The 72,089-nt window shown below is 36.5% G+C and overlaps 2 protein-coding genes across 3 annotated transcripts; both read right to left on the bottom strand.

Annotated features, from left to right (window-relative positions):
- Positions 1–3,874: 3,874 nt before the first annotated feature.
- Positions 3,875–32,072, bottom strand: LOC115926095 (glucocorticoid-induced transcript 1 protein-like). Its single transcript, XM_030990523.1, has 2 exons — positions 31,505–32,072; positions 3,875–4,988 (listed from the first exon to the last, which is right to left on the bottom strand). The coding sequence occupies exons 1-2, from the start codon at positions 31,767–31,769 to the stop codon at positions 4,747–4,749; spliced, it is 507 nt and encodes a 168-aa protein (XP_030846383.1). The 5' UTR covers positions 31,770–32,072; the 3' UTR covers positions 3,875–4,746.
- Positions 32,073–45,379: 13,307 nt separating this feature from the next.
- On the bottom strand, positions 45,380–65,632 carry LOC100888688. 2 transcript variants are annotated; one of them, XM_030990524.1, is made up of 3 exons: positions 65,396–65,632; positions 49,188–49,465; positions 45,380–45,923 (listed from the first exon to the last, which is right to left on the bottom strand). In XM_030990524.1, the coding sequence occupies exons 2-3, from the start codon at positions 49,398–49,400 to the stop codon at positions 45,594–45,596; spliced, it is 543 nt and encodes a 180-aa protein (XP_030846384.1). In that variant the 5' UTR covers positions 49,401–49,465; positions 65,396–65,632; the 3' UTR covers positions 45,380–45,593. The 2 variants fall into 2 exon arrangements, with proteins under 2 accessions (XP_030846384.1, XP_030846385.1); XM_030990525.1 differs by lacking the exon at positions 65,396–65,632 and adding an exon at positions 64,695–65,373.
- Between the last annotated feature and the right edge of the window lie 6,457 nt (positions 65,633–72,089).

Below are 72,089 nucleotides of genomic sequence, written 5' to 3' on the forward strand. Positions count from 1 at the left end.
TGGCCTTTTGAGGCAGCTTTAAAGGTACTTTTAAAGATTTGTTTGTTGAAAATCAGTTGCAAGTACTACTCCTTTCGCACCTTCCCCTCTCCAACTCTCTGAGCCTCACTTTCATTCAATTGTATCCAAAAAATAAATAAATAAAATGCCACCACAAACAAAACATAGCTCTTGAAATAAGAAAAAATAATCAATGTTTAGGGGAAAACTAAAGCCGATTTTCAATTAAATAAATGAGAATTCTATTAAGTGTCACAAACAACCTTAAACAAACTCTGTACACATAGTCATCATTATTATTCATTCCAATATTTACGAACATGTACATGTACATGTACTTACATGTACTTATACTGTTTATCTCATTGTATATCCATCTATTTTTTGCCCACATGGGTTGGGTTCTGTCCTGTTTCTTCTATTAAAAAAAAAAAAAATCAGCTTCACAAACTAGTCGTTGCATGTAGTAGTGTCTGAAAAAGAGACTACAATAGGCTCTGTACTTAAGCTGCTCTGTACAAGCAAAAACTGGATTTAATACTTGTATAGGCTCAGCTGAAGGCTTTAGGAATTGCGGTAAAGTGTCAAATTAGATCTATGTAACAAGTTTCCTCTGCTTTGTTTTTGTTTTCTCTCTTTAAATCAGGAAACCAAAAAGGACAGACTACACAAAATTAATAAAGCTTCTACTTTAGTCAATGCGAAATAAATACTGGACTAATAACACTGACCCGTCCCGGAAAATTACCCACATTTTTCGGTTTTGGCCCAACGATTACTTTGATTCAGAGCTTTTTTTACTTTTTTGAGGCCTTTCATGATCATTTGGAAGCGCAATTTTTTTTCAACGCTTTAATATTACACAATATTACAGATGCTGTTAACACGTACTGTAAGGGGCCAAGCATCTCAGATTTGGCATTGTTAAACAATTCCTCTAAGTGTTCTTGGGTACAATCTTTGCTGAGGTCCATACATGTATGTATGCAATGTACAAATGTAGAGGTAGGCCTATATCAAGATCAGGTCATTGATTACAACATCAGATATTACCTCATATCAAGGTCTTCTTTTTCATGAGAATTGAAACCACTTGTTTTGTCATTTTTTCTTTTCATTTCATTCATGCTCCTGTCAGGGGAGGGGGTTGAAAGAACAAAAGAGTATTCCACAAATGAGCAAGCAACAAAAGGGGACAGCCCTGGCAGCAGCATGGATTGGGGCCACACACTCTAATGCACTATTATAAATGAAATGTAAGGTAATAAATTGGCTGCCCGTCAAAAATACATATGGCCAGGTATCCTTCGATCAAAGGCCACTTCTAATGGACCCGGTGGAGTGGAAAGATAGCTTGTTCAGACTATAAGATATTTAATTGAAATTCGTATACCGGTAATGATTCATTGTGTCGTGAAAGGGGCATACAGACTAGAAAACAAATTGCATACGATACAAAATTCAGATGAGAACTGGACCCTGATTCTTTGAGTTATTTACTTAAACTGAAGCTCAAACATGTGCTTCACCCAAATGTTTTCTTGTACCAAATCCCTTTTTTCAGACTAGGATACATGTACCTGTACTGTATGCAATTACTTGTTATACAGCTATACAATGAAATCTGGTAGTGTGAATGAAGGGGAGAGACTTGGCTCAGGTAATTGTGGAAGTCAATGGAATGAGAACAGATATGACCTGAAATTGAAATATTTGTTATGGGTATTGATGTAGATAGCCTTGGCTACCCTGGGATGAGTGGGTATTAGGGAATAGGTACATGTAGGAAGGAAGCATTAATAATAGTAGATTATCCAAATATTTAAGGGGTTTGCATTGCTTTTTACACCATTTGTTCTATTTTGTAGCCCACTTTGGGTGTCATCATTATTTTCCACTACTTCTATGGACCTGTAAATAAGTTTGATTTGTTATTGTTGTTAATTATCGGCTTATAATTTTGGATATTGAGTATAATTTTCCCACTTATATGTTTCTGTAATGAAATATTCCAATAAACAATTTTTATATTTGCAACAACAATTATCTGTTAGAATATGGTTTTAATAGTTTTGTAAATGAAGAAAAAACAAATAAGCAAAGACCTACTCTTGCATATCATAAACATGGAAGATATAGTAAAGTCAATAACGATAGAATAGAATAATAATAATAAAAATAATAGCCTGTCTTGTATAGTCTCTGGAAATTATTACACAGTGCACTTCAAGGAACAGTCCTACCAGGTACCCATTTACCTCACCTGGGTTTGAGTGTGGCAAATGTAGATCAATGTCTTGCCAAAGGACATTAGTGCCGCGGTGGGACTTGAACCGTGGACCTTGTGATCCACAGTCCGGTGACATATCCACTCGACCATGATACCTCTAGAATTGGGTAGGATCAGGTAAAAGATTTCTTCTTTTTCATGAATCCATCCCTTACAACTATATCCCTACAGTGTTAAAGCGTCCAACGACCTGAAATACACTTCTATTGTCAGAATGCTCTTTTCACATTTCAAATAAAAATTTGCCCCCAAGAGTAACAGTTTGGGGCATTTTGGATGCATGCAATGGCTTTAGGTAGAGTTCTGAAGCCCCTGTGTGTAATGAGCATTGGCAATAAGTTCATTGAACAGTATTCCACAAAATGCTTGCCAAGTCACAATGTATACTACAGGCTCTGAAAGCGCCCAAGCTGAAGAATATGCTTGTAAATAAAGGCCCTTTTCCACAACCATTGGCAGGATTTAGCTCCAAGTCCAAGTCATTGGGGCAATTCCACGGTAACGGAAGGACACTCAGACAAGATTTTTGAACTTCAGGTTCATACTAAAAGAAATGTTTTATTAGTATGTATTAAACTATGGGGAACAAAATGTGTTTCAGTCAAGTGGAAAGCTTCATCAACTTCACAAAGTTTGGATAAACACTAATTAACTGGAAAAACCATGTCCATTTTTATGTCCTTCCGTTACCGAGATAATTAATAGGCACATTCTTAAACTACTTAACTATAATGACAATTTTTTGGGGAGAATTAAAGGCACTTATATAGGTATTATATCTGTACTGTTTCACATCTTATACTAATAAAACAGTTATTTTAGTATGAACCTGAAGTTCAAAAATCTTGTCTGAGTGTCCTTCCGTTACCGTGGAATTGCCCATTGCTAACGTTATTGAAGGGTCAAAATAGAGCCTATGTCAACAAACTAATACTACGGGTGTATGTTATATCCAATATTTCATATTGGGTGAATATTAATCCTGAATATAATTTTCCAATACCTCATGTAAGCTTCAGGCTACAAATATCCAAGGTTTTAAAGAAGTTGTTGTGAATTTATTCTTCTATCTGTGAGAAATTCCATGTAAATACAAATTTTCAGTTGCACTGAATAGTGTGCAAGTTGAACAAGAACCATCTATCAAAATGTACTTTGAAATGACAGTATGAAGTACTGACTTTTTGGCAATCTTTCAGCCTGGAGGAAAGACTAGCGGTAGGTAGAAGATAGGCTGACCTTGTAACCCATGATTTCAGAGTGATAGTCAAATATTTCTTCTTGCCTGACCATGATTCATTCCAAATTAATTACAACCAGGGACTGAAATGCCTCTATCAAGTTAAAGGACGATCAGATAGAAAAGAGAGAGAGAGAGAGAGAGAGATCCTCACTAATGAACACGTTGCACGAGATGGTTTCGTAAATAAGTCTAGTGTTAGGGTTTGTTTTGGCTTGTCACTAATTAATTGAGATCAATGCTCTAAGTACGCAGTTGTAATAAAACAGATGCATGTCTGTATAGGATGTACTATGTAATAATGGAAAATTTTCAAAGCCATTGCCATACAGCATTCACTGTTCTTTTTTTTTTTATAAATACAAAATGGATGGACTAACACAACTGAACATGTATTCGCCAAACATGTAGGTTTAATTTACTTTTCTGAATCATGAATCACATTAATCAACTAGCTTATTTAGCCTGTAACCAATACTCGGATCGGGGGCTGATCTGGTGAAATTGGATAATAAATTCTGATCGCTGATCAATGAAAATGATCGGAAAATAATCAGTAGGAAAAAAAAGGAAAAAAAATGCTGACAATTTTCAAGTTTGGGGCTATCATATATACTTTAAAAAAGGAATAGCTGGGATTATTTTGTCCTTTGGAGTTGTTGTAGACCATGTTTGTTGATATTATATGTAAGTGTATTTTCATGACTTTGAAATTAATAATATTAGTCTAAGAGACGAGGTAAAATATGCGAGCTGCCATTTTGGATTATAACGTAGGCATTTTGTTTCCATTGTTATTATAATCCAAGATGGCGGCTCGCATGAACTACATCAACTTGAAATGAGAGAATTATCCAAGGGTATCGCTCCGATCTTCCAATCCTATCAAAGCCCAGCTTACAGGGTTATACACATTCTGACATTTGAAGTTTCCACACATGTAATTAAATGCCTGTTACATGTGAATGACCTTGAAAGGCTATTAACAGCTTAGGTTTGGGAAAATATAATATAGTTTTCGGACCAATTAGGTTTCCAATCCTTTCAAATTCCTTTTTTGCCTTTTTATGTTTTCCTACTTGGAAACAGCAAATTTGTCTTTACAGAGAATCGAAACAAACCAGAGTAGAAATAACAAATTAGTGTCGGCTATTCCTTGATCACTCTGTATAAAAAAATTGCAAAAGTATGATTTCCTTACAGTTATTTTCAAGAATCATATTGTTTCTCTTGTCAAAGCTACTTTTAGTTTCCCAGAGCTCATTCTACTTGTAAATGCTGTACATCTTACCTGAGTCCACTGATGTTTTTGGTTAGGACCGTAGAGTCCGTTGTATGAGGTATATGGTTCTGATCGTGGCCAGTGGCCAGTGAGGTAGGGTCCTGCTATTGTATCAAGGGAACTTGTCCTGCGGATTTGCGGTGCTGGACTGGCCCGCACTGCTTTAGGCTTCTCAACTGTAGGTAGGAAGAAGTGATACAGAGAGAGAGTAGAAATAGAATAAATATGTCATTTAAAAGAGAATACTAAATGGTAATCATTTATTGCTGATGTCTTGATTAGACTACATATTATACACATTGTAGTATTACCTTTTTAGAATACGAAGCCTAAGAAAACTCATCCTGGAACCACAAACGTGATTGTGCAATACATGCTCCTAAAACAAGAAATTATATGATGTGATTTCATTAATTCTTCATATTCAACATCCCCTGTCAATAAGAATGCCATGATACATTGTAAAAGACCAACATATCAGTTCTATATGATTATTCACCACTAGACAGAATATACTTTCATGTAAAATGGCAGAAGGACTACCAGAAAATCCTATCACAAAGAAAGGATTTCGGCATCAACACATTGTTCGCTGAACTCAAGCAAGAGTTAGATTAGAGTACATGTACATACATGTAAAGCATCCCATTCATGTTTGCTACAAGCGCTACACCAAATACAGGAACCATTAACATTATTACCATTATGTAAACCGGTGCTACATCTCACAAAGTAAGTGTGACACCAAACACACCTGAACTGATATCAAACTTGCAATATTTACTGTTTATAGTCTCGAAGAAAAAAAAAATCATACAAATGGGGCAAGTACATGTACAATGGGAAATACTTGTCCCTAAAACTTGCCCCAGTCAGGCGAGTTGGATGTATTTATTTTATTTGTGTAATATATAGTCATGAATGGTTCAAACTGATTTGATACTTTCATATTTTTCTTAGTTTGTTATTGAATGGAACCAGTACGTACATGTAGGTATCCATTTTTTCTATGCCTTTCTCAGTAGGAACATTCATGAGGTACATTTAATTATGGGTAATGCAAACTGTAATACAGAAAAAAACTTCTCCAGGGAGGTCATTTGCTTCGTAAATGTGCATATACCCCACCCCCCCCCCCCCCCCATTCAAAACAGGACAACATCAATTAACCCCAATCTGTCCAAGCAGATAATTTGTGTAAATACACTTGCACATTACAAGCCAAGTGCACAATGTGATCGTCCTAACTGAGACCTTGCCCACACATGGGTATCACATGCCGAGCTCATGCGTCATGTTCACCACATACACGTACGGATGTTTTAGTGAAGACACAGTTTCTCATCAAAGAAAGAAACCATGAAATTATCATAAAATTTATAAATTACATGAATTCAAGAATAATGTATGCTTTAAAATAGTGTATGGACAAATTATAAGAATTATTTGTTTTGTGATCAATTTATTCATGACTGTCCATGTATGTGAACTACATGTAGGCCTCAACGAATACAACGTAAGGTAATTTAAAGCTATGTGTATCTCTGGCTAGCCTAGATTCGATCATACTCCCAGCTTGATGTAAACAATTGCATCTTTGTCTAGTTTAGGTCTACAAAATGACCAACTTAGCATGTACAAATATATGTACTTTACATCTAGAGCAAGATTGCATTTCATTTATTACTCAAAATTCAACTTACCCAGTACACCATGCAGATGTACATTGTACATGATAATAAGTATATATTAAATTTTTATAAATGGAGGCAACAAATAATAATAATAATAATAATAATAATACATATAATTTATAAGGCGCCAAATCCACTTGATAGTCAAATACTCAAGGCGCAGCTTGTGCAAAAGATGAAATACATACATGATACATTTATACAAAGTGGATAGGAAAGGTACAGACATGAAAGGTTATGGTAATCAATTATAAGCTAAATTAAACAGATATTTCTTAAGATTGTTTTTTAACACTTCAGCAGAACTGCTATTTTTAATCCATTGAGGGAGAGTATTCCATAATGAAGGTCCAGCATGAGCGAAGGTTCGCTCCCCCCACTTTGTTTTAACCCTAGGAGTAACAAGTAAGCCAGAGTTTTGAGAACGTAGCTGTCTAGAAGGAAAGTAATGCTTAAAGGTAAAGACAAGTTATGGTCATGCGATTGCATTGTGAAAGAAACGTTGTGGAATCCATCAGAAAAGGTTGATCATCTAGCATCTAGCATCTGCAAGGTTCTGGAATCATCAAAATGATAAGAAATTTGGTCCATTCTTCGTAAAGTTACAAGCACTATACACAGAAAGATGTATATGGGACTACCCTATATCTCTCGCAGACCATGAGAGAAACAAATTTACCAAATATATGAATTAGTAGGCGGTTTCCCGGCAAATTTTTTATCATTATGTATTAGTCAAAACATATTCTTTCACATGATTGGTAATGAGAGCTTCCATTTCATTTTTTGAAATTGGGGCGTTTCCAATACTGGTCTTTACCTTTAATCAAGCCGATGTTATACTGCGGAGCAGAGCCATGTATACAGTGAAATAATAGCAAAATAATCTTGAAAACAACACGTTTTTCTACGGGCAACCAATGGAGTGATTTGAGGACTGGTGTGATGTGACTACTTGTTGGACAGGGTCACGACACGAGCAGCAGCATTCTGTAATCTTTGTAATTTTGCGAGTAGGTTGTGAGGCGAACTAAACAAAAGGCCATTACCAAAATCTAAGCGAGAAGAAATTAAAGCATGAGTAATTTTCTCAGTACTTGGTACTTGGTTGTTGTTCCTCCAAAAGATTCCTAGTGGAATTTAAACTGGAGGTCGTGGTGGCACTACGGTAAAGATATTTACGAATAAAACCCAAATTGCGTAACTGATAACGTACTGATTTTGAGACTTTTGAAATTGTGTAGACATTGTCATGTTTGAGTCGAGAAATACACCAAGGTTGTGACATACATTAGATAGGGTAATTTCATGTCCAGCAAGAGTAATTGAAGTGATGGAAATCTTCTCTGAGTTTTAGAACCATACATTATAAATTCGCATTTGGCGAGATTTAATTTAAGTGAATGTGAGTTTAACCATTTATGAACATCTTGTACACAAATCTCAATGTTATGGATAGCGCTGGCTGCATTGCTCTGATTGGGTTTGAAAGAAGTATATACAAGAGGAAGATCGATCGAGCTACACTGTACATGTACATGTACATGTAGTCAAGGCTGGCCCTGTTGAATACCGTAAATCTCTGTGTATAAGATAACAAAATAATGTACAAAATAATTAAAAACCAAATTTGATATTCCATCCCCTCTGGTTGAAGGGAAGGTGATACTAAAAATTGAAAGAAATAGGTCAATGAAAGTTTTAGCAAAATCTGATTATAAAGGAGAAAGTTATGAATTTGTTCAGTTGTCATGATCAGTCGAACACAAATTGTCAACACTGACGTATTTTGCGAGCCTCTCTCCAATTTGCTCTGTACAGAAATTTTCTAAACTTTTGTTTGCTTAGTTATTGATGATGGAATTGATTTGTTATAGAAACATTTTGCAACAATAATATTTAGAGTGAATGTATGATTGAACATTTCATTGAGGGAAAGTATAGTTTTTGTTTATTTTTTAGTACAGGGCAAATGGGAGAGGAGTTTGCAAGATTCATGGAGTTGCCAATTTGTGTTTGGTTGATTGCACCTTCAAAAATATCTTTCTTATTTTAAATTGATTTTTACTCAAACTTTCACTCACCAGTTTCCCTCATTTTCATGCTTCTATTAAAGGTACTATGTCTCATTTGCAGGCCAAAAATATGAAAAGGTTATTTCCAACGGCATTTGAAAGATAATACTAATTTCAAACTTCCCTAAAAAATGGTCGTACGTTTTATGCTGCGCAAAGATTCAATCAGTTTAATTTTGGCCATTACAAGAAGTGGGTTATTGATGTAGACAAATGCTCATGTACCCTTTACAGCTCATTTTATGTATGTTATTACAAAAGAAGAAAAAGAGCAAGTCAGTCAGTCACTCAATAGTGTCTGACAGTGAAGTCTAGCAAGTAAACGGGTTTCCTTGCATAATTTGAATATTAGGACACTGCTAACATTTAAATTTCACAGATAGGACATTCATGAAATATTCTTAATTCCTGCAGAGTTCTACAGAATTTGATGTTGGCTGCAAAAGGGACATATCGGTAGTATCTTTAAAACCAACTTAATATCAGGGCAGACTTCCCCTTTAAACAAGCTCTCTGCCCGATTTTAAAGGCCATTGTCACACAAATTCATCACTACCATCTTGAGACTGAATACAATACAACAATTCTTTGGGTAGACTGCTAAAACTAATAGTTTTCTCATTTTCTTATTCTCTCTCCCCCCCCCCCCCCACCTTCCTCTCTCTCTCTCTCTCTCTCTCTCTCTCTCTCTCTCTCTCTCTTTGAGAATGGAAGTGCCTTTGACACTGTCCAATGGCTCGCAGCTAAAATATCATTTTTCCCCCCATAATTGAATAGATTTTCAAATGCACATGTGTGGTCACATGGTAAGGGTAAAAACAGGTGCAAGTTCATCCCCCCCAATTTAGAACAGCAAATTGATTTTCTCTTTTTTCAACACTTCTTGGATTCCCACATCCCATCCCCTCCCCCCTCTCTCTCTCTCTCTCTCTTCCCTTTCTTTCTTTTTAAACAAACTCTTCAGTACTACTAGTTTCTTTGTCTTCCCCATCTCTCTCTCTCTGTCTCTGTCTCTCTCTCTCTCTCTCTCTCTCTCTTTCTTGGGGTGCGTTTATCATCCCTTTCCTGGCCTAGAATCAGCGTTTTCAAATGTGTTTCAGGCAAATTTGCATGGTGATAAACGCAAGCCTGTTTCCAAACGTCTTTCGATATGGGTATATTGAAATGGCCCCCAAAATTGTGTTTTGAATGTGAGAATGAGCTCTTTTTGAGTGACAAAAGATGATAAACACACCCTTTATCTCTCCCACCTCTCTCTCTCTCTCTCTCTCTGTCCGCCTGTCTCTCTGTCTCTCTGTCTCTCTCTCTCTCAACTTGCTCTTTCTTTCTCTCACTCTTTAGACTTTGCCCATGTTTTCTCCACTAGTAATGGAAAGTTCATTTGTTCATACATTCGTTTGGAAGGCCTCTTTCTTTTGGTCTACACAAACAATATTGAATTGCCTTTTCTTCTCAGCACCAGCCAGCTTGTCAAACAGCTGTCCTGAGGGGTCAGCCCAGATCAAAGTGGGCCTAAGCACTTCAACGTAACACCACAGCTTCATCCAAGAAAAGATGGTGACTTTGTCTCTTGACCATGCATGCCCCAATGATGAATTACAGCTATCAGACAGCATTTACCCGCTGTGCATTGCCACTACCAAAGACTCATTTAAACTTCAAGTTGACTTCTAGTCGTGCAAGTTTATTGTTAAACTGACTAAAAGTGACTGGGAAAGGTTGATTATTTAGAAAAGAAACTTAAACAAATTGTGAAGTACAGATAAATTGGGGCTGTATGTAATACTTTAGAATCAGAAGAAAAGTATTTAGTCTTGCTGAGAGTCGCATGCACTGCACACAGAAATGAAAACATGGGACTACACACACATGGTAGACTTTTTAGCTGTTTCCCATCATATTTCCATAATTGAGGGCATTTTATGAGTACTTTCATCTTCCCCAAGACATTTCTACTACAATATTCTTCCACAATAAAACTCAAAGAATGAGAAAGCTCTCACTTTATTTGTCATCTTTACCAGAATTAATTCAACCTTCTCTTTAAATCTGACACCATAACCCTGAGCCTAATAAACATGAGAGGTAAAATACTTATATCAAGATATCTTGACAATTGCTACAAAATGCTAGTCCAGCAATCCCAGCATACATCGTACCATGCACTCTTTCTACATGTTTTAGCCTTGAATTTGAAGGCAGCTACAAGTAAATTTGTGAGGACAAAGTGTACGGTAATCATAGTATTTGTATACACTGTACATGTTGGTGATGGAATCTGCACACTTTCACTGTTAAAGGTAAAGACCAGTTTTGGAAATGCCCCCCTCTCAAAAAATAAAAAATGGAAGCCCTTATTACCAATCATGTGAAAGAATATGTTTGGACTAATACGTGATCATACAAATTTTGCCGAGGAAACCGCCTACTTATTGATATATTTGGTAAATTATTATATCTATTTGGACCTGATAGATATAACACACATGTGCGTAGTACCATATACACCTTTCTGTGTACAGTGCTTGTAACTTTACCAAGACTGGGCCAAATTTCTTATCATTTTGATGATTCCAGAACCTTGCAGTATACACCAATACTTATATGCTACATGTACATGTAGATGACAACCTATTCTGATTGATTCCACAACGTTTCTTTCACAATGCAATCGCATGACCATAACTGGTCTTTATCTTTAATGAAGTTAGAAAGTGACGTCTGCATTGGGAACATTTTGCATAATGAATGTGTACTGTGTACATGTACATCAATATTCATGTGAAGCACTATGTGTACATACAGTCAAACCTGCTTTAGTGACCACCTGTCTACAAAGACCACAATTTTTGTTTCCCTTGAAAAAGTTTCTCATTGAAACATGTACTTAATAAGGCACCTGTCTACAAAGACCACTTTTTGTGTTTTCCTTGGGCGGTCATTTGACTGTATTATTATCTTTATTGAAAGGTCCATCGTTTACATTTATTAGGATTGTGTACGTGGTGCCCTGCAACGGGGTGTGGCTCTAAATTATTACTGTACAATCATGTGCAGCACTGTGTAAAGTATACAATGTACATTTTATCTTCTCAGTCAAACTGGACTTTTTCAACAACCTTTTTCTTGAGATACATATACAAGGATATAAAGAAGAGCCTTGTGCTTATTAAATTACTGTGTTCCTTCGTGTCAAGTTGCCCCTTTAAACTGACACAGTACGCACAAAGGAATACCCTTTGTGCAAGACAGGAAATGGAATTTTCTCCAGCTTACACAGAGCTGGCATACATGTAAATGGCCCTTTAAATGACCATGTGAATGAACACAGTATATTCTTTAAAATCAGACACTATCATTTATTAGCCATGTACTATGAGAGGATGAGGAGGCTTGTAAACTGTAAAATCCAAAAACTTTCAGAAGCATGAAATTCTTCAGAATTTGATGAGTGGTTCAGATTGATATTTATTATTGATGTAACAAAGTATTTGAATCACATCTGTCCTAACACTGAATTTTTCACATTTTCAAAAGTTTCATATCTAATTATTATTAAGTTTACAGTTTTTACGACAAATTAAAATTTACATGCGCAAAATCACAATATAGGGCCTGAATGTTCATGATAGACTGCAATAATACTAGAGTATGATACATGTTTAGGCTTTTAATATATTATTTGATATTCTACAACTCACTCCTAGACTCCTAGACTAGAGCCTAATCAAATGATTGGTCGAATGCGGTCACATGCGATCCATTTTCTGAGACTATCCCACATTTGTCCATGAAAAAGTGTGCAATAGTTTCGAGTACTATCCAACGATTTTTAAGTATGTGATGCCCAGCAGTGCGTGTAAAGATAAATCACAACTGTGTACCTAGGAGTTGTGATTAATTTAAAATGGCAATAGATAGATTAAAATCAATATCAATTTTTCATAAGATGGGGCCTAGGTCTGAAGACTATCAACCACAGTGGTTGTGCAGTCCTAGTATGGAGCCACGTGCCAAGCAATAATGGGTAACTAGGCAAAGGCATTGTGTGTAGTAGCCTGCCTTTCCCTGTCAGTACTGCATGCATTGTATCCCTGTGTGACCAGGGTGTGACTGAAGGGCTTACTGGCATCTGCTCTGGCTGGCTAACCTATGGTCAGATGGACGGAGAGTCATAAAGGAAATAATGTGAAGATTTAGTGTAAAGTTTGAGTGATACACATAAATAACATATTACAGAAATAAGATATTATGATTGACACAAAGCATTGGACAGACATAGCCCCCAAAAGAGGGGGAAAATAGAGAAGAGAGATAAAGAGGATTTGGATTTCCAAAATAAAAGGGGGGGGGAATAAAAGATAGATAGCTGGAGAGGGTAAAGAAGAGATAGAAAGAGAGTGAGACAGACATAAAGACAGAAACAGTGAGCAGATACAGACAGAGAATATACTAATAGCCTTTAGGGTCCACTGGTTTTGTTTTGTTTTCTGCTATTTTCTATTTTTTTTTTTTTTTCTGGAGGGGGTGGGGGGGGGGGGGGGGGGGTTGTTGCCAATATTTGTTCAAGTGTTTTTATTATATTACAGCCAATAAACAAGAATTTTTTTTTTAATCCTGACATGCCACATACAGCATTATAGGTCTATAGACCTACATTCAGTCCCCCCCCCCCTCTTTTTTTCTCCTTCAAAAGATACCCTGTACATTTACAAAGCACAAAACAATCTCAACATGCCCTATTACACCCAGCTGCTTATTCTAGTAGAATTCCAACAGCACGTGTCTTAAATATAGAAGCACTAGTCTTTTCAACTTCATCAATTACATATATTGGAAAGCAAGATGAATGTGACTGCATCTCTAATATACCTCCACAGGTGTGTATATGTACATGGATGTTCATTGATGAATGAACCTGTGACATTTAACGGGAAGTTTACCCTGATGTTAAGTTGAATTTAGTAGAAGCAGAAAAATAAGAGAAACAGGTCAGAACATTTTTGAGCAAATACAGATTAAACATTTAAAAATTTATGAAATTTTTAATCATACATTCACCCAAGTAGGCCAGTTGTTTTTTTTATACAACCCCTGTATGAAACATCTATTTTCATCAATAATGACTAAGAAAATGAAAGTTTTTGGAATTTTCTAAAAAGAGTAAATTGGAGAGGAGCTCGGAAGATACGTCACAGTGTTGCCAATTTGTGTTTCATTGATGACAACTTAAAAAATTCATAACTTTCCTGTTTTTAATCTTTCAATGATTTGTTTCACTCATTTTTCTCCTGTTATTATTACAAGACAAATTAATTTCAGGGTAGACGTACTTCCCCTTTAAGAGGACACTTTTTAATGTCTTTATGCATGAGCTTGAGTTAAAATTTCAAAAGTTTAGGGGTATGGAGTTGTACATGAAGAAATGAAGGCCCATTGAGTGCCTCTTGGTGTCCAGCCCTCTCTTTATAGTGCACATAAATGTTGATGATGTGGGACTAAGAAAAGGAAAGGCATGTGAATGTAATACATTACATAGTGTATACAAGTATGAGTCGCCAAAGACACGACATGAAACTGACAGCCCCACCAAGCAATCCATACAATATTCTACCCTCCTATTTGTTTTTCATACAAAGGTCAATATGTGAGTGTTAACCAATACCCTGGCTATCGGTCACCCAAGATGGACATAGTGACCAGCTGCCTCTTCTCATGTCACTCCTACACATTCAACAGTCTAATAATCTGTTCAGACTACAGAAAATGTATATATGAAAGTTGTATAAAGAAACGCAATATTAAGAATAAACGTAAAAAGTGAAAGGAGCATACAGATAGATAGTAACATCGTATCAAGAAATTTTGTACAAAGGAAATAGTTTTTTTTAAGAGGTCAATTGACATGACAGCTTGCCAATCGTCAGTTCAAGCTCACAATTATTCCACCAATACGATTTTCATACAATACCACGTTCAGACTTGAGTAGGACCCTGATTCTTTAATAAGTTTTTGTTCAAACAAATTCTCAAACATTTTTTTTCCTATACAACCTTTATATGTTATTTATACATTTCTTTATATGTTCAGACATTAAAAAAAAAGGAAATTACATACATATATGTACATGTCCATGGAGATCTACATGTATACGATTCTCAATACATGCAGATATGAATTCTAGTACCGTATTTGCCGGCTTAAATGCCGCAGTATTTTCAGAAGAGAAAATATCACAAAGTCTGGGTGCGGCATACATGTATGCACCACAACAGTCAAAATCTGGTCCATTCGAACCCTCAATCAGCGTGCAAAACAGCACGTACAGTGTATGCATACATATGGGACTACAATGACTATACCAGTTAATGTACAATGGTACATTTCTGGGATAACTCCAAACATCTTACTGACAATTTTGTGCTACATTGTTCGGATGAAGTTTTGTCAATCTCGTGAATAAACTTCCTAACTTATTTTTCAAACGAAAACTACCGGTAGATCTATTTCTAAGTCTGTGCCATTGCATCGCTAAAGTAGGGATCGCAACAGAGCTACAGCGCGCCTGCTGTTTGCACGAAGTCTATTTTCTTTGTATCCATTTCAGGCAACTTCGCATTGCATTGTGGCAGGTACATGTCGGGGTATATATATCGGATACCAAAACTGCCTGCGATACAGTACTACATGTAGCTTCATAAACCAATGAAGATTTGCTAAATTACGATCATTTTCTAGGTAAATACAACTTTAAACTTAGTTTTTTTTTCTTGAAATTTCATAAGAATATTGATGAATTCGGTATCAGTTTGTAGAAAGAATAGTTTTCTACAAGTAAATATCAATGTTTTGTTTGGTCTAGAAGCGTTGCACCTTTTCCCCATTTTTGTCTCCTTTTTTCATTTTCTCCATTTTTTTTTTGTCTACAAAATGTTGAGTTGTACAAAGTAAGTTTTAAGCTTTCTCATTCTTTTTATATCAGTTTACATACTGTATAAGAAGGTCATGAAAATATTTTTCTTCACATGCCCTCATATTCTAAAATATGTAAAAGTAATACTGTACATGAAGCTGAAAAGTTTGGATCAAAGTTTGGATCAAACATTTGTGTCTACACAGGTCTGTATTATCAGGGTGGACTTCCCCTTTAAAGGTAATGCAAAGTTTTGGGAAATTTTGAAAATTGGATGGAGAGTAATTCTTTCAAATGTTGATATATTTGAATGCCCCTGTGGACGTATTATAAGCACTAGAAAAATTAGTCCCTATAACACTTCTGCTTTCGAGAAACTGAATAAATCAAAATTTACTGGTGCTCCCAGTAAATTTCAAATATTTCAAATAGCGCCTAAGGCCATTCCATGATAGCTGCGACCATGAAAATCTCAGAATATGCAGTTCTGATATATAATTTTCCAGACGGAAATAAAAAAATTGGTTGATTGTAGTCAAGAGACATTGTTTTAAAGCTAAAGTAATATCAGTCTTGAGAGGGAGCTATATAACATAAAGAGTTTATTATTTACAATGTCATCACTTTAGACTCAATTTCAACCGTGACAACGATCACTGAATATTGTCATATCGCATATGCTTCCAATATGTTCATTTGAACCAAATTCATGACCCCATACCAAAACATTGTATACATGTAACCTTTAAGCTGTGATACATGTACATGTAAGTATCATATCATTTGTTCAGAGCAAGAAGGGCTTTAACTCTGTGTGAAAGGTATGCGAGTTCAGGCCCTTCTGGTTCCAAACAGATATTTATAATCACATTATATTCCTATCAGGCATCAAGCATGATTTAGGGTGTGTAGATGTGTATACATGGTATATTCCATCAAAACAAAGCTGGCACTACAACAAAAGAAACTCTAGAAATAGAAACATATAATCCTTATAAACCCCAAAGTTCATGCTGTAATTATAAGCAGTAAAAGAGAAGTAACTGCTGATACATGATACTACAGCACATGAAGTGTGACAATGGTGGAAGGAAGAACAATGATTAACTCTTTGCATGCTTAGGTGTCACAGCACTGCTACTGTCAACTTTTTTCACAAAAACAATTTTAATTTTTAATACATGTGCATATGCACATGTACACCTGTACAAACAAACAGTATGTAATTTACAACATGTACCGCACATAGGCCTACTCTACATGTACGTAGGTCCAAAATCTACCAATATTTAAATTAGGTTACCTTGCTTTTCTCTATTCATCCATTTTTATTTTCATTTATTTATTTATTTTTTATTTTTGGGGAGGGGCACTTTCTCAGTTTACCTACTCTTTTTCAATCCATTTCTCATATCAATTTGTACAGTGTAGATTTAATGTGAAACCAGAAACTTTCATGTGCATGAAAATTTTTGCAAAATTGCACATACATTTTGTACTTTATATTCATGAAAATGTCACGTCACAAAATAAGTGAATCACAAGTGACATAACAATGGATTTTAAGTTTGTTGCCAGGAAATCTCAAAGTTTCTCTTTCATGAAATACTACTGTTTTACAAAAACTTTAGTCCTCAGATAAGCAGTGAAATACCCATGCTAAATCTGTAGGCCCCATTGACAAGATAGCTTCTGAAAATAGAAGGGCAGACCTGTACATTGAAGATACATACAGTACCGTATTTGCCGGCGATAAGGCCGCACCCCCGATTTTGACATTTAAAAAAAAAAAAACTTTTTGTCGAAGGCGGGATTCAAACTCTTGCGGACATATGTAGATTGGGACCTGAAACCAGCGCCTTAGACCGCTCGGCTATCCCGGCTCTAATGCTTTCTCAAGCAGTTTTTTTCTTGTGTATTGCATTGCACCATAGCTTTGATCATGCGATCTAAGGATCGAGGTTGCTTTATGGCAAAAACCTAAATCTAGATCTACCAGTAGAGTTTGGTTGGTAAGTTATGAATTTTACTCAAGAGATTTGCCCTTCATTTAAAAAATATAATTGTCGGTAAGACATGTGTTATTCTAGACAGTTATTCTAGAAATGTCCATCACCTTTCATTATTGTCCCATATGTACAGATTCGTGTTTTTGACTTGCTAACTTTTTTTTTAAACTCTTTCGCCGCAAAGGCCGCACCCCGACTTTTTGATATTTTCTCTTCCAAAAATACTGTGGCCTTTACGCCGGCAAATACGGTATGTGCCTTGAAGGCATTTTAGAGTCTTTATGGATAGATGTATGATAAAAGTAATTTTCAGATGGACTACTGTACATACATGTATGTGCATTGTACCTGTACATAAAGCCAACCGCACACTACACAATCCTCCTACAATCTGATATCGGATGAAATGGCAATGCAAATATGGAAATTTAAATCATTGTCATCTTCCTGATTTAGGTTCTTAATAATGAAAATACTGACAACCACAATTTTGTAGTCAGAATAAAATCCAAATCAGCTTCAAATCATAGACAATTGCACTACTAGTTTGACGTCACTACGATTCCGAGCCAAATTAGCTTTTCCTCCTCCAAGGAAGCTTGAAATTCATTACAATTTAATTTCATAAATTATATGACTATTCTGATTTTCAATCATTAAGATTTTAGAAGTTTGAATAACAAATGCCACTGCAAGCACTCTCACATTTTACAGGCAAGTCTACATCCTGCAGTATGTACATGTAAGGTACCAGTAAAAGCGATGGGTAAGCCTGTATGTCTGATGGTGAGCTTTCCTACGTGTGCATTCATTAAAGATACTTAGTTTATTCAAATAACTTTAAAGGGACACAAAAGAAATCTTCACAAACAGTGTAGGCAAAACTTTGTGTAAAGCGAAAGAGGAGGAGATAGGATGGACAAAAATCAATAGTATTGACAAATCCTCATAAAAGCAACTTGATTTGGAAATAGGGTGAGGGGGAAGGGGGGGGGGGGCTGAAGTCTGCTCATTCTGCAAACATTGCTTATCCCTGTGCCTACAGCTCATTGAATTACTTGAACATGCAGGCTGTAGGCCTACTCTTTGTGCAACGATACAGATACCGAGGTGAAAGAGCCTCTAGAGAAGAGGCTAAGGGATGGGGGCACATGAACATAAAACACTCTGTAACTACCAATAAAACTGTCTATTTTAATACAGGAAGGCATACATAAAAGTATTCCTAGGATGTTACTTGTTCAAAATTTCTTCAAGTGATTAAAAGGTGCTTCCCACATTATGCATTGTAAAATTACTCCAATATCTTGAACCCTTAAGAAAACTTGAGAAGATTGTATTGCTAAAAAATGAATTTCAGCATTTTCTTCACAAAGCCTACCTTTTTTTCCAAACACATTTCTGGCTCTCACTGTCTCAGCACTTGTAAATCTACATGTATTACCCATGCAAACAAAATCCCTAAATTGATTTACAACGTATACGAATTACCATCCCAATTCAAATGATCAGAATTGCTTACAATATGTACATGTTGTATTTGCAGTAGGTGAAGATCATTTTCCCCATGGTACAATCATGGACATACTAGTTATCACGATGATACAATTTCTTACAATGCAGTATTGCTTAACAATAATAATAATATTAATAGGCATTTGTCACAGACTCATGAGTGAGTTCCCAATTTGTCTTGTGATTTTCAAAGCTTTTCATGTCATTAAAATTTCATAACTTTATTATTAGTTATCTGATTTTGCTTTTTTTGATTGGCTTGTTCGATTTTTCTGCTTTTATTGAAACTAATTTATTTTTGGAGTGGACTTGCCCTTTAAGAGCCCTAAAACTATGAACATAATTCTGGATATCTACTGTCACAGTCTCAGACCTGATATAGAGAGCTACATGTATATGGAAAGAAAACTAATCCTATAGGAAATTTTATTTCAGGATAACATGTACATGTACATATCACTTGGCATGAAGCCAACAGAAAGCCTGCGGCAGTGAAGAAACAGCACACTTGCTTTCTAACACATAGTCTTACATCAAGGGGTTTTTCAATAATTGACGCACTTGGCGAGCACAGAAACTCCTCATAATTGTGAGTACTCATTATTCCAAATGGACAGAGAAATCATGTGCTAATCATAAGCTTTCATGTCCAATTAGGCTCAAATTTTCATCATATCGAAGAGAAATTGTAATTAGTGCCTGGAGACAAGGAACAATTTTAAGATCCAGGGTACTGGGTGATTACAATACTCAATAGCAAACACTTCAGTGACTGCATAGTGCATAGAGAGGAGACATGTTTGGCATGTGAGGATCACCTTCGGAGGGAACAAAGCATTGACTTACATCATCGGTAAAACAATGTTAAGTTGGGTGAATAAGAACTAAGCCCATTACCCATCCCCCCCCCCCCCCCATTATCTACCCCTATGTAACTTTGTACCCTCAAAGCCTCCCCCCCCCCCCTTCCTGTTTTTTTCTTTTCATTACTAGGGGCCGATTATTCATGTTTGGGCCTGAAGAAACATTTACAAAATTCTGTTAATATACTAATTTAGTTTAACCCGACCCAAATAAAGGTACATGTACTACATGTATGTCCCATTTGCAGGCAAAAACAAAATGAAAAGGTTAAATTCCAACATTATTTGAAAGACAATACTAATTTAATACTTCCCTCAAAAAGAAAGGGCTTGAAAATTGGTTTTTAATGGGAAAATGACGGCCATTAGTTGTCAAATCGACTTAAGTGATTGCAATTACCGAAGTAATAGTCGGATTTTCAGACTCTTTTACCAAATGGTTGTATGTTTTGTGCTGCACAAAGATTCAATCGGTTTAAGTTTGGCCATTACAAGGTTATTGCATACAAATCCTCACGTACTTGTTACAGCTCATTTTATGTATGTTATTACCAAAGAAAAAAAAATGTCAGTATGTCACTCAATAGAGAGTGAAGTAAAACTAGTGCTGTAAGTCAGACGCTATGTTCGTGTTCGGTTCGGTTCGGCAGAGTTCGGCAATTTTTCACCCGAACTTGGTTCGGTAAGGACTTCTGCCCACTCCTGCTGAAAAATAGTGCTTCCGACCAGCACGAATTTCACATTAAAAACTGCTCTAAACGTAATAATTTGTGAAGAAAAGTACTACTTACATTCGTATTTCCGTCTTGAATCGTGTTTTATTTTCAATTTTAAAAGAATCATGTTTTCAATTTGTCAATAAATGATATTTTTTCAAGATTTCCCGAGACGGTTGTTGTCTAATGTTAGAGTCATGAAAGCTGCCATCTTGAATAGCAATTCAGGCTCGTCAATAACTGTTGTTTATAAGTTTTTATTTTCAAGAGGAAAAATATAAAATACCTATTTTTCCTGAATAAATAAGTACCATACTATAATATATATTTATTTCATTATTAATATTGTAAAATTTGTCCGATATTGTTACAATTCAAATATTGATTTTTTTTTTGTTAAATGGGTTTGAGCTGAACTTGTTTTGATCACGCACATGTATTCTTGTTTAAAGCTTGCGATCGCGACGTACCGTGGTCAGGATTTGGGATTTAAATGGCGCCAGTGAAGTCGTGCCCACCACTGGATAGGCATAAATCACAAAGGCTGAAAATGGGAAAAAAGTAAATATAAAATGACCAATTATGACATGAAAATTAGGCACAAAATGACAAGTTTATTAGCTTGCGAAAAAATTAAAAAATTTTGGCCGAACATCCAAACATCCGAACCAGGCCTTTGCGTTCGGTTCGGAAGTGCCATGTTCGGTGAACTTCCGTTCAGTTCGGCGGTTCGGCGGTTCGGCTACAGCACTAAGTAAAACTATATTGGTTGCTTACTAACAAGCATTTATTGCTTTCTTAGCTGTCAGGTGAAATAATCACCACCACCACTAAGTCTAGAAGGTAAATGGGTGTCCTTGCATAATTTGAAGAGTAGGACACTGCTAATGTTTAAGTTTCACAAATAGGACATATATTCATAATTCCTGCAAAGTTCTACATAATTTGATGTTGGTTGCAAAAAGGACATGGAATCTTTAACTCCCAGTTTGAAAGGGTACTACATGTAGTTGTTGACAGCTTGGTAGTGGGGTACCCAAACCTTAGTTTGTGAAAGGGAGCTTACAAGGTCAAAGGGTCATGTGACAAAACCCTTCTTCAAGGGTAGCACGCAAGGTCAAGTCAATAACTCCCAGTCTACTTCTCAGACTCATTTATTTGTTCTTCATTTTGTGTTTTTCTTATGTACTTTTGTCTTCCTTTCTTTTTTTTCTTTTTTTTTACTATTCAGTTATTTACAGTTCTCTTGTGCGAACATTAAGAAGCAAATGTTAGACACACATGCAGAGCTCTGGCATTAAGCTCCATGTACCGGTATACATACATGTATATAGTCAGTCAGCTGCTGCATGAAAACCGCCTGTATATATCGTACACGTATGCAAACCCAGCAGTCGATATGCATACGTAACAAGCACACGAGCTTGAAAACACAGAAATGTTTCCACCTATACAAAATGGTATCTCGTTGATCATTTTGCATGAATGATGTGTCAAATTGAGGAGGAAAAATTGAGTTAAAAAATCAACTGGACTCTATTACCTTATGAAATATTTCTTATCAAGTACATTTTCTACAAGCTTACCTTTACCCTATTTTCATGGAGTTTATGATGAAAGTGAATGCATTGAAAAACATATTGAAAAAACGAATAGGAAGCTCATCAATCTTTATATTTTTGGAGAGTTTAGACATTAATCTTTGTATGGTGTAAAGATCAGCTTATTTGGTGATTCGAACGGGTCAAGATATCAATACAACGATTTCCGATCACCTACCGAACGAACCGTCGTGCAAAGGTGAATAAACTTATGACTTTGAAGTTAATTTTCTAGGCACGAATAATGGCGCTATTTCAACATTTTAACCCCATTTCATTTGATTAGATCGGTATTTATCGATTATAAAGATTGACCATGGACAGTGATGTACATTTTAATTTGGAAAATATAGTGTTTGTTTCAAGAATTTACCAGTTGAAGCATAGTATGCGCAGACCCATACAAATAGGATCTAATAGGAGGATCTAAGTTTTACAAGTATGTGTCATTTATTAATTATAATTGTGATTAAGTTATGATAAAACATTGATAATTCACGGTTTCTTTTTTTCTGGGACGCACTGTATATATAGTCACTTGCTACCTTTTGCAAGTGAAGACAATGAGAGAGATACGACATGACTGGGTTTTAGCATACTCCCAGGCCGACAATGACGTCATTCCACAGGACCCAGGAGAGAGCTGGGCCTAGCACAAACCCTTGTCAGTCAGTCCCAATGCACAGCAGATGGTCTCAGCTATTACAGGGCTCAGCAATATTAAACAGGTGCCAGGGATGCATGGGCACTCAAAATTTCGCAATTTTACATACACCCTGTAGGTCTCAGGCATACACGTATATAACTCTAAAACATTAAATCTAGACCCCCCCCCCCCCCCCCCCCCCCAATCTGAAAATGTTGGTATGGAGCCCTGTAATAAACTACACAGACTACAGTCCATACATGTCAGGCCTTTACTGTAGCTGCTCCTGACTGACTTTGATACACTCAGTAGGAACTACATGTAGGCTACCGATTATTAAGCCTTCACTCAAGACACAATAATACTCTTTTCACACAAATTTTGCTAAACATATTCTTTCACATGATTGGTATTAGAGCTTTCATTTCATCTTTTGAGATGGGGGCGTTTCCAAAACTGGTCTACACATGAACCTTTAACTTCTACTGTACATGTATTAAACTAGGCACAAACTTGATACAACAATAAATAAATATTTTAAAAAGTCACAGCATGTCCAACTGAGAATGCCCTAGATTATGGAAGTAGCCATACAAATACACTGTAGACCTACATGTACATGTACATGTACGCCTGGCTAGTATGATATGATGCTAACTGATGTTACAAAACTGTAAGGTGGCCTACATGTACAGGTTGTATACATGTACTTATGATCACTATGAATATCACCAAATCTGACACCCAGATATAAATTGGAAAAGGCGTGAGTACATGTAGCTTGAACCGATCTTAGCCCTGTGGCCATCTTGGTACATCATACATGTAGATACATTGTACACTGTATAGAACAGCCTGCACACATGTATGCTAGAGGTTGTCAATCTAAGCCAGCATATTCAAGCATTTGCTCATACTAAAGAATAGCCTATAATCTAGGCGGAGTGCCGAGCTTTTTTCTTTGCTGCTAGACTAACCTTAAGCAGAACGTCTGATACAGCGAGACTACGAACCGTGAGCCGCGAAGCGGCTCACCGCCTATAATCACTGGTCTAGCTTTAGTCGTTGTTTTTTTATTATCAACCATGAATCCGTGGCAGTTTTTCGTACGAAAAAACCTCATGAATACGAAATGAACTCAACCAATCAGAAACACGTATGGAGAAGAGTCTATGCATATGCATATTATAAATCACGTGACATTACGTCATTTTCTTCATCCAAGATGGCGGGTAGTTCATGCGACGACGACGTTTATCATATGCGGCCAACAAACTAGGCATTCCTAATGGAAAAATTCAGAGAACTGCAGGAATCCGCTATTCGTAGCGTTATTGAAGCCGGCAGGGATATTTTTGTTGCATTACCTACTGGTTTTGGAAAGAGTGCAATATACCAAGCAATCCCCTTGTGCTGTGATTTTCTACGCGACCACGGATTCTATGATCATGATGACTCGAGTCGTTGCCGTTGGCAGAACATAGCGGTCCATTCAAAGCAAGGGGGAACCACTAATTTGTCATTGTAAATTTGATACGATAATTGTTTTACCATACAAAGATATATGTTTTATTGTTCACATAAAACTACAATTTTTTAATTTTTTGATATTTCACAGTAGTAAAATGATCATTTTAAAGATTTTTTTTGTTTCATCTCCCCTTCTTCCTTTTTATTACCCCTACATGTATTTAGTAATGGACGAGCGCAATCTTTTTTCGTTGCGGTTTCTTATATCTGATTGGTCGAACGTAACATAGGTGTACCTTATTTGGTAGGGCTGTTGAATGATTCATAGATCCGCCATTTTGAATATATATGAATATTGATTAGCTAGACCAGTGATTATAGGCGGTGAGTCGCTTCGCGACTCACGGTTCGTAGTCTCGCCGTATCAGACGTTCTGCTTAGGGTTAGTCTAGCAGCAAAGAAAAAAGCTCGGCACTCCGCCTAGATTATAGGCTAACTAAAGAACTGTATGAGAAGAATTGTGATATTTGGTTCACCCTCTCTACATCTAGGGCAACATGTATGCATGCGCAGTAGTACTACAGTTACAGGTTTGTACTAAACTACATACACACCAAAGTTTAATGTTTCACTTTCTTGCCTTCCCATTGAATCTTCAAATTTTAGTGTTATCACTATACCGGTACATGACTACAGATTTATTTTTAAAAAAAATTCTCATACTGTTGCATGAATACTTGGCAAGTTTCTCTCTTGTCGATCAATAATTTCATGTACCATTATTATACTATTTGCATTCCATTGGCAATCACCTTTCTAGCTTGGTTCATGTTGTTTGTTCAAAACAAATTCATGTAAAGGCCTCTTCATTATTGTTGATGATACTATTAAAGAATGAAACTAAGATGATGTGGGCCTTTCATCCATGTGTGTTTTCATATTCCATTTGTGTACAATTTTTCTAAGATTTCATCTCTTTTTTAATAATGATTATCATTACATTATTTATTTTGTCAGTTATCTTCCAAATTCGCCTCATGATGTTTGTTAAAATCAATTCATTGTACAGACATATTCATTATTGTTAATGAAGGTAAGATGGGACGATACTGGGATGGAATAGACCTTTTAATTCCACTCATTATGCAACTTGTTCCCCCCCCCCCCTCCTACATCATTTTTGTTCCCACATGAGTTCCAGACCCCAGTATGAACTCCTTTGCATACATGTACATGTACAACCAATCAGTTGAGTCTAGCTACAAAATATAGCTAGCTAAACCTGCACATACGCCTAGTATGGTATCCGTTAGATAGGGTTATAGTAATCATGCAAACCTACCTTTGATCAACCCTTGTTAGCTCAATCGGTAAGGACAGCATAATACAACGTTGGAGTTGTGGTTGTGGGTTCCAATCTCAGTATGTATTCAGTTCTATTTTTTATAAATAGTGAGGCAAAGCAATAAATAATCAAATTAAATTTTTTTGTGACCTCTTTCCAAGCTGCTTATGACGCAAAACATACCAGCCAAGGTCCAGAACTCTTGTGGGGGGAATGACGCACCCCCCCCCCTCCTCCACCCTGAAGAAGTTTTTGTTACTAATTACAAGATACAGTACATCTTGCAGAGCTGCTCACATAATGGCAGGTTTAAATCAGATTGATATGTGCAGATACTATGTGGCATGCATTAGATCGGTGTTAGAGTATGCTTGCCAAGTATTTCATGGAGGTCTGACCAAAGAACAATCCGAAATGTTAGAGTCAATCCAAAAAAGGGCAGTTAGAATTATTTCACCTGGACTATCATACTCTGACGCCCTTGTCTTTCTTAACCTCCAATCCCTTTCTGAACGTAGACAAAAACTATGCCTTAATTTGTTTACCCAAATTCGTAACCCCAGTCACATGCTAAACCATCTTCTTCCTGCTCCAAGAGAAACAAGATACTCTCTTCGGAACAGCAAAGACCTGTACCCTCCCAAATGCAAAACTAATAGATACAAAAATAGCTTCATACCCTGGTGTCTGTTTAATCTACAATGATCTTGCCAAATTTAAAGTATTTTTATTGTCCTTTTTTTTTTTAGTATATTCTCGTTAATCAAATGTAATAATTTTAATAAGAAGACATCAATCCTATTTTACATATTTGTGATTATCATACGACACCGTTTTATTAGTGTCTTCAAACTTTGTACAGGGTATTAAATTTAATTAATAATCATTATTGCCAATTGTATATTGAATTAAACTACCGTTTAGACATTTTAATTAAATTACACACTTGTTCATTATATGAATTTTAAAATAATTGAGAATGTAACAAATTTGATATCAATTGAATTTGTCTGGATTAATTTTTACAAATAATGCATTATACCACCACTCAATTTGGGTTTACTGTCTTTTTTTTTTTTTTTTTTTTTTTTTTCCTTCAAAATATTCCTCAATTGTAACTGTTCTGAACAATACGTTGATGTCAGTTGATATATGATTATTGGTCCATATATTTATGTTTAAATCTTATTTTACATATCTGTTATTATTATACGACACCGGTTTATCAGTATCAAACTTGGGGGTACTTGTATTCAAGCTTTGTACATGGTATTACATTTAATTAATAATCATTATTGCCAATTTTATATTGCATTGAGGTGCCGTGTAGATGTTTTACTTAAAATTGCACACTTGTTTATTATATGTTTATTATATTATTTAATACCAATTGAATTTGACTGGATATATATATATATATATATATATATATTTTGTTTAATACGGATAATGCATTATACCACCACTCAATTTGGGTTTACTGTCTCTCTCTTTCTTTCAAAATATTTCTCAATTTTAATTGTTGGACAATACGTTGATGTCAGTTGATATATGATTATTGGTCCTGTGAAGTCCTATGTACCTTTTAATTATGTTTAAATGTGATTGCTCTTGAGTGTTTTTTTTCTTCTTCTTTTCATATCTATGTATTTACAGTGTCAATTTATACAGTTTTATTGTACAAAGTATATATACATATAACTATATTGTGAACCATTTATATGCCTGCCTTTTTTACTGTATGAAATCCAACTTATGGTTGCAATAAATGAATGATTTAATACATAATACACTTTCATGTACACACATTTCATCTCCACCTCTACAGCCAGGGATTGCACACCCATTATTCAATTTCTGGATACGCCCCTGTAGGCGTGTATGTAGTACCCAGCACTGGAATTTTATCCTGCAAAGAATCGGCCACCCCCCCCCCCCCCCGTTCCCCTCACGAAGACCAAGAATAAATCATAATTTGTGTACATCCATGATCCTACAGGGTTGCTTGCTTCACCTCTGCCTCTAAAGGGGATTCAGCTCCCACCCCCTACATGTATATCATTCAATTTCTGGATACACCTCTGTATTATCCACTAAATTGCAGGTCTACATGTACTGTACAGACACCTCAACAAAGATTCATCCCAGGCTTCTTTCTCCTTTGTCACAAGTGTCGAACAAACATTACATGCATACAAAAAACATGTTATTTCAGGTTTTGTGCTAAAAAAAAGGCATGCATTTATAGGGATGATAAAGTTAAGCATTATAAATGCTAGTGAGGAGCATACATGTACCGGTACATTCATGTATTGTATGTAATATTGAAGCCTTTACTGTACATGTACAATATAAAATGCATGTCACACACACACACACCCACCGCCTATCTTGTACCATCCTATCCATCTACAAGTACATGTACATGTACATGAACTTACTGTAAATCCAGATCTTCTTGTTTGTTTTGTTGTTGACTTTTTAAAAATAAAATAAGTTTTGTTTTTGGCATACCGGTACATGTACAGGAACATGGATACTGAAACTGGTGTCAGCTTTTTGAAAGAAAAAAAAAATGTTTTAGGTCAAAGTATAAGACATATTATGGTTTTCTACTAATATTCCAGCATGCGTAGATGTATGTGTACATATTGTAATAGCATTAGGGGTACATGTACATTGTAACAACGCAATTGGATCCAGGTTATGATTAGGGTCACTTTAATAGAAGGTGGGGTATTCTGCAGTTATTTTGGTATTCAAAACAAAAATTGATGTCATGAACATGAGCACGCTGAGAGCACATGCTTCATGCATTAGGATTTAAGTTGTTTATCTTTGTGACGGCATGTACATGTGTGTAGGCCTCTATAAATGCAGTGTAGGCCTATGATATCGAAAACCGAAGATAGGATTCTCTCACTTAAAGAATACACTGTTTCTATAGACTCTACACATACAATGTACCATGCATGCATTACTATCAAGCATAATGTTGAATATATATATATAGGGCATAATGAACTGGTCATGTCTATTCTGAATGCATACATATATACATGTACATACACAAAAGTCAAAAGCCCACATTATATTGTATTGTACATAAATGCACTTATACAGTGTGTAGGCCTATGTAAATATATGTAGGACCTCCAAGACCATCATGTACAATGGCATTTATACGATGTACTTGAAGTAGAAAGCTGCATGTAGCATAGCCTCTGAACTGTAGTACCTCACAGTACAACATGTCATTGTTTTGTTTTTCCTGACTACTAAGAAAGCATGCATATGCTTGTAAGTAAGCAACAAGGGGACCGACGGCTTTAAGTCCTCTCCAAGGGACTTGGCAAATTTATTCGAATTATAAAAAGGTCTTTTGCTGACTTTTCTTCTTTTTCTTTTTTTTTTTTTTTGGGGGGGGGGGGTATACACAGTGTGCATGTACACTGTGTCAGTGCAACTGTGGGTGTGGGTGTGTGTGTGTGTGTGGGGGGGGGGGGGGTCGGGGGAGAAAACCCACTCCACCCAAGTGCTCAAGCTCATTTGCAATGAAGATGCAAATTATAAAATTTTAAGACTATATTTTGACCATTGCACTTGGGATTTTAGCTCAAGTTTACTGGGTTTGTTTGTGAAATGGCCCTTCTTTGACCAAACAGTGAGCTAATTTCCCAGTGATGACAAACTGTGACTTAGACTTAAAAACAGTCAAATCGTTAAAGAATTTAAGATCTGCTGAGACTATGGTACTGTATGTCTGCCTTCATCAAATCCTCTGAACGCCTCAAAAGTCTAATGATTTTATAAAACTCCTTAAACCAAGCAGATATTTGTGTATAACTACTATGTGTGACATGTTCTGAATCTCAATCTGATGCATGCTAGAGACAGGAAGTCAGGAACTAAATTCAGACTAGTGTTTGAGAATCAGTGATCGCCTTCAGTCAAATTTCTCATGCCCAACCTTCCCCTGATAATGGAGAAGCACCTAGACTTTTGGCAAAATTTAACATGAAACATTGGCTCCTGGCTATGTAATTTCACCTTTGAAAGGGACCTGGTAACATTGTTCATATGAGAGAAAATGGTGCTAAGGTAGTGACTTCAATGCTACAGTGTAGATGTACAATTAAAGACATTACAGAAAACAGACCATAATTAATGAAATAAAATGGGAAAAACTGATCTGATCGATTCCTGATTCTCCCAACCATATTATTATAATTTAATTAATTTTGAGGTGAATTTCAGAAAGCAATGAATACCGGTAGGCCATTTTCGTAATGAAACCAAATTCAATACATAATAATTGTGAAGTGCCTCAATACAAATTATTTCATTCACCTGATAAGAATAATAGCATTTAAATAGTCAGAATGCAAAATTGCATATAAGTGTTGCTCCATGTAGGTAGGTCAAGCCATAATGCAACAGCTTATGTATGCAGTTCAAATTATTGAAATACTATTATTCTTATCAGGTGAATGAATTAATTTGGATTGAGGCACTTCACAATAACTTATGCATTAAATTTGGTTACATTATGAAAATGGCCTTTTGGCTCTGTATACATGTACCATCCCAGACATTTAAGTGTTGAAAGATTTTTTCAAAGCCTGTTTGTTGTCTTATTTTCATGGGAAAGCGGTTGGAAAAATTAAAAAATTGGTTGGGAAAATTTACTGTTGGAGGGTGTCGCACAGTGACGCCTTCAAAGAAAACCATAAATATCTTTGTGGTTAGAGAATTTTTTTAGGATTTTTTGCATGTTAGAAGGTAAGTACAGTAGAAGGAATATAATAAGTAACATTTCATACAAAAATTACGCTTTTTTTTTTATTCAACATAATTCAAAACTTTAATTTACGGCACCAACATTTGTTTCCCCAAATTTCAACATTTTTAGGAGATCTGAAAATAAGATCACTCTAGATCTAGATCCAAACTTTCAACAGTTAACTTGGTTGGAGTTGGATGTACATGTACAGTACTCATCTAGATCTAAAAACTGAGATCCACATCATTTGCACCAGCTTGTATTAATTAACATTAGTAAGAGTCTCCTCAAAGTCAAACCTATGGCTATGATAAATATGAAACTTAATAAAATTAAATTTCAATTCTAGAGCAAAGAATAGATTTCCTTGACTTTATCACGCAAATATGAGATCAGAACTGTGCGACCTTTATACACTGTACGTATATGCGGCACTAGTAGAGGCGACGGGTGGTGAAAGATTTGTAACCGACGACAATTTGGCCAAAATCTAGAGATCTACATAAATTCCATCAAATAACCAGGCAACAGTGAAGATTCAGTCTCTGATATCGACGGTTGTTCTGCTGAGACTGCGTCCGACTCCACTGATTGCCTCTTTACAGTCTTACTGAGACTGATCTACATCGTACGGGTTAGTGAAGTTTGTGTGCGATTGCCGATCTTATCGCAGGCAGTTTTTTTCAAGAAAACAGGCAGATTAGGGCTAAGACTTTCTAGAGCACATATTTTTGGGGGGCGTGTTTCGACAATCTAAAATCAACATCTAGCTTAATAAATGAATGTCAGTTTGAAAACATTTAAACTAGGCCTATAGCCTGGCCCCTTTAATAGGTCTTAAACTGTTAATACTCTACCCCGCAATTCTCCAAATTCCCCAAAATAGATTTAAAACCAAGTCTCACCAGGGCCAGGCCAGGGAGTTAAATTATGGATTTGACTTTGCCTTTGCTTAGCACGGCAGTAGATCTAGGCCTAGTGTCGTGAGTAGAGGTCTAATTGCGATATTGCCATTGCCGGTTTGACATTGTCATTATTGTTTTTTCTTTAAAATAAATTACCTTTGAAACCAGGAGAACTTGGGCTCCTCTCAGGTGATGTTCTATGTTTGGTTTTGTGTTGTTCATTGCCATTTGGTGAGGACCAAGGTTGTGTAGGAGATGAAGCCGGACCTGGGCTTGATCTCCGTCCACTAGGCCGTGTAGGACTCCCTTGTCCATGTCGCAATGTGAATGGTAAAGTGGCCCTGATCGGCTGCGGGCCTGCTCTTGGCGAGGCGTTTCTCCGAGTCGGTCTTTGATGTGTCTGGGCGCCGTGGGTGGACATATTTCCAACTTTATGATGAATCTGATACAGCAGAATTCAACAAGACTGGGGACACAATATCCTTCTCACTTCTGCAAAAAATAAACGTTATTCCAGAGCTTTATCTCAGCATTTTTGGACGACTTTCTGCGCACCTCTCAAAATAATCTCGTACAAAAATTTCGTCGACTTCGAGTGCAGTACATTAATTGTGCATATAAAATATCTCGTAGCAAATTTACGATCCGAGCGCGCGGCGCGCGGCGCCTAGCTAACCAGAGTAGTATATGGTGTGTGTCGTCGTGTGTGCATTTTCGTAGTAAGCATTTTACACACGATGACCGATCGAATGAATGAAATTACAGCTATTTCCACAACACTGCTGATATCAAGGCAGAACCCGGCTGCCATAGAAGCCGCCTTTCGATTGGGTAGATCGGGCAGTATAGTTGACCTTATTATGCAAATAAGATGGAAATGAGCACAAGTAGGAGGAGCCAGAGATTGGCACATGGAAACCTCCTCCCGAAATATCATGAATAGATAACATAGCAACGATGAGATGCATTTCTTTATCAATACTACCGTTTTTATGGCAAGATTTCTATGTATAATAAGAATATATGTTTAGCAGCTGACTTTTCCATATATAAGACAAATCGATGAAAAATGACGTGTCAAGGGTTAAAGCATGACGAAACCCGTGGTTGATTGAGGGGGCAGTTTTCTTGCGCAGGACGGCGTCAACTGCGCGATGTTATGGCATTCTATTTGAGAATTTGTTTCCCCGCCAGCTCGAAAATGAAATAATAAATGTTCAACCGTTCAACCATTTAGCGTTCTCAGTAAATAAATTACTACTACTAATACTAGTACTAATAATAATAACAATAATAATAACAATAACAATAACAATAATAATAATAATTATAATAATAATAATAATAATAATAATAATAATAATAATAATGATAATAATAATAATAATAACACAAACAATAATGATAGTAACAATGATAATGATAATAATGAATTCGAATTAAATTTGAATTTATTTATTTCACATGCTCGAATGTATACATAAAACAAACAAAGCAAAATGGAGGATATTAGATCTGGAAACAATATTATAAACATTGCGATAGTTAAGCTACATTATTGACAATTTAAAAAATTGAGAGTAAGAACATTATTGAAGGTGAGACTATTTTTATGTGACATGTGAAAATGAGGGGCTCATTGATAAGCGTGGCTTGTATAGGTATATTTTTAATTAAAAATAGATGAATAAATCTAGAAACACATGCAGTGGAAACAGTTGAAAGATTGATGTGTCCCACAGTTACAGTTTGGGGCCGGGTATATGGATAGAACGACGATTTATGCATACGAAGTTTTGTAGCAGAGATAATTTCATGCTTTTTTTAAGTGTGAGTTTCGTTTTAGGGTTTCAGGGTTTGATTAATATTATCCCAATACTAGTTGGTCCAGTATCCAGTACAGGTAAATGTTTTCATTTTTTATTAGCAAAGGCTTATCTCGTCAAGGTAAGATGATATTTATTATGCAGTGCTTGTTTTGTAGTATAAGGGCGTATTTCATTATTTCTGGTGAAGCGTGAGGTGATGGCAGTTTGCGATGTTAGATATTTGGAACATGAAAATCGTAAGGTTTAGGAGGCAAAGGTCATTACAGAGGCGGCCCTCCCGGGGGGGGCAGGGGGGCACAGTGCCCCCACTTTTTCAGATACCCCCAAAATGCCCCTTTTTACATAGGAAACGTGCCCCTTTTATTTTGTAAGAAGTGCCCCTTTTACATAGGTAAGGTGCCCCTTTTACTTTGACAAGTGCCCCTATTACTTAGTAAAAGTGCCCCTTTCCCCTTTTCACCTCTGACGAGTGCCCTTTTTATTTTTGACACGTGCCCCTTTTCCTTCGACATGTTCCCATTTTCCATAAATGTTCATTTTCCATTCTCATGAATCTTGAAATTATCTTGAATAAGTGCCCTTTTTAATCTCTAGTAAGTGCCTCTTTTCAGGTACGAGAAGTGCCCCTTTTCTCTTTTAAAAAGTGCCCCCTTCACCTCTGATGATTGCCCTATTCAAAACTGAGAGGTGCTCTTTATACTTTGACAACTTCCCCTTTTTCCTTTGTAAGAAGTGCCCCTTCTCCTTTTAATAACTACCCCTTTTTTAAACTCGGATGAGCGCACCTTTCATTTTAACATGTGCCCCTTTTCCTTATGATAAGTGCCCCCATTAAAAAGAGAGAGCTCCTTCCCCTTCTCATAACTTCCCCTTTCCCTTTCTAATAAGAGCCCCTTTTTCTTATGATAAGTGCCCCCATTAAAAAGAGAGAGCTCCTTCCCCTTCTCATAACTTCCCCTTCCCCTTCTCATAACTGCCCCTTTTAAACATCTGAACGGTGCCCCCTTTTCATTCAACAAATGCACATTTTCCTTTATTATAAGTGCCCCTTTTACATTTTCATAAGTGCCCCTTTTCATATCTGGTCAGTGCCCCTTTGCAACTCTGATAATTCCCCTTTTAATAATGATACGTGCCCTTTTCCTTTCTAATAAGGGACCTATCCCCTTTTCACCTCTTATAAATGACCCTATTAAAATCTGATGGGTGCCCCTTTTCCGTCAACAAATGCCTATTTCCCATTTTCGTAAACGCCTCCTTTTCATCACTGGTGAGTGCCTCTTTTCAAGTGAAAAAATGCCTCATTTTCACCTCTTATAATTATCCTTTGTACTTATACACGTGGTCCTTTTCTTTTCTAATAAGTGTCTTATCCCTTTCGATAATTGTCCCCTTTTCATGTAATCATTAAACGTGCCCCTTATTTAAAGCGACTAAGAGCAGTTTCCCCCAAAGTTCGCTCGCTGCGCTCGCTCGCATTTAAAGATTATATAATTATGTTACTTATCAAAGGTCTTTTCAGTCTTCCGTTATGAGAATGTGCTTATAACCCCATCACGATTGGTTTTTTTCCTCTTTATAAGATGTAATTTTTCGCACTGCGACCTCACAGATCTTTAAAAATTTTCTCGCTCGCTTCGCTCGCTCTTAAATGCATATTCAGACATCACACCCAACTGTAAAGTTTGATGCTTAAGCGATATCTTGTATGATGTATGAAGAGAAACAAATATTGAAATCATCCCTGATAATGTAATCACAATGTAGAGGTATATACCAATGTCTAAAAATTGTATATTTTCGCTTTGAGATTTCCCACTGTAGGTGCCCTTTTTTCCAGAAAGTGCCCTTTTTTGTTGGTGCCCCCCCCCCACTTTGAAAGTCGCTCGGCCGCCCCTGGGTCATTATATTCTTTGTAGACAAAAGTTTGTTTTTAAGAAACAAAGGTTCTGTATGTGAGCATTTCTATCATTCTTAGAACTCGTATTTGCAGTAGTAATAATCTATTTGATTGTGTTGTTGTGAGTAAAGGTTGTGTAACTATGTGAGCGGAAATAGACGTTTTCTATCATTCTTAGAACTTGTTTTTGCAGTAGTAATATTCTATTTGATTGTGTTGTTTGTGAGTTACCCCAATCATGGAGATATACATAGCTCCATGCCCCAATAAAGGATCCCGTAGTTTAGATAAGGAAGAATAATAGCAAATAAAGTGTTCAAAGCACTTTTGTTTTTAGCTTTAATAATTACACCGATGTCTCTTGAAATCGCTCTACACAGTACATCTACATGGGTTTTTCATGAAAGTTTATTGTCGATATATATTCCATGGAATTTTGTAAATTGAACATTTACAATATTGACCCCCATTTATGATCATGGAACCAAGTAGTGGTTATTGAATGTCTGAAAAACATGTAATATGCTTTTTTTATGTTTAGAGATAATTTGTTTGCCTCCAGCTATGGACAGAATTGAGTTCCGAGTTCATTGTGTTTAGTACAGGTTATCGGATAATAATAATAATAATAATAATAATAAACATTTTCGGTAAAATCCGTGCCACTGAACCGTACTATACTACCTACAATCAAATGCAGTACATTTTTTCAATTTGAAACTTGCTTTGTGTTGACTTGTACTGGATAGGGAATATAATTGATTGTATTATGAATACTGATTTATGCACTCTGTTATGAGGTGGTGGTGTGGTCATTTTGAGATGCTTACGCTAGAGGATGATAAAAATAGAAGAAAATTAATGATTTCAATCATATACGCTTGACACCTGTGTGTAATTCAAAAATTTAAAAAAGGTCTCAAGTTCTGGTAAAGAAAAAAAGTTATAGGGAGGTTTCTCATTATATATCGACTGTTATGAGAGGCCTGGCTGTTTTTAAATGATACTTTATTTTGCAGATAATACGAGTGTTTTCTTGTTTCATCGTGAAATCAACACTCTCGAACAGAAACTAAACTCTGAACTGCCAAAGTTGAATGTGCCTAAAACAAATTATATTCATTTTAGTTCCTTTGGTGTCTATATCAATGAAAAACTTGACTGGAGCGACCATGTAAAACACATTGTTACACCAATCTCAAGAAATATTGGCGTACTGTATGGAATAAAATGTTTTGTTTCTGATAGAATATACTTATGCTATATAATAGTATAATTTTACCACATAATTATCTCCTATTGTAATATTTTGTGGGCAACATCCAAGGGTGTGACAAATAATATTCTTCTGCTGCAAAAGAAAGCTGTGCGCATAATGTACCCTAGCTGGTTATCGTGACCATGCTACCCCACTATTTGTTAAACTGAAATACTTAAAGGTGTTGATAAAACCTTCCTCCAAACTACCATTATGTATGTTCCGTTTCAATATCAAATTGTTACCTACTTCATTATCTTCAATGCTCCAACATGGTTAACTCATAATCCATAAGGCAGTCATCGAATTTACATGTGGTCATCCTCAACACTACATTAGCCCAGTAATACAGGGGTCCAGATGTATGGAATTCTCTACCTAACATTATTCGAAATATAAAATGACCAAACTCCTTTAAAAGAGCACTCAAATGTATTGTCATTTCACAGATGTAACAAACAGGAAGAAAGGAGAATTTAATGTTATTCTGTTCGTTTATTATACCAAATTTTATCACATTTACATCTGATTGTTGCGTTCCGATCATTTTTTTCTTCCTCGATTTTCGTTCATGTTTTTGCTTATCAGAGATTTTTTTAGTAACATGTACGATCGCAACTACTTTCGAAAAATTAAGTCAAGGGCAATTTCAATACCCTTTATGGGGGAGTAGTGACACGTTTTTGTATGCAAACCTTACAATGACCCCCCCCCCCCCCCAGTTAAAAAGTTGACCATCCAAATGTGACAGAGGGGCCTAACAAATCGTGACAGCTTACTATGACCCAATAATGGAGCCGTACAAACATTTTCCCCAACCCTCCCTCCCTACGTCCCTCTGTCCCTCTGTTTCTCACTCAAACGCTCAGTAAACGTTGTCATTGATTTTCCTATTTATTCTGCTTAGAACCAGAAGGGCGCTTACTGTGTGTTTAAGCCCGTCTGCACTAGTCTGGCCAGGGGGGATTAGACCTCCCTGCAAAGTCCCCGACAGGTGATTATCTCATCAAATCAGCTCTCAATTAACATAAGAAAATGGGGATCATGGGGACCGATTATGCATTGTTTGCTATAATAGGGCGCAAGTAGCTATAAGAAGTGCAGTGGGGCTTAAGTATTAAGAGTTAACGCCCTTCTGGCTCCAAATATACATTTTGTTTGTTGGTCTCTTCATCTTTCTAGTACACACACACACACACACACACACACACACACACACATAGGTAAAAGGTCCAAAGTGGGGGAAATGGGTGCATGTGTAACGACAAATGTCCCCACAATGAACTCATGGGGACGTTTGTCCGTTCCTCACCCGCGTTGTGGGGATATGGTACAAAGTGGGCAGGGGCGGCCGAGCGACTTCCAAAGTGGGGGGGGGGGCAAGAAAAAGGGCACTTTCTGGAAAAAGGGCACCTACAAATGGAAATCTCAAAGCGAAAATATACAAATCTTTTAGACATTGGTTATACCCCTACATTGTAATTACATTATCAGGGGTGATTTCAATATTCGTTTCACTTTATACACCATACAAGATATTGCTTAATTATCATGCTTTGCAGTTGGGTGTTATAGTCTGAAAAATTATTTGCGAACGACCGAAGCCAGCAAGGAAGAAACAAAAATATTTGTGAGATCACAGTGCGAAAAATTACATCTTATAAAGAGGAAAAGCCCAGTTCTGATGGGGTAATAAGCACATTCTCATAACGGAAGACTGAAAAGACCTTTGATGATAAGTAACAAAAGTATATCATTTATAAATGCGTGTGAGCATAGCGAGCGAGCTTTGGGAGAAATTGCTCTTAGTCGCTTGAAATTTGGGGCGCGTTTAATGATGAGAGGAAAAGGGGACACTTATCAGAAAAGAAAAGGAGCATGTGACAAAGTACACAGAGTAATTATCAGAGGTGAAAATGGGGCACTTCTTACATCCTTAAAAAAGAGGCACTTTCCAGGGATGAAAAAAGTCAATCATGAGAATAGGAAATGGGCATTTGTCGACGGAAAAGTGGCCCCAATCAGATTTTGATAGGGGCCTTTATAGGAGGTGAAAAGGGGCATTTATGAAACGGGGATAGATCCATTATTAGAAAGGAAAAGAGGCACTTACCGCACCTGAAAAGGGGCAATGACCAGATATGAAAAGGGGCACTTATGTGAATCAAAGGGGGCACTTATAATATAGGAAAATTATCGGAGGTTAAGGGGGCACTTATCTGAAGTGAAAAGGAGTAACTTCTCGTACCTGAAAAGGGTAATTTACCAGAGAAGGGGCGCTTATGAGAAGGGGAAGGGGCTCTTTTTTAATGGGGCACTTATCATTAGGAAAAGGGGCACTTATTTGAAAGGAAAAGGGGCTTTAGTTGAAAGAAAATGGGCAACGATCAGATTTTAAAAGGGCATTTATCGGAGGTCAAGGGGGCACTTATCTGAAGTGAAAAGGAGTAATTTCTTGTACCTGAAAAGGGTCATTTTCCAGAGAAGGGGCACTTTAATGGGGTCACTTATCATTAGGAAAAGGGGCACTTATTTGAAAGGAAAAGGGGCACATGTGAAAATATAAGTGCGCTTATCCGAGCCAAAATGGGGGTAGTTATTAAAAGGGGAAGGGGCACTTATTACAAAGGAAAGGGGCACTTGTCAAAGTAAAAGAGGCGCCTCTTATTTTGAATAGGGCAATTATGAGAGGTGAAGGGGGCACTAATCAAATGTGAAAAGAGGCACTTCTCGTACCTGAAAAGGGGCACTTACTAGAGATTAAAAAGGGCACTTATGGGAATAGAAAATGGACACTAGTCTTATTGCAAAGGAAAAGGGGCAGGTGTCCAAATAAAAGGGGCACTTATCAGAGTTGATAAGGGGAAGAGGCACTTTTACAAATTAATAGGGGCAATATTTCTATGTAAAAAGGGGCACTTTTTGGGTGCTTGAAAAAGTGGGGGGGGGGGGGGGGCACTGTGCCCCTTGCCCCACGGGAGGGCCGCCTCTGAAAGTGGGGATTTCATACACACGTCCACACTTCGTTATGACCCTACACATTGATTATTGGTAAAAAGCAAAAACATCCGATAGGTCATTAGAGGGCGCTATTGACATAAATTATTTGCCATTTTTTAATGATTTTAGACGGTTTTTCATTTTAGGGATATCCCCACTTTGGACCATATCCCCACAGCATGGGTGTGGAACGGGCAAATGTCCCAACAAAGAAGGATTTACATACGCACGCACAAACACACACACCCTCTCCCCCTTTCTTACTCTCTTTATCATTCGCTCATAATTATTTCTTCCTTTCTCCCCAGCTCACACTTTTCTTTCAATTTTCCATTAAAATTCTCTCTCTCAACCCCTCCCCTCTCTCTTTCTCATCCACTCTCCCTCACTTTCTTTATCTCTCTCCCACCCCCTGTCCCCTCTCTCTTTCTCTCTCTGCAGTTTTAAAATACCCTCCACTTCTTGTCAAATAAATATGGCATATACTACCAGCAAGATTGGCAAACAAAAATTTAATACATTTCTCTGATAATGAAATACAAACACTTTTCAAGTAGATTGCCATAATATGCAGGATTTAAAGACACATAATGTACAAAGAAAAAAGAAAAGAAATACAGAAGATATAATACCAAGTATCATTAACTCAAAGGATAAGAGGTAAAAAAACAAACAGAAATAGATGCAAGAGATGAAGACATGTAATATCTGTTTGTTTTTAGATGCAAATAAGAATACTAGGCAGCAGAGTGAAAACAAGGCAGATAAAGATCACTTTCCAATATAAACAGCCATGGGCATGTGGGGGGGGGGGGGGGGGGGCAATTTAAGGGGAGGGACACAAACACAAATTTCCCCACAATTTGGTTCTTTCTCATGTTATGAGTGTTTTTGTACTCACAGTAGGCAAGATTTTGGGGCATATGCCCATCCCCTTCTGTTTTATCCTTATTTGAAAAATCGAATTTGTGAGAACAAATTCTTTTTTGCTTGTTAGAAAATTTTCAGCTAACTGGTCAGCATATCTTACTCCCCCACCACGGCAGTCTGTAGGCTATGATGCAAAGATATAAGACCTAATTTGTATATACGGGAGACTTTTGAGCCCTTTGATCACACAAAGAATTGTCATTCTTTTGATACAGTCCCCCCATCCCAATTTAAACATAAAAATAAATAAATAATCTAAAAAGTCAGTGGCATAATCAGCATCATCTGCTCTAACACCCTGACATATACATCAAAGGGAATTGCTAAAACATGTCAGAGAAAAAACAAATTATCATGGCAAGAATGGTTCATATCTATCATCATTGGCAAAAATTAGAAGAAATACACTAGTAAATCGATTGGACACAAGAAGAAGATGAAAGCCACAACAATATATAATGTCATACACCTTTAGGTGTAAGGCGCATCATAAATCTTTACATATCAGCACTCCAATTAAGAGAGTGCATGCCGTCGGTGCAAAGAGTGGTAAATATAGTATATTTGTAACCTAATTGCATTTAAATAATATTATTTTCTTTCTTTTCCTTGGCAGCTTTTCTTAAAAACATGGTTGACCCCAACATGAGTGTAGAAGCTATAAGATAAACATATAAATACCAACCTTTTAGTATCAAACATATAAGTAAATTGATTAACTTAAAGGTACTATGTCCCTTTTGCAGCCAACCTCAAATTATGTAGAACTTTACAGGAATTATGAATATGTCATGTATGTCCTATCTGTGAAATTTAAACGTTAGCAGTGTCCTAATATTCAAATTATGCAAGGAAACCCGTTTACTTGCTAGACTTCACTGTCAGACACTATTGAGTGACTGACTGGCTTTTTTCTTCTTTGGTAATAACATACATGAAAAGAGTTGTGAAGGGTACATGAGCATTTGTCTACATCAATAACCCACTTCTTGTGATGGCCAAAATTAAACTGATTGAATCTTTGCGCAGCATAAAACGTATGACCATTCGGTACAATTGTCTGAAAATCAAGACTATTACTTTTGGGCTCTATAGCCCTAAAGTCGATTTGACAACTAATAGTCGTTATTTTCCCACTTGAAGACATTTTCAAGCCCCATCTTTTTTAGGGAAGTTCTAAATTAGTATTATCTTTCAAATGCAGTTGGAATCTAACTTTTTCATTTTTTTTGGCCTGCAATTGGGACATAGTACCTTTAAGCCCCGTCTTAATAGAACTTTTTCGATCTCACCCGAGCGACATGTGGACGAGAAACAGTGGGGGGTCTGATCGTAAAACACGGGGTGAGCTTTTGGACACCGTCTTAATCAGCCATCCGCAAAAACCTCACCCAGCGATCAGCTGGCGCGCGCTGTGTTCATGTACACATTCTTTCATGACGATGATGTAATTTACCCGGGTAAATATCACCCTGGCTCGTCTAGGGTGAGATTTTCCTCGATATTCGTCAATCTGACGCGTCTGAATTGGAAGGGGGTAAATGTCGACCCGCGACTTTATTTTCCAATTAAGACAGGGCTTTACAAGTGGTTAAGTAGGAAAAATAGTACTAGCGTGTTTGAATAATGAATAGCAAGAAAAGACACTGGTAGTTTTGCACATATATTGCTATAGAAAAAGTTCCAAAAGTGTTCCAAAATTAATTTTTTGCACTAACCAAATTTCTAACTTTGCTCCGGGAATTGTTAGAGAGACAGGTTTCCTGCTTCACCTTTTGACTAAACACTACACCTAAACCTAACCCTAGTTTGCAGGAACAAACCTTATTAGTTGTGCTTAGCAGTGTCTGCACTGTGAGACTATGCTGACTGCACAGTATACTTCACACTATAAACTCTGTACTTAACCAGCTCATGACACTGCCAGAGATCTAGGCTCTGCTCAATGCTTTAAGGAATTGGAGCTAAGCGTCAAGTTAGAGTCTGTGCTTGCAGACTACCTGAACTGAACTTGTTTCCTCTCAATTGCATTTTAAATTAAATCTAAGATATGTTCTAGGCTTAAACTGAACTAGTAATGAGCCCATCCCATGCCATATCATACACCTTAGAGTCAACGTGATGGCATGAAATAAGATGACAAAATTAAACAAGAAAACTTTCATGCTTTGTAATCCACAATGCATGTTAATGTATATACCAGATGAAAACATAACAAAGTTATCATCAACTAAATACAGTCAAACATTTCTTAATGTATTAGCCAGCTCTCTACAAATGCCACCTGTCTATAGTGGTCACCTATAATATCTTCCTCTAGGGTGAAATGTATTTCAAAGAACCTGTCCAGAAAGGCCACCTGTCTACAGTGGCCAGCTTGCCCTTTTCCCATGGGTGGCCTAGCTATACAGACAGGTTTCCCTTGTATAATATTTGTGAAAAGATTCTGTCATAGCTGACCTTCTCACCTTTGCTCCAATGTTGTCCCACATTAAAGTTTTTCAAAGATTATTTCTGTGTTCACTGAGGGGTGACTGCAGGGGAAGCAGTGTTGGGTGCACCTGTCAATATCACCTTCGACATCCAAATTATAACATTTCTCACAAAATGACAAGTAAAGTAGAAAAAAGAAGGGCTGCACTTGTTCTCCTCAAGTATTGTATGTTGAATGGTTCACTACTAGGGGTGCGACGGTGTCTTCCCCTCGCCCCCATCCCTCTCAAACCTGCAATATGTTTTAACATGAAAAATCTTAGGTATGTAATTTCCCATTATGTTGCCAAGTGCAATTACCTTATGGAATTGTGAACACAAATTTATATGAAATATAATTTTGTAATGATCCAAGCTCTAGTAGGACTATGAGATTGGTAGAGTAACCAATTATACTCAAATGGCAGATGTGGTTAGTAAGGTATGGGTCAAAATAGCTTGGACTTGCCCTAGTTGTAACCTAAATCATTTTACCAACATAAAATTGATCCTGATGAAAACAGAATGACCTTGGACAACTTCCTAACTGATTTATTAAGGATGTTATCTACTTTCTAATTTACTATGCTATCAAAAGTGAAATATTACAAGAATTTAACACACACACATCATACAAATTGTTTTGTAAATTATGAAAGGCACTGTGATACATTGCACAACATTTCATAAGAGCAGCTGAGAAGACCGGTATGCATTATAACAGTACCAAATACAGTGGCAATTGCATATCTTTACGACTGGCATAAAACACATCCTATAATAACTCATTAAAGGTACTCTGTGTTGAAAAAACAGCTACATGTTGTTCTTAGATAGATCTCATATATCCAATTACAACCATTAAGATATCTCTATGAATTCATTTAATTTAATTGGCAGATATTCACTATATTAGAATCTGATTCATTCATTTATCATTAATCAAAGTAATTAAAAACTGTGTAGTGTGTACAAATACAAAATAGTATACCTTAGAAAGACTAATGAAACTTGCACAGCAGGAAGCTAGCAAAAGGCATGGAAAGATAATGTCCTTATAGTGTTATACTTCAATAAGATTATTCTTTAATAATAATAATGATGATTAAAAAGAAATATTTCTATATTATTAGCTTAAATAAATTAAGTGCATTAACTACATGTATTTAACTCAATGTACTTTTCAGTTTCAGAATTACCCCAGAGAAGATTTGCATGAACATGTCATACATATAAGTACAAGATCACCATCATGCCGTCGCTGTTGCTCAAATTGTCCGCTCAGCTTTTCACAATGAGACTAAAGAAACAACAACATTCATGGCAAGTCACTAATTATCACAGCTCTAAAATTGAGCATTTTCCTTGTCTATGGAGCAGAAATCGGCAATAGCATGGATATCATAGCATGTCTTGAAATTGAGCGTTTGGCAGCTCGATGTAAACTGATATGTCAGCAGACATCACTACAGATTGTTCAGAGAGTTCCATTCCAATAAGGGTCTTACTTATGGAGCACGATGTATACAATCTTGAATAGGTACATCATGAGCTGAGTTTAGAAGTAGACAGCAGACTATAAGAGTGAAGAAAGAGTCCAGTCAGAATAGGGTTAAGTTGAGTTTGGGAAGTAGACAGCCAATCACAAGAGCAAAAATACTTATCGAAACTGTCCTACAACATATGTGCAAAAGCAGCAAATAATCTATCGCACACCCTACCAGTGATGTCATCTAAAGCAGTTGCGTAATATCAGACGGGTGGCTGTCATTCTGGCATGCGCAGATAGCGTGCTGCTGACAGCACATGTTTGAGGTCTCTCAAGCAGATATTTACCTGCATGCTCATTGCAAATATGTGAGATGATTATAGGCATTGTTTCCATGTAACTCCATAGCAATACAGTGTCTCATTTTAGTGACATTTTTGTATTCCGTCTTTTGATCCAGAATAATAGAAATTACACATGAGGAGGAGGAGCAAAAATCACCGAAAATTTAGAGCATTACAGAATATCCAGCTGTTTTTTAATACAAGTGATTTAAATGTAACAAATCATTCCAGTATCTAAATTTTCAAAGTATTGTACAATATAAAATCCCAACTTTCTTGTACAAATTACCAATTTTTGGTTAAATTGTGCGATTGTAATTCACATTGGTTCATTTGATGCTGTATACATTTTTTTTTGTTCAAACTATGAAGGAGTGGAATATAAAAATTGAAGTGGTATGGGTTAAATTGCCGACTATTGAATTCTCTCATTACCATAGGGTTAATACAGGGGCCCACCGGTTCCAGTGGGAAATCGCACAAGAGCCATCTGGTTCCTATGGGAATCGGGTTCGCTGCTTACGCCCCAATAAAACAAGTTTCCTTTTACAGGGGTGATAGTGAGCACTAAAAATAAAATAGGTTTTTTGTTTTCCCCTCAACCACGCCCCCCCTTGAGTAAAAAAAAAAAAGAAGAGGATTCATGGGGAAAAAATGGCATCTAACAACATTCCCCCTTTCGAGTAAGAAAATTTGGAAAAAATAGGGCAAAATAGGGAAGAATAGAGAAAATAAGGGGGGATCGGGAAAATCAGAATAAAATAATGAAGGAAAATAAGAATATGGTTCAAAAAAAAAAAAAAAAAAAAGAAAAAGAAAAAAATCTGGAAAAAATCGGGCAAAATAAAAAATTCGGAAACCGATTTAAATCGGGTTTTTATCAGGCCTGCTTTTATAAATGCCTCTGTTGACCTAGGTGAACACTTTCACCTTATAAAATGGAACCCCTAAAGTTCTTGTAGAGCTTGCAAGTAGGTCAACTTGACTTAAGTACTATGGGACATCAAAGAAAATCAATGCATATCAATCACAAGTATCAGCTGTTTCTCTTAGCATTCTCCTTTCCTCCTCAAAGTCATAGAGATATTTAGTTGGATTGTAGCTGGGGAGATGGGGCACGGAAAAGTAGCTTGTGTCTGTTGAGAGTTTCTGAGCAAAGTACAACTGCTCTGACAATCGGAATGGGATATCTTCTGTGACGAGGTTGGCATATGTGGGACTATGGCCTGTCTGTGAATCAACTTGATTGCTCCTCCCTGCAGGGCTGGATGTTGGAGGTGGTGATGATAGAAGGTGTGATGACCATGCCCTGCTGGATGATGGCTGGACTGGGTTATTTGCTGATTGCTCAACCTGTAAGTAAAGAAATCAAAATTTTAAGGAGAATGAAAGTCAAAAAATAATAATTGTGCATTGAAAAATATAATATCAGTCAATTGAAATCACTAAGAAAATCTCAGATCTTGTTCATCTTTTTGTGATATATCAAATTATAAAAGGTCATTTCATCACAATCCTACTGGTATCTGGCTGCCGCCATTTGGATTTATGATTGGCCAACTATGTCAATCATACTTATAAGTAAAATTGCATGTTTTATCAAATCTTCAAAAAATAAAATATTTTATCTTTTAATTGAAAAATTTAATTTTGATTATAAATAAATTATATTTGTCATATTAAGACATTAATAAAACTAGATGAAACTTTGACTGCGTGCAGTCAAGAATGATGCCTCCGCCATAGAGGGAATTTACAAACCAAAACGGAAGCAATCTTTTTAAATTCAAGTTTACATTCATTCATTCATTAAAAATAGTTTATTTCAAATAAAACATTCATCGCAACGTTTAGCCGAATTACAAAAGTTTACAAACATATTTAAAATATTAAGGAATTTGAAGACTCATGCTTTTCAGGGAACACTTTGTATCTGATGTTCTTCCACACTTGCATAATAGTAAAATGAAAACGCTCACAAATTATTTTCCACCTCTTTCCAGAACTCAACCTTCTCTTTAAGTTATTTTCCAAATTTAATTTACAAACTGATTATAATGTTACAAAGACCACCTGTTTACAAAGACCACATATTTTGTTCCAGTTAAAATGTTTCTTATTGCATACCGGTACAAGGAACTTGTCTATAAAGACAATATTTTCTGTTCCCTTGAAACATGTTTCTCATTAGATAAAGGAAACCTAACAAAAAAATAAAGACCACATGCCCATAAAGACCGTTTTTGTGTGTCTCCCTTAGTCTTTTTACAAAGGTTTCCCTGTATTAGGGTTTTTTAATATTATTTGTCTGCGGTACGATTGTATAGCAGGCAAATGTTGTTTGTATCGTTAATGAATGCATACTTATGTTGGGTCCGGGGCTGTGCCCCGATGGAATGTGATTTGCATAGGCAGCTCGTACAGGTGTGCGAGCTAATTCTGCCACGGAGACCAGGGCGTGGCATGAATTAGTGTGTAATTGAATCATTCTAGCTTGAACTTTCAACGAGACATCTTTTATTTACAATAAAAGTGCGTTGTGTCATGTAGTGTTACATGACTGTGTTTGAATAAGGTTTTTATGCTCGTTGAGTTTTATCTCTGTTTTTTTATCCTGGACCATGATAGGTCCGGTTTCCAGTGAAGGAAACGAGAAGAAATGTTTGTTAAACATTCATACTGAATAAACGGCCAGCTCTCAGTAGTCGTAGTCAGGCTATTCCACAATAATTGAAGTGTATTATTGTGTTATTTGTGTGTATTGGGAGTCAAGAGGGATGACAGACGAAATAATATGTGAGATTATAGGACAGACATGCTATTATGTGTCTCTAAGTTCATCTTGGCTTCTCTGTGCCCCAGGGATTGGTACTTGGGCCACAACTCTTCAACATTTACACTCTTCCCCTTCATGATATCATCAAGAGGCATAATCTCAAGCACCATATGTATGCTGATGACACGCAGATATACTTTTTGTGTTCTCCTTCAAAAGGGGAAGTTGATGCCTGGATTGCTCGTGTTGAAGCCTGTATAAGTGACATTAGGAATTGGATGAAGGAGAATTACTTGAAGCTCAATGACGACAAATCTCAGTTTGTTATGCTGGGTACCAAGCAGCAACTCGCCAAGTCGGTAACCCCCAATCTGAATATTGGTTCGTCATCAATTACTCCAGTAAAGAAAATTCAAAATATTGGAGTTATTTTTTACTCCAATATGACCATGGAGTCGCAAGTATCATCAAGTGTTAAACTTGCGATCCACAGTCTCTGTAATCTTTGTGCTATTCGCAAGTATCTCACCACAAAGGCAGCTGAGCAGCTTGTGCATGCATTTGTTACATCCCGCATCGATTGTTGTAACTCTTTACTCTATGGCATCCCTATGTCTCAAGTTAAGAGGCTCCAGCTTGTTCAGAATGCTGCTGCCCGTCTAGTGACATATACACGCAAGTTCGCCCACATCACTCTAGTCCTTAAATCCCTGCATTGGCTTCCTGTTGAACATCGTCTCACCTACAAAATCCTTCTGATCACATACCGTGCCTTGAAGTTCTCCTCGCCACAGTACATCTATTCTCTACTCAACTTTCGCAAGCCTGGTCGTTCTGGTCTGCGTTCTGCCAATACATCAACTCTGATCATCCCTAAGACCAGACGAATATGGGGAGATCGAGCATTTGCCTCAACAGCTCCCGGATTGTGGAACAGTCTCCCTAACACACTTAAGGACTGTAAATCAGTAGATAGTTTCAAGGCCAGCCTGAAAACTTATCTAATGGCCAACTTTAACTAATATCATCTTCTTCTTTTTTATAACCATGTGTAATGTAATGTAAGCAAAATTGTATCTAAGTATATTATGTAGCTCATTGTAAGCGCCTTGAGCACCCTCTGGGTGGATATGTTGTGCGTTATAAATGTCTATATTATTATTATTATTATCAAACTCTGTTGTTATTTGTTCTAAATTCGGTGCCGTTCATCAAATGATCAGGATACCTTATTGGTTTTAATGAATTAAACTGAATTTATTTGAGGCCGGTATGATTCCCTTTTCAGATTACCAAACAATAGTGCATTTCAGGATTAGGAGAAAAGAGAGGATTAATATGGATAATGTACCTTAGCAAAAAGTAGTGGCATGAAAAGATGGATCCTAAACACAGAAATGTGTAATGGTTTAAGTCTGATAATAAGAAGTTTTAATTTGAAATACCTAAGTAATAGTTTTGAATTAATTTCTTCTTCTTATTCTTTTAAAGTGTAGTCTGCTTCCTTCAACCTTGAAGATTCCAACAGAACTTTGAGAAAGTGTGTGTCATAAGGGCAGGGTGCATGCGTCTTGAGTACTCTACAGAGTGGATTTGGCGCTATACAAGTTACATTTATGATTAATATTGTAATTTATAATAAGGTGCAAAGAAATAATAGCCTTACTTTATAGCTCTATCATTGTTTATAGTGTTACTTTTTTGTTAGTGGTGGTTCTATCTCTGAATCCCTGTGCCATGAAAATATTTTTTCTTCACATTTATGCATTTTGTGTTCCAGACATGTCTCTCTGTGCCACAAAATTTGCTAAGCTAGCTACATGTAAGGTAGCAAGACAAACCTGTGAATAAGAAGGAAGGTACACGCTGTTGGGGGTATGATGAGCAGGCAGTATGGTGTTTCTTTCACTAGCAGTCTCACCAATGAGCAAGAATCCATCTTCCTCTTGATCAGGTCTGCCTTGGTCAGCTCGTCCAGGCACCATGACAGAGAATAACTGTTGATTCTCTGGCTGGGTAGGTGATCGTAGCTTCTCAAGGATCGAGTTAAACATGATGCAAGGCTAAGGACCCAACAATAAGCTCTTAAGTCTTCAGAAGTTTATGTCCCCATAGTTACCTGAAGAAAAAACACATGGAAAAGAAAGAAACAAATTGAAGCATATTATTATGATGATGAACATAAACTACTAAACTAAGGCCGATTAAAATCAATTCCTTGTTTCTTGTCACCTCCTCCTCTAACTTGCCTGGTCATGTCTGTTTTTCAGTTGGGCTGTATCTAATACAGACCACCTTATAATTTTGTTAAAATCGCCTTTATTTCTTTATTTTTCTCATTTCCACCCACTTTTTTGTTAGCAAGATAACTTGAAAATGGTTTACCGGTAATCAAATACCTTGAAATTTGGCACATATATGTAAAGGCATATGAACAAAGTGTTGTGACAGTTGCACTTAATTAAGTTATCACCCAAGTCATTTGTTCTTGTATTATTGATGCATGACATGAACACACATATATTTGTAATAGCACTTCCTCAGGCAAGGTGCCTAATATAGCGCCACCTATTGATAACCACTTGATATCAAACACTCAGAAGGCTACAAGAACATGGTTGTGTTGAGGTCCAAGGATCCCCTTTTTGCCAGCGCATCATGGGGATTTCAGTCATAGTTTTGTCATTATGTCAGGCAAAGAGGTTAGTTTTGTTGTATATTGAATCTATTTCTATGAATTGTTGAAACATAAAGTGTAAATTAGTGTGTGTATTTTGTACTTCATACTGAGAGATGTTGATGTTAGTATGTAGTGTAAGACATGCAAGCCCATGCTGGTTTAATATGTACATTTGATTTGATATGAAGAACAATGATGATAGTGAAGATATTGTTAAATAATTTGATGATATATTATGAGAGTGCTGAAGCACTAAGTAGAAATTCAGAATTTATAATTGTTTAGTTCATCGTTTATTCAAGATATAGTGAAGTCTAGTTGAGACACTTTTAGTGTGATTTGTATTTATGTAAAGCCGTTTAATACATATGGACTAGAATAGTGACTGGGGTTATTTTAATGAGTTATAAAGATCATGACACAATGTACATTATTTTATAAGTTTCTCAAAGAGACTGTTTATTGCTATATTGATGATGCTATGATGTACTTATATTTATTATTCTTTATCTGTGATTTATCCACAGTTTTCACGGAATATACTAGTACGGAATTTACTGGAACGAAAATGAAACTCCAATTAAAGATACAATTCCCGTAGAAGCCTTTGTTTAGACTATTTATTTGAGATCGACCTCGCTGCAGCCACACAAAGCACGGTAAGGTTTTCAACCTTGACCTTGACTGATGACGTAATCTAGGCGCCATTTTGTGAAATTTTCTGAAAATAAACTCTTGATCATATCTTCATAACCAAACATTTTTCAATCATATTTATCATGATTAAGGTCAATATCAGTCCGGTCAATTTCAGGTAAAAAAACGCGCGCGTGCGCGTACGTCCGCGCGTCAGTGCGCGCGCAAAAATTTTAAATGCTCAAAAATCGTCTCAGGTCATTTTAAGCATTTTATAAAAAATCGCTCGTACGAGCAAGCGCGCACGTTTTCGCGCGTTACACCATTACACAACATAGAATCGCCATTTTTTTTTCTTTCATGATATTTCTCATATTTTTTTGAGGAATTTGATACCATGTTTATCTCTTTATGACCATTAATAACAAGATGAGCGTCAATTCAAGATAAATGTCCGTGCCCGCGAGCTCTTTTATTACATAGCATATATGGGCAAAAACATGCCTATACAAAATCCGTTATAGCTCTTTGGAATGAACCGTGACCTTCGATGTTTTTTCATATTTAAATAGAGTATGAGTCGGAAATATGATTCCATGTCTCATTTGGCCATTAAGTGTATCGTGACATCATCATAATGGCCTTGGAACTTAAAATACGAATTTGCATATTATGACGTCAGCATATTTATGTAACATTGATTGTATCTCTGTAAATATTGATCGATTTTCTTCCAAATTTCGATATGTTTTAGCTAAGACAATTCTCTACAAGGTCAGTCATCATTATTATTCATTTTGATCTCGTCATCATAGTGAAAATTATGATTAAAGGGCACATATCAGAAATTTCTTACGTTGCGTGTTATGCCTATGGAAGGTGAATTTCGTTTACATCATTACATCAATAACATTGTTTTTTAGCAGTATCTCGTTTTGTTTTTTTTGCTCTATTTTGTCTCAAATTTTAGTTGACCAGCCCACCTATACTTGTTCAAAACAAGTATTATGTCTAGTTATTTATCAGGTGGGCTGTATAACGTACAGACCACCTTATAATTTCGTTAGAATTGCCTTTATTATTTATTTATTTATTTATTTATTTATTAAATATTTTTCTTATTTCTAACCACTTTTTTGTTAGCAAGATAACTTGAAAATGGCTCAATGAAATGCCTTGAAATTTGGCACACATATGTATAGGCATATGTACAAAGCACAATAACGTTTTCAACATTGACCTTCACTGATGACGTCATCTAGGCGCCATTTTGTAAAAATCAACTCATGATCATATCTTCATAACCAAAAGCTATTTCTCATTCATATTTATCATGATCGAGGTCAATATCCGTCCGGTCAACTTCAGGTCAAAAAACGCGCGCGTGCGCGTACGTCCGCGCGTCAGTGCGCGCGCAAAATTTTTGAATGCTCAAAATCATCTCAAAATCATTTTACATACGTTTTAGGCCATTCTAAGCATTTTATAAAAAATCGCCCACACACACGCGCATGCGCGCGGCGCGCGCGTTTTCGCGCGTAAAACTATTACACAACATTGAATCGCCATTTTTTTTCTTTCATAATATTCCACATATTTTTACAAACAAATTAATACCATGCTTGTCTCTTTATGACTATTAATAATGGAATGATCGACCGTTTAACATAAATTTCCGTGCGCGCGAGCTCTTGTAATACATAGCATATATGGGCAAAAACATGCCTATACAAGATCCATTGTAGCCCTTTAGGATGCAAGGTGACCCCAATTTTTGGGTCATATTTTGATACAGTATGAATTGGAGATATGATTTCATGTCTCATTTGACCCTCAATTAACTCATGACGTCATCATAATGGCCTCCAAACTCAAAATTTCAATTTGCATATTATGACGTCAGCATATTTACGGAAAATTGATTGTTTCTCTGTAAATATTGATCGATTGTCTTCAAAATTTTGATATGTTTTAGCTGAGACAATTCTCTACAAATAAAATTGGCCCTAATTTTCATTTTGACAAAGGCATCAGGGCGTATTTTCGCGATTAAAAAAGACATGTCAATTTTTCACATTTTGAGTGTATTCTCTATGGGACATGAGTTTTTCTCAAAACTGGATTCTTTCGCGAGCAATATCTCTGTCGTTTAGCTTCGTTTACGCTGAACTTCGAGTATGTTGTAGCTGAGACAATAAGCTATCTCAAATGTACCCTTCATTTTGTCTCAAATTTTGGTTCGACCAGCCCACCTATACTTGTTCCAAACAAGTATTACAAATCTAGTTTATTTTTCTTATTTCGACCCACTTTTTTGTTAGCAAGATAAGTTGAAAATGGCTCAATCAAATGATTTGATATTTAGCACACATATGTATAGCCATATGGACAAAACAAAGTAAGGTTTTCAACCTTGACCTTGACTGATGACGTCATCTAGGCGCCCTTTTGTGAAATTTTCTGAAAATTTACTTATGATCATAATTTTATAACGGTAAGTTATTTCTCATTCATATTTATCATGGTCAAGGTCAATATCAGTCCGGTCAATTTCAGGTCAAAAAACGCGCACGTGTGCGTACGTCCGCGCGTCAATGCGCGCGCAAAATTTTTAAATGCTCAAAATCGTCTCAAATTTATTTCGCATACGTTTCAGGTCATTTTAAGCATTTTATAAAAAATCGCGCGTACGAGCATGCGCGCGCGTTTTCGCGCGTAACACCATTACAAAACATAGAATCGCCATTTTTTTTTCTTTCATGATATTTCTCATATTTTTTCAAGGAATTTGATTCCATGTTTATCTCTTTATGACCATTATCAACAAGATGAGCGTAAATTCAAGATAAATGTCAGTGCGCGCGAGCTCTTTTAATACATAGCATATATGGGCAAAAACATGCCTATACAAAATCCGTTATAGCTCTTTGAAATGCACCGGGATCCTCAATTTTTTTTCATATTAAGATAGAGTATGAGTCGGAAATATGATTCCATGTCTCATTTGGCCATTAAGTGTATCGTGACATCATCACAATGGCCTTGGAACTCAAAATACGAATTTGCATATTATGACGTCAGCATATTTATGTAAAATTGATTGTATCTCTGTAAATATTGATCAATTTTCTTCAAAATTTCGATATGTTGTAGCTAAGACAATTCTCTACAAGCGCAGTAAATACCATTGTTCATTTTGATGACGTCATCATAGTAAAAATTTTGATTAAAGGCCTCATGTCAAAAACTTCATAATTTGCGTGTTATGCCCATAGAAGGTGAATTTCGTTCACGTCATGAATCTACATGATATTGTTTGATAAGAATTTTAAAGCAGTATGTCGCTTATTTTTGCTCTATTTTGTCTCAAATTTTAGTTGACCAGCCCACCTATACTTGTTCCAAACAAGTATTATATGTCTAGTTTATTTTTCTTAATTCTCGCCACTTTTTTGTTAGCAAGATAACTTGAAATTGTCTAAATCAAATACCTTGAAATTTGGCACACATATGTATAGGCATATAGAGAAATCACAATAACGTTTTCAACCTTGACCTTGACTGATGACGTCATCTAGGCGCCATTTTGTGAATTTTTCTGAAAATCATCTCATGATCATATCTTCAAAACCAAAAGGTATTTCTCATTCATATTTATCATGATCAAGGTCAATATCAGTCTGGTTAATTTCAGGTCAAAAAACGCGCGCTTGTGCGTACGTCAGCGCGCAAAAATTGTAAATGCTCAAAATCGTCCCAAATTTATTTTGCACACGTTTTAGGTCATTTTAAGCATTTTATAAAAAATCGCGCACACGCACATGCGTAACACCATTACACAACATAGAATCGCCATTTTTTTTTCTTTCATGATATTTCTCATATTTTTTCGAGGAATTTGATACCATGTTTATCACTTTATGACCATTAATAACAAGATGAGCGTCAATTCAAGATAAATGTCCGTGCCCGCGAGCTCTTTTATTACATACACCTGTAGCATATATGGGCAAAAACATGCCTATACAAAATCCATTATAGCTCTTTGGAATGAACCGTGACCTTCATATTTAGATAGAGTATGAGTCGGAAATATGATTCCATGTCTCATTTGGCCATTAAGTGTATCGTGACATCATCATAATGGCCTTGGAACTTGCATATATTTGCATATAATGACGTCAGCATATTTATGTAACATTGATTGTATCTCTGTAAATATTGATCGATTTTCTTCCAAATTTCGATATGGTGTAGCTGAGACAATTCTCTACAAGGTCGGTCAACACCATTTTTCATTTTGATGCTTCATCATAGTGAAAATTACAATTAAAGGGCACATATCAGAAATTTCTTACGTTGCGTGTTATGCCTATGGAAGGTTAATTTCGTTTACATCATTACATCAATGACATTGTTTTTTTTAGCAGTATCTCGCTTATTTTTGCTCTATTTTGTCTCAAATTTTAATTGACCAGCCCACCTATACTTGTTCAAAACAAGTATTATGTCTAGTTTTACATATTTTGATAGAGAATGAGTCGGAAAAATGACTTAACGTCTCATTTGGCTATTACAAATATTTTGACATCATCATAATGGCCTTCGAACTAAAAATAGGAATTTGCATATTATGACGTCAGCATATTTATGGAAAATTGATTGTATCTCTGTAAATATTGATCGATTTTCTTCCAAATTTCGATATGTTTTAGCTAAGACAATTCTCTACAAGGTCAGTCATCATTATTTTTCATTTTGATCTCGTCATCATAGTGAAAATTACGATTAAAGGGCACATATCAGAAATTTCTTACGTTGCGTGTTATGCCTATGGAAGGTGAATTTCGTTTACATCATTACATCAATAACATTGTTTTTTAGCAGTATCTCGTTTTGTTTTTTTGCTCTATTTTGTCTCAAATTTTAGTTGACCAGCCCACCTATACTTGTTCAAAACAAGTATTATGTCTAGTTATTTATTTATTTTTCTTAATTCTCGCCACTTTTTTGTTAGCAAGATAACTTGAAATTGTCTAAATCAAATACCTTGAAATTTGGCACACATATGTATAGGCATATAGAGAAATCACAATAACGTTTTCAACCTTGACCTTGACTGATGACGTCATCTAGGCGCCATTTTGTGAATTTTTCTGAAAATCATCTCATGATCATATCTTCAAAACCAAAAGGTATTTCTCATTCATATTTATCATGATCAAGGTCAATATCAGTCCGGTTAATTTCAGGTAAAAAAACGCGCGCTTGTGCGTACGTCAGCGCGCAAAAATTGTAAATGCTCAAAATCGTCCCAAATTTATTTTGCACACGTTTTAGGTCATTTTAAGCATTTTATAAAAAATCGCGCACACGCACATGCGTAACACCATTACACAACATAGAATCGCCATTTTTTTTTCTTTCATGATATTTCTCATATTTTTTCGAGGAATTTGATACCATGTTTATCACTTTATGACCATTAATAACAAGATGAGCGTCAATTCAAGATAAATGTCCGTGCCCGCGAGCTCTTTTATTACATACACCTGTAGCATATATGGGCAAAAACATGCCTATACAAAATCCATTATAGCTCTTTGGAATGAACCGTGACCTTCATATTTAGATAGAGTATGAGTCGGAAATATGATTCCATGTCTCATTTGGCCATTAAGTGTATCATGACATCATCATAATGGCCTTGGAACTTGCATATATTTGCATATAATGACATCAGCATATTTATGTAACATTGATTGTATCTCTGTAAATATTGATCGATTTTCTTCCAAATTTCGATATGGTGTAGCTGAGACAATTCTCTACAAGGTCGGTCAACACCATTTTTCATTTTGATGCTTCATCATAGTGAAAATTACAATTAAAGGGCACATATCAGAAATTTCTTACGTTGCGTGTTATGCCTATGGAAGGTTAATTTCGTTTACATCATTACATCAATGACATTGTTTTTTTTAGCAGTATCTCGCTTATTTTTGCTCTATTTTGTCTCAAATTTTAGTTGACCAGCCCACCTATACTTGTTCAAAACAAGTATTATGTCTAGTTTTACATATTTTGATAGAGAATGAGTCGGAAAAATGATTTAACGTCTCATTTGGCTATTACAAATATTTTGACATCATCATAATGGCCTTCGAACTAAAAATAGGAATTTGCATATTATGACGTCAGCATATTTATGGAAAATTGATTGTATCTCTGTAAATATTGATCGATTTTCTTCCAAATTTCGATATGTTGTAGCTAAGATAATTCTCTACAAGCTCAGTAATCACCATTTTTCATTTTGATGACGTCATCAGAGTGAAAATTTTGATTAAAGGCCTCATGTCAGAAATTTCATAATTTGCGTGTTATGACTATAGAAGGTGAATTTCGTTCACGTCATGAATCTACATGATATTGTTTTTTAAGAATTTTAAAGCAGTATCTCACTTATTTTTGCTCTATTTTGTCTCAAATTTTAGTTGACCAGCCCACCTATACTTGTTCCAAACAAGTATTACATGTCTAGTTTTCTCTTGTTCTTGCCCACCTCAATTTTTCTTGACAATTAGACAACAAAAACCATGAAAGTAATGAATGGAGTTTTACATTGTCTTGACTTTCTGAGTACATATACAATTTAGATTTAATTAATGAAATTTGTATTTAAACAAGTCAACGCAAAGCGTAGCATCCCCTCGCAGGGTACAAATGGCCTATATACGTCAGAACAAGTTACTTCCATTGGACTTTACTATTATATTACTAGGCAAGGAAGTTAACCACATTTTCACATATAATTAGGTGTTTTTGCATATTTAATGAGCAATGACCTTTCACCTTTGACCTACAAACTTAGAAATCAAACTTAGGCTGTACATGTATTTTGATACAATGTACCTTCATATCAAATTTTATTAAAATCCGTCAATTCTAAACTTATGGATAGGAAACCAGATTCGCATATTTAATGAGCTATGACCTTTGACCTACATACTCGGAAATTCAACTTAGGCTGTGTTTTGATACCATGAACCTTCATATCAAATTTCATTAAAATCTGTCAAACATTACTTAAGTTATCGATCGGAAACCAGATGTGTATTTTTTCGCATATTTAATGAGCTATGACCTACCGTACATACTCTGAAATCGAACTTCATATCAAATTTCCTTAAAATCTGTCAAACATTACCGAAGTTATCGATTGGAAAACAAATTTGTTACGAACGGACGGATGGCAGCGTTACTATATCCCCTCCGACTTCGTCGGCAAGGGGATAATAAAGCTTGTTCAGGGGGGGGCTATGGTGCAATTAACTCCTTGAAAACTTTAAAGTCATAAAAGCTTTTGAATTTGTAACGGCAATTAAGACTCTGTGTGCAAGAAATTGCACAGCATACCGATAAACTTGGATGCTATGCAAGAGTCATATTCACAGATTTTTCATCAGCATTTAATACTATGCAGACCCATTTTCTCTTGCAAAAGTTACTTCTTTAATTCTGTGGGTAAAAGAGTTAAAGTGCAAGGGGTCTTATCTGATTCAATATCTATCAATACCGGTGTCCCTCAGGGATGTGTGCTTCCTGCTCTTATATGATGTATACTAATGATTGCATGTCTACTAATAATGATGTTAGCTTTTTCAAATTTGCAGATGAAACTGCAATCTTGGGGATGATCAGAGGTGATGAAAATAACTATCATTCAAATATACATGTAGAGCAGGTGTGATGATAATTAAACTTAATCAGTCCAAAATGAAAGAAACCATTGTTGACTTTAGAGTTGCTACACAACAACACGAACCAGTGAAGATCAAAGATGAAAACATTGAAATTGTTCCAAAATACAAATATCTGGGCACAACAATCGATAATAAACTTACCTGGCATGGTAACGAGAATGTTTTATCTTTAATAGGAAACTGAGCTCTCTACATGTTGATAGACCTATCTTAAGTCTTTTCTACAAATCCATTGTTGAGAGTATGTTTCATTTCAATTGTATTGATTGGTTTACAGCATGTAGGAAGGATGACTTTAGGAAAATGGAAAGTGTAGTTAAGAGGGCGAGTAAAATAACAGGAAAACTGAAAAAAACGAAACTTGGCAGAAGAATGCTAGGCACGAAACCCCTGAAAAAGCTAAACAGATCATTGCAAATGAAAATCACAATCTAAATTACTTATATGTATTATTACGATCAGGAAGGAATATGCGCTGTTGGACAGGCCGATATTTGGGCTCATATGTTCCATACTCCATTCGTTTGTACAATCAAATGGAGTGAGGAGCATGTGGGCCCAAGTATCGGCTTGGCGTGGTTCTCCTCCCTTCCTTCCTTCACACTGATGTTCTATCCTTTTCATCATTTTCAATGTGTAATACATATGAGAATATTTCTATCTTGTCTATCTTTTATCTTGATGGTTCTTCTATGATTATAAACACAACGATATAGTTTTTCATATACATATTTTTACAATGTATGACCAAAATTTGGATGAATAAAAAGAATTGAATTGAATTGAAGAGAGGGGCAAAAATATTGGAAAATGTACCTTCAAGTACCTCCCTTATTTTGGCACCAAAAATCACAAAACCTAAAGAGAAGTGATGGTATGCTTCACAGAAATTTTAACTAAAAATCTCGCAATCTGTATTGCCGCGCAATGCGAGTGTATCCCCCGGCAGTGGCAGCGATTGTGTGTCATCCTTATGTTCGAAGGAGGGACAAAGATGCCCTCTTCCCTCCCTGAAACAAAAGGATTACGTAGAGATTGCCATTGGTGGCTCGGACTATTGTCAAGACTTAGAGCAGCATCACCAAAACAAAATGTGTGTAGGATAATTCATATCTGTAGGAAATGTGAAAGATATCTGTCAATGTGGCAGTTAGAGCGCACAAAAGACAGCCACCAAAATATGACCTTTGATCCTATAACAGACGGAACACAGATGGCAACATCACTAAACACTAAAAATGTGTAGATTGTACTAAGACACACCTCCATACACCATTTGAAAGAAATCTGTCGAGAAATGTGGCATTTAGAGTGCATAAAAGACATATGACCTTTGACTATATAAAAGGCGGAAAATGAGGGCAGCATCGCCCAAAGTGTAGATGTGTAGATTGTACTAAGATACATCTCCATTCAAAATTTAAAAGAAATCCGTCATGAAATATGACCTGCAGAGCACACACTAGACACCCACCAAAATATGACCCTTTGACCCTAAAAAACACGGGACACTGGTGGCATCATCACAAAAAAGTATAGGTGCATAGATTTTACCAACATACACTTTTATGCTCAATTTGAAAGAAATCTGTCAAGAAATGATGCAGTTAGACCGCACACTAGAGTGCAAACAAGACATCTATCAAAATATGACCTTTGACCCTATAAAAAATGGAACACTAGAGGCAGCATCACCAAAGTCTATTGGCTTGAAGATTATACCAAGATACACCTTTGTTCAAATTTTAAAACAAATCCCTTGAGAAATATGGCCTATAGAGCGCACACAAACCATCCACAAAAATATGGCCTTTTACCCTATAGAAGACGGAACACTGGGGGCAGCATCACCAAAAGTTATAGGTGTGTAGATTATACCAAGATACACCTCCATACGAAATTTGAAAGAAATCCATCAAGCAATGTGGCAGTTCGAGCGCACACAAGAATATGACGCCAGCCAAGCAAGTTTTTGAGCGATTTTTCCTGAATTTGTCTCTCTGAAATATGCTTTTGATTACTATACTGTAACAAATTATCCTACCGTAATGAATACAGCCCAGTGCCACAGGGCTAATCCCCATTGTGCCAAGCCACAAATCCCCCTGTGCCAAGTTTATTTTGAGATAATCTGATAATTTGATGGTGCGATCAATAGCGCGTGCCAAGCACTCAGCACAGTACAATGAGCATGAACAAAAACTGCTATAACGAATGCGAGCATGCATGCATAAAGCAGCTATGCTGTGGCCCGCTCTCGTGAATTAAGCAGCCAATTGAAAGCGTGCTCGCGTGTACAAAGCACTATAACGGTAGCGTGCATGCGACCTTATGGCAGGATATGAGTTAATCCTCACTCAAATTCTGTGTTTTTCTTTTTTTTCTTTTAGGTTCTCCAAACTGAATTTTTTTTTTTGCGAGAACGTCTGGATCGTGCATAAATATACCGGTACACAACGTGCATGCATCTGCACACAGTTTGCATATCAATTATAATAATAATAGCGATTAGTATAGTATACAAGGGCGCATGCACAGAGTTTGCTGAAGTTAGCAAACTCCCTGCGCACATGCCTTTTTACACTAACCGCTATTATCATAAGGTATGTAAGTATCGAATTGGCAAAATTCAGCTTTTAGGTGTATACTATGTGTCTTTGTATTTCAGCCGAACTAACTTTGCAAACTCTTTTAAGAGGTCAGTGTTTTTGTCATGCAAATCGCACCTTTGCTAATTATCATCAGTCCCCATCGAGGACTGCGGTGATGATCACAAGAAACTTTTGAACTGCAAACAGTTTTCTCCATTGCCTTCACATGTTGATGGCAATTCCATGGCTGAAACGTTTATTCAATTCTTTAGTGTAAAAGGGAAACGCTCTCGCCTGTATTACGCATAGTGCTGTAGTCAAACGTTCAACCGTCTGGTATCCGACCGTTCATGGCCCTATCCGATTTCAATTGGACGGTATCGTTTTCCCGTTTTTTTTTTTTAAATAACTTTTTAATTTGGCAATGTCTCCCAGCTCAGTAATCGGTGTGTTGACTCACCACTTGGAAACTAGAACACTCCAATTTGTCTGTCATCTTGGTTTGAAAGTAATCTTTCTAATAGATCTCAATATGTATTTTATAATAATAATTCCTCCAATGTTTCTTCTATTACACATGGCGTACCACAAGGTTCTATCATAGGTCCTCTACTGTTTTTAATTTACATCAATGATCTTACACATACTTCTAAACACGACATTGTTACTATTATTTGTGACAAGTTCACAAGCACAAATCGGCGCCTTCAACTGCACCTCGCAGTTAAATGAAAGTCCTTCCCCGCGTGGGTTTAAAAAAAAAAATATATATATTTTTTAATAAATCGTTTAACCGAAAACCGTCCGGTTTTGACTGGCGGTTAAACAGAATTGGAGATATCCATGATGTTACAACACTAATTACGCAATTCGATATGATGACAAATTGAGGTTGGAACATTATTTATAGGCAGGGTGGCCCATTAGCAGGCCCTCAAAAATGAAATCCTCTGAATATATTCAGCATTTTGAAGTGAATATTGACTAAGAATCATCAGAAGAATGATTTACTATTATTTGTACCAAGATCGATAACTTGAATGAAATATGAACAAATAACAAAAATATTTATTTATTCTCATATTAAGTTGGGAGAACATAATCAAAGTCTACTGACCTAAACTGACCTTTGACATTGTGACCTGGAAATTGTGTCAATTGTTTTGTGATACTTGATAACTCTTGGGTACAAGTTTCATGGAATTTGAACAAACACTTTTGAAAATATGCTAAAAATTCAAAATCTTGATGTTGATGCCACAACAAAGTCTAAGTTTGTTGACCTAAAATGACCTTTGACCTTAACTTAGTGACTTGAAATTCTACTCACATGATTGGGGATACTTAATTACCGTGTAGTCCAAGCTTCATTGACTAAGTAAGAACTTATACTATCAAAAAAAAATAATTTTAAATTCAAAAACTTATCCTTTTTTGATGTTGACGCCGTCCACGCCACCGCCGTCGCCATCGCCACCAGAAAAGCAGTGCCTATGTCTCGCTTTTTGCTACGCAGTCGAAACAAAAATCAGAGATAGTCTTAATCCAAATGTTTTTCCACTCGGACCCCACACCTCTTCCACACTGAGGACCTTTCAATAGGGAGGCCAATGCCAAAATCTAACTTTTTATTTACTAATTTGTTTATTATAAAACAAAGATTAAAAGAAAGCATTTTCTTTCACTAAGACAACTCACCCATCTACCGACTCTAGAAGTTACATAAAATAGGAGATATCCAGCTCTTAAGTAGGCCCTTCCTTCTACGCCTGGCCGTACGTAAGAGCCTTGAAACAATCAATTTCATTACGTTGAGAATTAGACAGGCCCGAGGGAATAGGCTTGTCATTGCCCGGACAACAAGTTCAAAGCTTCGCGCGAAAGTACATTCATCATCACCGGCTAGCCTTGAATCGGTAACACACACCGACACAGTACTACAGGCCAGGTACGGTAATTGCATGCAAGCCGCAATCCTGAAATCGAGCCATGCTAGCCATGGCATGGAGGGTCAAAACATAGAGAGAAAGCTCGAAAGCCACTCTTTGCAAACTCCGAGATTAAAATAAAAGTAAAGTAAAAATAAATAAATAGGCCTACCTTAGTTTTGAGATGTATTCCAATTACTATTTCCTCATGAGTAAAGATCAATCTGACACTGCATTATCAACGATCTCGATCGATAAATCCAACTTGCAGCAAACACAATACGGACTGCATGCATGCAACATACACTGACGTAGACGTGTACTGACAGAGATGTTTCTCTCTCTCTCTCTCTGACTCTCTCTCTCACTAACCATATCATACACTAAAACACACACCTTCAAATCATGGCATTCATTCCACTTCTCAATTGAAGTATAGACTGCTCACGTAGACTTTTTTTTTTTTTTTTTACTGAAATGTCTTTTTTAACACTTCTCATACATTACTGCACGACACTGGTGTCTGCTACGACAATTATTGGATTTAAATACGTCAAAATGTGTAAGATCGTCAACAAATGGTGAAAGACCATTACAGATCTGTAAATAGAGTCTATAGGTATGTTTTGGAGTGTACAATTGTGTATTTGTTATATATTTTATTCAATAGATATTTTTATTTTGTTTTTTTCTTTCAGGCAATTTTCTGACTTGGGACGACGAGCGCACAAATCGTAGGCGTAGAAGCCTTACGCCCGGGCATTGGCCTCCCTACTTTCAACATACCACCCAAGATGAAATTCTTTCCCTTTTTCGTAAATTTCCTCCTAGAGCCTAGACCTAGTCTAGATCTAAATCTTGTCCATTAGATCCAGTTCCTACCATTCCTTTTAAAGATTGCGCTCGGATATTTGCACCAATTATTTCTCACATTGTTAATCTTAGAATGAATCAAGCCACTGTACCCTTAACTCCGGGAAGCTTCAACACCAGCGCCGGTGTTGGAGCTTCCTGGAGGCGTTATTTTTTTCTGCGGCACAGATTGGGGCATGGTGCGTGTTGTCGGAAGTTCGTTCTTTCCCTTCTGAATAGTGTCTGCACGTACGTGAGACTAGTCATGTTCGCTAGCACATATCGTTGCGAAGAAGTTTGAATAACATCGTGACCTATGTGTTTAGATAACATTCCTCTTCGTTTAAGTTAGTTAAGTTTTATTGATTAATTATTGTGATGTTCTCCTTATTGACGTGCTGCCTCCTCTTCAGATTTCCAATTTCATTTTAATTGTTGATGTAATGATTTTCCATTAATTCCATACGGTAGTGGATTACATGTACTGTAGTACGCACACGACCACTATTAGTCTGTAAATCAAGACCCCTTTAAAAAAAAAAACCCAATCTGTGCCGCAGAAAAAAATAACGCTTCCCGAAAACGGAGTTACTGTACCCTCCGTTATAGACCGAAAGCTTCAGTCTCTTTATCGTCGGTTGTTCCACTGAGACGTCTGGCTCCACTAGACCTTCGGATATAGAGACTGAACGATCGCCTATGCCATCGTATGTTGAAGATATCACGGCTAGATTTTAGCCGTTAGGCCCCTCCCACAAACATGACAAACTCCACGAGAAATACATCATTTATCTTCAATTGCAGTAATTTTCTAGGCAATTGTCAGTCCCTAAAAGTTCCCTTTTTACCCCCCTTCCCCACGAAATAGAAATAGAAAAGAAATAAAAGGACTTACCAAGCTTTTGGCTGCTTCTCGATGACCCACGTCAAGCATTGACCGACAGAAATCAAAATGGTGGCTAATGAATATTCAATGACCTCGCCTCGGCTAGCTCCTCCGCGCGTCACGTCGAGGATAGCGCGCGCACGTGAAGCAGGCAACACAAGAACTCAAACGTGAGTAGCAGCAGCGTGATGTACATGTACGTGCGCGTACGCGCACGTCTATGAATGAGGTCAATGGGGTGCAGACTAAAAAACTTTGGCATGAATATTCATTACTTTGATTCAAGATGGCTGACGTCTAAAGACAGTCAAGTGGAAGAGATAATAACACTTTTTTGAAGAAGATTTCATATGCAGAGGTCCAAGGCACATATTTTCTTAATGTTTATCATGTGTGGTTTAATTCTAAATGCAAATTGTATATGATAGTGCATGCGATTCTTACAAAAAAAGGATTTAACTTAGCGTCAGGGCAGTATCGTCTTATCGTATACCCGTAGAGTGTATCAACGTGCGATGGCATAGGCGATCGTTCAGTCTCTATATCCGGAGATCTAGTGGAGCCAGACGTAGTCTCAGTGGAACAACCGACGATATAGAGACTGAAGCTTTCGGTCTACCTCAGTTAAGGCTACCACAGGCAACATATAAACAGGTATACGGGGCAACACAATAAATATGCTATTGTATATTGAACTGGTGGTTTATTACCTTTTCCTGAAATCTTGGCGATCATCGGCTTTCCACTATTCATGCACTAACAAAATGGCAGAACTTCTTGAGAAGACACGTTCTGCCATTGGCATTAGATCTAGGCCTAGAATCTACTAGGAAATTTAATATCGTTGCTATCATCACGAGTATCACGAAATGATGTCAAATGTTAGAAGTTACAGCGAACTTTGGCGACAGCTACTTTCGCGACCACTAAGAGGTCAACGAACTTTAAGAAATCCATTGATATATAACAACAATAGACTGCGAAAAGTGCGCGCGAGGATTCATTAAAGCCCCATTCGTTTATATTCATGTTATTAATGATAGCGCTGTTGCCGGATAAGGGGAACTTCACCCCCCTCCCTACATTACGCCGACATTTTCTGTTTCTTAGTTATTAACACTAGAAGATAGGGGAGATGGTGCACACAGGCGCGGATCCAGGATTTCTTAGGGGAGGGGGCCCAACTTTTTTTTTTTTGCTCCCGAAAATTTGAAAATCGCGCCGGCCGAAAAGTCGCTCAGTGGGGGGGGGGGGGGGGGGGGGGGGGGGGGGGGGGGGGGGGGGGGGGGGGGGGGGGGGGGAGCACAATTTTTTTTTTTTTTTTTTTTTTTTTGCTCCCGAAAATTTGAAAAACGCGCCGGCCAAAAATTCGCTCAGTGGGGGGGGGGGGGGGGGGGGGGGTAGTGAGCACATTTTTTTTTTTTGATCCTCAAAAAAATTTCAATTTGCACCCCCCCCCCCCTTGAGCGCCAGGGGGGGGGGGGGCCCAACCCCCCAAAAAGGTAAAAATCACGTGACTTTACATGATTTTTTTTCTCAAGGAGGGGGGGGCCCGGGCCCCCCCCCCCCCCTGGATCCGCCACTGGGTGCACAAGAACCCCATATATGTCCAGCTCTGGACAATTTCAGAAATTTCAGGAAATGAACACCGCCTTGGTCGTTATGGGTCACGGGGTAGGGGGAACTTCACCCCCCCCTCCGTACCTTACGCCGACATTTCTAATTCTTAGGAAGATAGAGAAGCTCAAGCGCAACATAATGATACCTCTTAGAAGTCCGTGTCTTTCTTTTTAAGAAAGATATTTGCAAATGTAAAACATGCTTCAAATGGCTCTTTTATAGCGCAAAATGAAAGTATATACGCGATTAAATCGTTTTCTTTTGATTGCGCAAGAAATAAAGATGAGAGAGATAAACCGATGTCAAGAACAGATAGAGAAGCTCAAGCGCAACATAATGATACCTCTTAGAAGTCCGTGTCTTTCTTTTTAAGAAAGATATTTGCAAATGTAAAACATGCTTCAAATGGCTCTTTTATAGCGCAAAATGAAAGTATATACGCGATTAAATCGTTTTCTTTTGATTGCGCAAGAAATAAAGATGAGAGAGATAAACCGATGTCAAGAACAGATAGAGAAGCTCAAGCGCAACATAATGATACCTCTTAGAAGTCCATGGCTTTCTTTTAAGAAAGATATTTGCAAATGTAAAACATGCTTCAAATGGCTCTTTTATAGCGCTAAATGAAAGTATATACGCGAATAAATCGTTTTCTTTTGATTGCGCAAGAAATAAAGATGAGAGAGATAAACCGATGTCAAGAACAGATAGAGGAGCTCAAGCGCAACATAATGATACCTCTTAGAAGTCCATGGCTTTCTTTTTAAGAAAGATATTTGCAAATGTAAAACATGCTTCAAATGGCGCTTTTATAGCGCAAAATGAAAGTATATACGCGATTAAATCGTTTTCTTTTGATTGCGCAAGAAATAAAGATGAGAGAGATAAACCGATGTCAAGAACAGATAGAGAAGCTCAAGCGCAACATAATGATACCTCTTAGAAGTCCGTGGCTTTCTTTTTAAGAAAGATATTTGCAAATGTAAAACATGCTTCAAATGGCTCTTTTTTAGCGCAAAATGAAAGTATATACGCGATTAAATCGTTTTCTTTTGATTGCGCAAGAAATAAAGATGAGAGAGATAAACCGATGTCAAGAACAGATAGAGAAGCTCAAGCGCAACATAATGATACCTCTTAGAAGTCCATGGCTTTCTTTTTAAGAAAGATATTTGCAAATGAAAAACATGCTTCAAATGGCTCTTTTATAGCGCAAAATGAAAGTATATACGCGATTAAATCGTTTTCTTTTGATTGCGCAAGAAATAAAGATGAGAGAGATAAACCGATGTCAAGAACAAATAAGAGAAGCTCAAGCGCAACATAATGATACCTCTTAGAAGTCCGTGTCTTTCTTTTTAAGAAAGATATTTGCAAATGTAAAACATGCTTTAAATGGCTCTTTTATAGCGCAAAATGAAAGTATATACGCGATTAAATCGTTTTCTTTTGATTGCGCAAGAAATAAAGATGAGAGAGATAAAACGATGTCAAGAACAGATAGAGAAGCTCAAGCGCAACATAATGATACCTCTTAGAAGTCCGTGTCTTTCTTTTTAAGAAAGATATTTGCAAATGTAAAACATGCTTCAAATGGCTCTTTTATAGCGCAAAATGAAAGTATATACGCGATTAAATCGTTTTCTTTTGATTGCGCAAGAAATAAAGATGAGAGAGATAAACCGATGTCAAGAACAGATAGAGAAGCTCAAGCGCAACATAATGATACCTCTTAGAAGTCCATGGCTTTCTTTTTAAGAAAGATATTTGCAAATGTAAAACATGCTTCAAATGGCGCTTTTATAGCGCAAAATGAAAGTATATACGCGATTAAATCGTTTTCTTTTGATTGCGCAAGAAATAAAGATGAGAGAGATAAACCGATGTCAAGAACAGATAGAGAAGCTCAAGCGCAACATAATGATACCTCTTAGAAGTCCGTGGCTTTCTTTTTAAGAAAGATATTTGCAAATGTAAAACATGCTTCAAATGGCTCTTTTTCAGCGCAAAATGAAAGTATATCCGCGATTAAATCGTTTTCTTTTGATTGCGCAAGAAATAAAGATGAGAGAGATAAACCGATGTCAAGAACAGATAGAGAAGCTCAAGCGCAACATAATGATACCTCTTAGAAGTCCATGGCTTTCTTTTTAAGAAAGATATTTGCAAATGAAAAACATGCTTCAAATGGCTCTTTTATAGCGCAAAATGAAAGTATATACGCGATTAAATCGTTTTCTTTTGATTGCGCAAGAAATAAAGATGAGAGAGATAAACCGATGTCAAGAACAGATAGAGAAGCTCAAGCGCAACATAATGATACCTCTTACAAGTCCGTGTCTTTCTTTTTAAGAAAGATATTTGCAAATGTAAAACATGCTTCAAATGGCGCTTTTATAGCGCAAAATGAAAGTATATACGCGATTAAATCGTTTTCTTTTGATTGCGCAAGAAATAAAGATGAGAGAGATAAACCGATGTCAAGAACAGATAGAGGAGCTCAAGCGCAACATAATGATACCTCTTAGAAGTCCATGGCTTTCTTTTTAAGAAAGATATTTGCAAATGTAAAACATGCTTTAAATGGCTCTTTTATAGCGAAAAATGAAAGTATATACGCGATTAAATCGTTTTCTTTTGATTGCGCAAGAAATAAAGATGAGAGAGATAAACCGATGTCAAGAACAGATAGAGAAGCTCAAGCGCAACATAATGATAGCTCAAGCTCAAAACATGCTTCAAATGGCTCTTTTATAGCGCAAAATGAAAGTATATACACGATTAAATCGTTTTCTTTTGATTGCGCAAGAAATAAAGATGAGAGAGATAAACCGATGTCAAGAACAGATAGAGAAGCTCAAGCGCAACATAATGATACCTCTTACAAGTCCGTGTCTTTCTTTTTAAGAAAGATATTTGCAAATGTAAAACATGCTTCAAATGGCTCTTTTATAGCGCAAAATGAAAGTATATACGCGATTAAATCGTTTTCTTTTGATTGCGCAAGAAATAAAGATGAGAGAGATAAACCGATGTCAAGAACATATAGAGGAGCTCAAGCGCAACATAATGATACCTCTTAGAAGTCCATGGCTTTCTTTTTAAGAAAGATATTTGCAAATGTAAAACATGCTTCAAATGGCGCTTTTATAGCGCAAAATGAAAGTATATACGCGATTAAATCGTTTTCTTTTGATTGCGCAAGAAATAAAGATGAGAGAGATAAACCGATATCAAGAACAGATAGAGAAGCTCAAGCGCAACATAATGATACCTCTTAGAAGTCCGTGTCTTTCTTTTTAAGAAAGATATTTGCAAATGTAAAACATGCTTCAAATGGCTCTTTTTAGCGCAAAATGAAAGTATATACGCGATTAAATCGTTTTCTTTTGATTGCGCAAGAAATAACGATGAGAGAGATAAACCGATGTCAAGAACAGATAGAGAAGCTCAAGCGCAACATAATGATACCTCTTAGAAGTCCATGGCTTTCTTTTTAAGAAAGATATTTGCAAATGAAAAACATGCTTTAAATGGCTCTTTTATAGCGCAAAATGAAAGTATATACGCGATTAAATCGTTTTCTTTTGATTGCGCAAGAAATAAAGATGAGAGAGATAAACCGATGTCAAGAACAGATAGAGAAGCTCAAGCGCAACATAATGATACCTCTTAGAAGTCCGTGTCTTTCTTTTTAAGAAAGATATTTGCAAATGTAAAACATGCTTCAAATGGCTCTTTTATAGCGCAAAATGAAAGTATATACGCGATTAAATCGTTTTCTTTTGATTGCGCAAGAAATAAAGATGAGAGAGATAAACCGATGTCAAGAACAGATAGAGAAGCTCAAGCGCAACATAATGATACCTCTTACAAGTCCGTGTCTTTCTTTTTAAGAAAGATATTTGCAAATGTAAAACATGCTTCAAATGGCGCTTTTATAGCGCAAAATGAAAGTATATACGCGATTAAATCGTTTTCTTTTGATTGCGCAAGAAATAAAGATGAGAGAGATAAACCGATGTCAAGAACAGATAGAGGAGCTCAAGCGCAACATAATGATACCTCTTAGAAGTCCATGGCTTTCTTTTAAGAAAGATATTTGCAAATGTAAAACATGCTTTAAATGGCTCTTTTATAGCGAAAAATGAAAGTATATACGCGATTAAATCGTTTTCTTTTGATTGCGCAAGAAATAAAGATGAGAGAGATAAACCGATGTCAAGAACAGATAGAGAAGCTCAAGCGCAACATAATGATAGCTCAAGCTCAAAACATGCTTCAAATGGCTCTTTTATAGCGCAAAATGAAAGTATATACACGATTAAATCGTTTTCTTTTGATTGCGCAAGAAATAAAGATGAGAGAGATAAACCGATGTCAAGAACAGATAGAGAAGCTCAAGCGCAACATAATGATACCTCTTACAAGTCCGTGTCTTTCTTTTTAAGAAAGATATTTGCAAATGTAAAACATGCTTCAAATGGCTCTTTTATAGCGCAAAATGAAAGTATATACGCGATTAAATCGTTTTCTTTTGATTGCGCAAGAAATAAAGATGAGAGAGATAAACCGATGTCAAGAACAGATAAAGGAGCTCAAGCGCAACATAATGATACCTCTTAGAAGTCCATGGCTTTCTTTTTAAGAAAGATATTTGCAAATGTAAAACATGCTTTAAATGGCTCTTTTATAGCGAAAAATGAAAGTATATACGCGATTAAATCGTTTTCTTTGATTGCGCAAGAAATAAAGATGAGAGAGATAAACCGATGTCAAGAACAGATAGAGAAGCTCAAGCGCAACATAATGATAGCTCAAGCTCAAAACATGCTTCAAATGGCTCTTTTATAGCGCAAAATGAAAGTATATACACGATTAAATCGTTTTCTTTTGATTGCGCAAGAAATAAAGATGAGAGAGATAAACCGATGTCAAGAACAGATAGAGAAGCTCAAGCGCAACATAATGATACCTCTTACAAGTCCGTGTCTTTCTTTTTAAGAAAGATATTTGCAAATGTAAAACATGCTTCAAATGGCTCTTTTATAGCGCAAAATGAAAGTATATACGCGATTAAATCGTTTTCTTTTGATTGCGCAAGAAATAAAGATGAGAGAGATAAACCGATGTCAAGAACAGATAGAGGAGCTCAAGCGCAACATAATGATACCTCTTAGAAGTCCATGGCTTTCTTTTTAAGAAAGATATTTGCAAATGTAAAACATGCTTCAAATGGCGCTTTTATAGCGCAAAATGAAAGTATATACGCGATTAAATCGTTTTCTTTTGATTGCGCAAGAAATAAAGATGAGAGAGATAAACCGATATCAAGAACAGATAGAGAAGCTCAAGCGCAACATAATGATACCTCTTAGAAGTCCGTGTCTTTCTTTTTAAGAAAGATATTTGCAAATGTAAAACATGCTTCAAATGGCTCTTTTTTAGCGCAAAATGAAAGTATATACGCGATTAAATCGTTTTCTTTTGATTGCGCAAGAAATAACGATGAGAGAGATAAACCGATGTCAAGAACAGATAGAGAAGCTCAAGCGCAACATAATGATACCTCTTAGAAGTCCATGGCTTTCTTTTTAAGAAAGATATTTGCAAATGAAAAACATGCTTTAAATGGCTCTTTTATAGCGCAAAATGAAAGTATATACGCGATTAAATCGTTTTCTTTTGATTGCGCAAGAAATAAAGATGAGAGAGATAAACCGATGTCAAGAACAGATAGAGAAGCTCAAGCGCAACATAATGATACCTCTTAGAAGTCCGTGT

The sequence above is a fragment of the Strongylocentrotus purpuratus genome, unplaced genomic scaffold, assembly GCF_000002235.5.
Source record: "Strongylocentrotus purpuratus isolate Spur 01 unplaced genomic scaffold, Spur_5.0 spur5_scaffold_19, whole genome shotgun sequence".
NCBI classification, from domain to species: domain Eukaryota; kingdom Metazoa; phylum Echinodermata; class Echinoidea; order Camarodonta; family Strongylocentrotidae; genus Strongylocentrotus; species Strongylocentrotus purpuratus.

Coding starts and splice junctions, on each gene's coding strand:
- LOC115926095 (XM_030990523.1), bottom strand. CDS start 31,769: ATGTCCACCCACGGCGCCCAGACACATCAAAGACCGACTCGGAGAAAC. Junction 4,989..31,504: donor AAGTTCTCCTGGTTTCAAAG/GTAATTTATTTT, acceptor TCCTACCTACAG/TTGAGAAGCCTAAAGCAGTG.
- LOC100888688 (XM_030990524.1), bottom strand. CDS start 49,400: ATGTTTAACTCGATCCTTGAGAAGCTACGATCACCTACCCAGCCAGAG. Junction 45,924..49,187: donor ACCTTCCTTCTTATTCACAG/GTTTGTCTTGCT, acceptor CTTTACTTACAG/GTTGAGCAATCAGCAAATAA.